This window comes from Ovis canadensis, chromosome 1 (assembly GCF_042477335.2).
Source record: "Ovis canadensis isolate MfBH-ARS-UI-01 breed Bighorn chromosome 1, ARS-UI_OviCan_v2, whole genome shotgun sequence".
In the NCBI taxonomy this organism is placed as follows: Eukaryota; Metazoa; Chordata; class Mammalia; order Artiodactyla; family Bovidae; genus Ovis; species Ovis canadensis.
In genome coordinates, this window is record NC_091245.1 from 266,298,932 (window position 1) to 266,368,674 (window position 69,743).

At 50.3% G+C, this 69,743-nt stretch overlaps 2 protein-coding genes and 1 pseudogene across 16 annotated transcripts in view; 1 reads left to right on the forward strand and 2 right to left on the reverse strand.

The window, feature by feature from the left end:
* The first annotated feature begins 598 nt into the window (after nucleotides 1-598).
* PKNOX1 (PBX/knotted 1 homeobox 1) lies at nucleotides 599-45,865 on the forward strand. Of its 9 annotated transcripts, none has more exons than XM_069581869.1 (14): nucleotides 12,596-13,944; nucleotides 14,159-14,236; nucleotides 18,359-18,433; nucleotides 19,454-19,522; nucleotides 20,439-20,545; nucleotides 23,304-23,431; nucleotides 25,439-25,610; nucleotides 27,333-27,503; nucleotides 30,954-31,053; nucleotides 32,037-32,134; nucleotides 35,856-35,984; nucleotides 39,667-39,743; nucleotides 41,863-42,035; nucleotides 42,749-45,865. In XM_069581869.1, exons 5-14 carry the CDS (start codon nucleotides 20,495-20,497, stop codon nucleotides 42,958-42,960), a joined length of 1,311 nt encoding a protein of 436 aa, XP_069437970.1. In that variant the 5' UTR covers nucleotides 12,596-13,944; nucleotides 14,159-14,236; nucleotides 18,359-18,433; nucleotides 19,454-19,522; nucleotides 20,439-20,494; the 3' UTR covers nucleotides 42,961-45,865. The 9 variants fall into 9 exon arrangements, with proteins under 9 accessions (XP_069437955.1, XP_069437977.1, XP_069437926.1 ...); XM_069581815.1 differs by having other exon boundaries at nucleotides 13,029-13,944; nucleotides 14,159-14,231; XM_069581825.1 differs by lacking the exons at nucleotides 12,596-13,944; nucleotides 18,359-18,433 and adding an exon at nucleotides 721-886 and having other exon boundaries at nucleotides 14,159-14,231.
* A 15,562-nt stretch (nucleotides 45,866-61,427) lies between these two features.
* On the reverse strand, nucleotides 61,428-61,836 carry LOC138436248 (non-histone chromosomal protein HMG-14 pseudogene; annotated as a pseudogene).
* Nucleotides 61,837-63,593: 1,757 nt separating this feature from the next.
* Nucleotides 63,594-69,743, reverse strand: part of CBS (cystathionine beta-synthase) — a 22,606-nt gene continuing 16,456 nt past the window's right edge. For 2 of the 7 annotated variants that reach the window (XM_069581910.1, XM_069581898.1), the window contains exons 12-17: nucleotides 69,549-69,626; nucleotides 69,247-69,381; nucleotides 68,346-68,454; nucleotides 66,285-66,369; nucleotides 65,844-65,885; nucleotides 63,594-64,431 (exon numbers count right to left, since the gene is read on the reverse strand). In XM_069581910.1, coding sequence (XP_069438011.1) covers nucleotides 64,274-64,431; nucleotides 65,844-65,885; nucleotides 66,285-66,369; nucleotides 68,346-68,454; nucleotides 69,247-69,381; nucleotides 69,549-69,626 — 607 coding nt within the window. In that variant the 3' untranslated portion in view covers nucleotides 63,594-64,273. Of the gene's footprint in view, nucleotides 64,432-65,843; nucleotides 65,886-66,284; nucleotides 66,370-68,345; nucleotides 69,035-69,246; nucleotides 69,382-69,548; nucleotides 69,627-69,743 lie in introns of all 7 variants that reach the window. The other 5 variants (XR_011255416.1, XR_011255418.1, XM_069581901.1 and 2 more) reach the window with 3 other exon arrangements.

Sequence of the window (69,743 nt, forward strand, 5' to 3'; positions counted from 1 at the left end):
ACCTTGAGATACACCATACTTTCCGCGTCGCCCTAAGAGGTACCACTTCACTGGCAGATGGGGCCTGCGTGGGCCACCGGGGGACAGGTGCCTGACGGCAGAGCGCCGTACCAGAGGCGAGCCTGCAGCGGTGGCTGGAGCCCAGACCGCGGCTGAGGGCGCCGGGGGTCAGGTTGGTGGCTGGGCACTGCCGCCGCTCTCGGGGCGCACGTGTGCAACCTCTGGGAAGAAAGCAGGGGACTGCCTCGGACCTGCACACCAAGGGGGCGCCGCGCAGACTAGGGGCCTGGGTGCCAGATGCCCGCACGGCCTGGCCTCCGAGGACAGCCCGGGACTGGCCTGCCCTGCATCGCCAGGGCGCGCATTCAGGGCCCCTCCCGCGGATGGTACGGCCCGCCCTCCCCGCCTGACCATCGCGGATGGTTTCGCCCACCCAAGCCCGCTCCACACACTTCCCCCGGTCTCTGAGGAAAGAGCGGAGGGGGCGTGACGCTAGCAGGCCACGCCTCCAGCCCCACACTAGTGAGGCGGGGCTTGCGGCCTGAGGGGCGGACCGCTCTTCGCGCCGCGGCCCAGCGGCTGGGGGCGGGTCCCGACTGAGAGGCGGGGGCGGGGCCGGCCACCGCCCGCCCCCGGCTCACTCTCCGCCCCCGGCGCCCAGGCCCCGCCTCCAGCAGCCGCGGCGTAGGGACGGGGCGGGGCCCGGGACCCTCAGGCCCCGCCCTCACTGTGAATATTGATGCGGCGCGCGTCGGCGTCGCCCTCCTCCCATTGAGCGAGGCTGTGTCGCGTGGCCCAGCGTCGGCGTGACGGTTGGACGCGGGCGCGGCACTGCGGGTCCCGATTGCTGCAGCCGCTTGTCAGTGTGATGAAGATTGGCACCCAGGTAAGCTGTCACTCAACTGCTCCGCCGCCGCCGCCGCTCCGCCGCCCCGTCCCTATCAATCACGCCGGCCCGCCGGCGCCGCAGCCGCCGCCCCGCCGCCGCCAGCTGGGTCTCCGCGGGCCGCCGCCGCCCGGGAGGGCCGCGCCGGACCTGCCGCCCGGGGCAGGGGGCGGGGAGGGGGCGCGGGTGGGGGAGGGGAGCAGCGGCCGCGGGGAGGGGCGCTGAGGGCCGGGCCGGCGCGGGGGCGCGCCCCGCTTGTTTTTCGGTGTGGGCTTAGGGACGCGGAAATTTCTGGAAGGCTCCGCCGCCGCCGCCGCGCGGGGCCCGCGGCGAAGCGCGCGCTCCTAACCGTCCCTCTCGGAGCGCGGCGCGCGCCCCTGCGCGGGAGGGGCGGGGGGCGCGGGGGCGCGCGGCGGGGGCGGGGGCCGGGCTGAGGGGGCGCGCGGGGGCGGGGCGGGGAGCGGGCGCGCGCGGGGGCGGGGCCGGCGTCCGGGGCGCGGGGGCGGGGCCGCGCGGGGGCGCGCGGGGCGGGCGTTCGCGAGGCGGCGGCGGGGTGCTCGGCGGCCCTGAGGCGGGGGTGTCGCGCTCCTCGGGCTTCCGGGGTCCCAGAAGCCGGGCGGTGGCCGGCGGGTCCCGGGTTGTTAGGGAGCCCGGGGTGCGCGGTGTCTGGAACGAGTGACACAGGCGTCGCGGGTGGTAAACGGCCGACTAGAACTAGAGGACGGCGGTGTGGGGCCCGGCCCGGCCGCCCGCTGGCTCCCACATTCCTTGAGGGAGAGGTCGTCAGTCACCTCAGGAGAGGCAGGGAAAGAGGAGTCTGCTTTATTTCAGCGCAGAGGCTGTTGGGACGCGGCGTCGTTAGTGGTTCAGAGGCTGGGCCCGTTAGGCTTTCCTTTGTGATGCACGACTCCTGAATCCGTCTTAGTGCGTGCTGCCCGGGTCGGAGTCCCGGGGTGAGGGCGGAAGGCGGATGCTGGGGAGGGGGAGGGGAATACCTGTACTGACGCGAATGTGCATTCGGTAACTTTGATCGCAGACCTGCACCATCCAGGGTAGATTTGCCGTTTGTAAGGAGGTTGTGATTAACAATTTTGATCCTAAGACTTAGTTTTCAGTAGAAGCTGCTGGTAGGGATACTTCCCGCTTTATGCTAAATGAAACCCTCAGCTTTTGTTGGATATACTTGTATGATTTCTCCTGACATATTAAGAAAGGGCTTATGTACTTGTGTTTTCTGAATACTGTGTGGAAAAATCGAAGTGAAATGTGAAAATTCTGCCAGTACAGTTGCTGGTGATGCTCTCAAATCTAGGTGTACGTGGGTTTGGAAGGTGGCCCACTGACTGCAATTTGCCTTTGTCGGTTTTTTCCTTCACTTTCCCAGCGTGGAGAGAGTCGTGCGTTTCGTTCAGCACGGTTGTGGAATAGAGTTGTAGAACACAGGGCTTTCCAAAGGACCCTTCCTACTTCAGAGATTTACAAGTGGGGATTACAGTTGGTGAAATATCGTATGAGGCAGGACTGGAAAGGTGAACATCCCATGCTGATGATCTAAGTGCAGACACTAATGATACTGGGTGTTAATGCTGTCCTGTAGGGCACAGATATTTACATGTCTGTTTCAGTGTGTTGTAACTTTAGGAAAGTACCACTTAGGATCAGTGAAAGGTACTGGGGGAATAGTAACATTCTAGCGTAACTCTCTCTTTTGTTGCAAACTAATTGAAACTGTTCAGAACACTTTGAAACCTCTAGAGTGATGCAAATCATGCGCCCCAGGGGGCCTTTCCTGCCCTCCCCAGACCTCTGGTCTCCTCCTCTTGGCACAAACGTTTTTAAAAAAATAAAATAGGATCAGGAAGAGAACCTATTATACTGAAATACAGTTATCAAATACAGTTTGATAATAATAATAACCTGTTACACTGAAATACAGTTATCGGAGAAGGCAATGGCACCCCACTCCAGTACTCTTGCCGGGAAAATCCCATGGATGAAGGAGCCTTGTAGGCTGCAGTCCATGGGGTCGCTAAGAGTCGCACACGACTAAGCGACTTCACTTTCACTTTTCACTTTCATGCATTGGAGAAGGAAATGGCAACCCACTCCAGTGTTCTTGCCTGGAGAATCCCAGGGACAGGGGAGCCTGGTGGGCTGCCGTCTGTGGGGTCGCATAGAGTCGGACACGACTGAAGTGACTTAGCAGTAGCAACAGTTATCAAAAATATTGAACTAAACTTGTAATGAATTTCCTTACCTGCTTTTATTAGCTCATGTAGTAACAGATGGAACACCAGATCTAATTCTTTTTGAGTATTGATGAGTATAAGTGACACTTTGAGATTTTTGTACAGTGCTAATGTTTTGTGAAAATATTTGTAGTTTCTGTTAGTGAAGAAGTCACAGGTGCTGTGCAAATTCCAGGATTTTGCGATTACCTGTGGAATTGAATGAGTGCTAAATTTCAGCCAGACGTTATAAAGATGTGATTTTTTTTCTCATTCAGGTTCACAGAGACCAAGTTAAGAGCCTCTGCACTAGCAGTGGATTTGCTGTCAGCGCATCCCTTCCTAGGAATGCTAGGTGATTTCTTCCTCATAATGCTGGTGATGAGGGCAAGGGTGATGAGGAAGTAGGAACAGCACAGCTCAGGGAACCCAGAGCTGAACTGTCTGGGGTCATAGCAGGGTGAGTCACTGGAGTAACTGTCTGACACCAGTAGTGATGACTCACACGTGGGATAGGTTACAGTTCTGTCTTGTACAAGTTGTTTAGGAAAGTGGAGTATAGCGTTGAAAGGGTTCAGTTGAGAAATTGTTGGAATCAACATTCAGGGACTGGGAGGCAGAGGCATTTGGTTGGAAAGACCTGGCTGTAGAGACTGTCAGATAAGGCCCCTCTGGCCATATTGCCCACCTGGCCAGCGAATGGTCAGGGTACCTGGCTGCTGGGTGCCCTCGGCTGGCAGCTGTCCTTGTCTTGGTGTGTCAGCCTCACTGGTCTACTCACTGTTTCTGGGAGGTTTGCACACTGTGCCAGTTGCTGGCCCAGCCAACTTTTTGTCTGGCAAGGTGGTTTCAGACTCTGGATGTGGAAGCTCTATGGGTCTGAGGTCACTTCTGGGGACCTGCGGAGGGGACAGAGTAGCTGCTTCATTCCACCTCAGCTTCCTTGGGTGAAAGTCCTCCAGCTCTTCTAGAATCTTGAAAAGCGCTGATCAGTCAGGTTTTGGGACCGAGGGCCTGTGCATTGGTGAACGTTGTTAGTTCCCATTGTCTTTAGCCTTCTCTCCAGTGTTAGGATGCACTTGTCCGGACAGGTCCAGCCAATAGACCCCCAGCCCTCCCTTCCCTTCAGGCAGGCACACTGCCTGCCCAGTGTGGGGTCATGTACTCCTGTCTGGGGATTATTCTACTCAGGGCGACCCTGCCATGCCACAGGTGTCTGTCATTTGGCGCAGCCTCTGGCCTTGTCAGGGAGAGGCCACGGGGCACGTGGTGGGAAATGCCTCTGGTGTTCCTGTCTTTAACGTCTGGCTGCCGTACTCAGGCCCCCGGGCGGCAGGCAACAGGCTTACTTCACCGGCAGGTCACGCAGGAATAAGGGAGAAAGGAACCTAGTGGAGTCCAACGACCCAGGTAGTGCTGGGCCTGGGGGCGGATGGAGTTGCAACTTGGAGCATGGCGGGATCTGGCTGCCACCCCTGCCTTGACATTCCGGGCTTGCTCTTCCCTTGTTGATCTCAACCGTCTGCTGCTTCTGCACACTCTCTGCTCCTCAGCTCTGCCCGCCTTATCCTCTTCTGCTCTCCTCACACACCCTGCCCACCCCAGAGACAGGGTGACAATTGTCTCGCCCTCCACCATGTCCCTCAGGTGCCCCAAGGAGGGGTGGGCTTTTGCCAGCTCACAGCCACTCCCTTTCCACAGGGCCTGCAGTGGGGTGGGTCACTTGGAAGGGACTGTAGGTGGTAGGAATTGTGATTGCAGTTTCCTCAACAGTCTCATTGGATTTGCAGAAAGTACCTTCATGAGAGCTTGGCAAGCCCTCAGTGTATGCCATACTATAGCTGAAACATTTTATCAAGGTTTTTAAATTTTTTTTTTTGCTTTAAAAAATCAAATTTAATTTTACATTATTATAAATTCAGTTATGTGTTGATGCCAAGTATCTTTTTAAAAATAAGATCACAGTTTATTGTTGCATAAATGAAACACCCCTGTGATCCTCTGGGGCAGGGGTTCAAAGCTGGGCCCCTGTTGACTTTTGGGGCTGGGTACTTCTTGTCCTATGTATTGTAGGATTTTAGCAGATGCCAGCGGGACCCCCACCAACAAGTGTAATGACCAAAAATGTCTTCAGATAGTGCCATGCATTTGCTGGGGGACAAAAATTCCCCCTGGTTGAGAAGTAATGCCCTGGAACAGCATTTTCCAAACCACCTTGTGTGGAACCCGACTTTAATGGGATAGGCATAAGTTTTTACATATTCATCAGCTATTTTGAGTTGTATTTTTAGTCAGTGTTATGTGTATTTTCATGTATTTGTGTAATTGACATGTTTCTCATTTTCAGCATTTATCTGCGGTCTTACTACGGTTCTGTGATTCTGGTTTCGCGTGTGTGTGGCTGTCCCTGCTGGTGTAGATGGAGCCTTTCAAGCATGTGGGTCTTGTTGTTTCCTGTGTTTATTTGATCATCCTCTGGCCTGCCAAGCTGAGCCCCAGCCGGATCAGGGCAGGGATGAGGCTGCCAGGCCCATGTCCACAGTGCTCTTTCCCTGAGCTCAGACAGTGCCCTCAGGAGAAAGATGGTACCATGACATAACCCTTGCCTTAAAGGGTTGGGTTCCTATTGAACCTAAAAGATACTCATTGACCATTAACAGCAAGTATATCATGAAAGTTTCAAATGTCCATTTTTAATGATGAGAGTGGTAGTCATGGTTTTAAACACAAAGCTGTGATGTGAGTTTAAATTCTACCAGCTGTGATAGGCCTTTCAGCTCAGAATTTACTGAAAGGGATTGGGAAACCATTAAACACCTTTGTTGTTGGAATTTTGCTGTGTCTCTCGTGAACTTATGTGGTTGGCTTTTTTGGGCTCGATTTTGTTTTGACAAGATTTAACATCTGTGATTTTACTTGAATATTATATTAAACTTCAAGTGGTGCCTCTCAAAACCTTGCTCGAAAAATAAAGTGATCTCTTGACAAACATTTCTCCTCAGAATGAGTTCTTGACTGACCATCTCGCTGGAGAGGGACGTGAAGGCGGATGGAAGGGGAGGGAGGAGGGGGCGCCTGGTGGGGTCAGGGTTGAGGGGGTGGTGGGGGCAGGCGGCTGGTTCTCTAGCCAGTCACAGCCCTTCCCATACAAGAATGAAGACTGATGGCGCTGTAGTGACATACAGCTACTATCCTCCAGGGGTGTTGGAAAAGGTCTCTTATTTTGAATATGGAATTTTGACAGTTTTCTTGGGGTTCTTAACAGCTCTCTCAGCTTTATGAATGCACTGGTTTGGTTTAGAGAAGGATCATCAATTCCGCACCCCCCGCCCTTGGTCTAAAGGGGTAGTTTGTACTGTCTCTCCATCCTCTTCCGGCTTCATTACCAGCTCTTACAGCCACTAAAACTGAAATGACCCCAGAATTTCCTGCATTTCTGTGTGGATGGAATTGATCCTGCTCATAGAGCAGCTTCTGAGAGTGGCTGAGGACCCTCCCTGCTGGGAAACCTGAGCCTCTGCTAGGTGGGCCTGGCAACCGGGAAGGGAGGGAGCTGCCGGACACCTCAGCATGTGTGTGGACTAAATGAAAAATGCAAGAGACTGCATCACTGAGGCTGAGTTAGAGCACGTTGTAGCTGGGGTTATAGTATAATGTGTCTCTTGGGACAGCTAAACTCGAGGCCAGGGGTTGGTAAGCGACAGGCCTGTTTGCCGCGTCCCACTGTGGCTCATTTTGTACAGTCCTGGAACCATCCATGGTATACTGCAGAGGAAAAAGAAGACGTAATAGAGGCTGTGTGTGGCCCGCAAAACCACACACAGTTACCAGCGGGCCCTCTTCAGGAAGAATGCTGGCTGACTCAGTGCTCCCCTGAAACCAGTAGGTCTGGATCTAGATGGATCAAACAGTATAACTGTTGGGGAAATAATAAAAGGGGAAGGGAGGGTATTTTCTCTCACTGGACTCACTGGGCTCTTAACCTTGTGATGACCAGTATGTAGTGTGATGGGTGTCAACACAGAGCCTATGTAAATTGCTCTTAACTCTTGATTAGAATCTAAAGGGATCCATGGGAATAAATGCTGGAAGCCTAAATCTAGAAACCTCTGTTCCAGTGGGGTTCCCAATGCCTCCTTGCTCTTTGATTTTTCTCTGTCATCAGAGCACCAAAAATCCCTGCTGTCCAATAGAGTCAGTGTAGAGTGTGAAATTCTCTCTCATGGGTGCCCCGCCTTGCCAGGAAGCCCCTGTTCTGAGACCCCAGGTGCCAGAGGGCTCTACATCGCCAGCTCTGGGGTTCCTGGCTGGAGAGCAGGCCAGCTAAGCTCCTGAGTGCCTGGAAACCAGGCTGGGGAAAGGACCGGAGCCTCATTCACGGCCTCTTTTTTTCTTTCTAGAATCTTTTTTTCCCCTTGATCTTCAAATCTCTTTGGGTGATTCTTATGTGAAAGGAATGAAAACAGGAGATGGAGTAATTCTCAACTCTTTTTGAGTACTTTTCTGAGATTTGCTTTCTTATGGACCCTTTTGACTTGATAATTTAATTTTTTTATTTTTTGGCCATGCTTAGTTCCCAGACCAGAGATCAAACCCCAGGCCCCTGCAGTGGAAGTTCGGAGTCTTAACCACTGGACCACCAGGGAGGTCCCCTGGCGGGGACCTAGTGTTTCTTTAACTTGCCTGAGGACATGCTTTACCTATGGTTTATTTAGATGTTTATTTCTTTTTTTTTTTTAAGCTTATTTATTTGGTTGCATTGGGTCTTAGTTGTAGCATGGGGGATCTTTGTTGCACGGACTCTCTGGTTGAGGAACAGGGCTTAAGTTGCTTCAGGGCATGTGGGTTATTAGTTCCCTGACCAGTGATTGGACCTGCATCCCCTGCATTGCAAGGCAGATTCTTTCTTAACCACTGGACCACCTGGGAAGTCCCTGTTTCTCAGTTTCAATGTTAATGTTAGTCCAGTATATCCTGGGACTTTCTTGGTGGCTCAGATGGTAAAGAATCTGCCTGCAGTGCAGGAGACCCAGGTTGGATCCCTGGGTTGGGAACATCCCTGGAGAAGGGAATGGCTACCCATTCCAGTATTCTTGCTTGGAGAATTCTGTGTACAGAGGAGCCTGCTGGGCTACAGTCCATGGGGTTGCAAAGAGTCAGACACAGCTGAGTGACTTTCACTTTCTAGTATATCCCAAGACTATAACCTGTAACTATTTTAAACTTTAAAAATCTCTCCATCTTTATGTATGTTATTTTTCCTGTGTTTTTTTTTTTTTTTAAGATTTTTTATGTGAATTCCAAGTGGAGAATTCAACTGTTGAGTTTGATACATGGAGTGAAATAACATATTATGGAATATTCCCAGTATTTCTGCCATCAAAACGTAAAGGAATGCTTTTTAATGTAATTTTCTCATAAATAATATTGAAGGTGATGATTATAGTGCAGACAAAACATTTAAATATTTTCTCCTTTTAGCTAGAATGTCATTAAAATAATCTGAATTCTTGTCTAGACAAGTGAGAATAACCCACTGTTCAAAACTAGTTACTGTAAGATACTTTGCTAAGTTTGACTTGGTCCCCCATTAGAAGGAGGCAATGTTGTTAGCTCTGTGTTGCTGAACAAATAGAATATCAAATATACATGTGCATGGGCATAAATGACAGGTTACATACATGTCATTCATGAGAATGAAGCATTATAGTCAGGTAAACCCCAGATTATAAGTGTGACCTTTAAATGCCCTGAAATTCATTTTAAAGGTTTAAAAAAAAAAATTCTGAAATATAGACACATTTGCCTTCCCAGATTGCTGTGTGCTCACTGCCAGCGCTGAGTCCCTGCTGCTAAGGAGCACAGATTCAAGTGTGGAATGATAACGCAGGTTGACATTTCGTCGAAGGAGCGAGGCTTGTTCTGGAAGCAGATTGGGGTGCAGGTGTCAGTGCTGAGGTGGTGTGAGGTAACCAGTAGGAGACTGGAGGCAGAATATGTGACTCCCAGGTACCTGAGGGGAGAGTGGAGCAAGGAAGAGTTTCGTCATCTCAACAAAAAGGAATTCAGAAAAAAGAGGAGAATGAGGAGGTTTGCATGGTGTGTTAAAAAGCAAATGATGTAAGATGGCATGAACAAGCCCAGAGACACCGAATAATGTAAAAGGGTTAGCTCTCCTAAATGATAAAACTCCAGATTTAGTCGAAAAATGAAATCTAGCTGATGCGGTTTGTAAGCGACCTGAACAAGCGACCTTGTTTTATCTAAAGCTAAAATAAGAAGGTGGGAAACAAGGGATAGAAAACTGTTGTCAGTCCTACAGAAAGAAAGGTTTAGCAATACCAGTGTCGACTGAACTCAAGGCAAAAGCATGAGAAGAGCAGCTCTATCCTAAGCTAATGTATCAGTAATGTAGCAATGTATCAAAATGTAGAAAAATCAGAAGGTTGATCCAAGGGGGAGAAGTTGACAGGGGGGTCCTCAGCAAGCCACAGACCAGGTTAGACCAGAGAGAAGAGAAGGTGTGGAGGGGCTTCTTGACTCAGGGCTACTGGCACCGGTGCCATGTGGTTCTCTGTGGGCGCTGTCCCGGGCAGTGTAGCGGGGTGAGCAGCATCCCCAGCCTCTACCCACTGTGATAGACAGAATGTTAACTGAAGTTGCTAAACGTCTGGGGGCAAGAATCGCCCCCAGTAGAGAACCACTGATAGAAAGGATTTAAAGGCTAGAACTGATGATGTACAGAAACTTGTGCCCAACAAACCTAAAGTATAGATTCTCAGTTACACAGAACATTGAACAAAAACCAGCCACATATTAGGCCACAAAGAAAAATCCCAAGTTTTGAAAAGTTAATTCTATAAACCAGATTTTCAGACCACAGTGCAACCTAGACAGAACCTAAGAGTGAAAGGACAGCTAAAAATATCCACCTGAAAATGCTAGGACCCCCTTCTTTATAATGCTGGTTAAAGAGGAGATCAGTGTTCATTCTGTAAATGAAAGACAGAAGACTACTGAACGCTACTCATGGGATGAGGCGAGCCAGCTCTCAGGAGGAACAAAGGGAGTAGACCTAACTGTTTACTAGAGAACAAGGAAAATAAATGACTTCAGCTTTCAACTCAAGAAACCAGGAAAATAAAGTTAAGGCAAATCTGTTTTTGCTTTTTGCAAATCTGATTATGAGGAAATGAGAACATAGTATTTTAAAAGGGATGTGGCTAAAAATTTTACAAAGAATAACATGCATTACAATTTGATGGTGGTAAATTTGAAGTGAAGTCGCTCAGTCGTGTCCCGACTCTGCGACCCCATGGACTGTAGCCTACCAGGTTCCTCTATCCATGGGATTTTCCAGGCAAGAGTACTGGAGTGGGTTGCCATTTCCTTCTCCAGAGCAGATGATAAAAAGACCAAGTAGCTGATGTGAGTGGTTTATAAAGAAGGCATAAAGGACCAGAATTGACCTTGGAGGTAGAAAACTTGCACAGACCAGCAAGTTTAGATGAGATGGAGAAGGTGGTCAAGATTTATCTCTGGGGACTTCCCAGGCGGTCCAGTGGTTAAGAATCTGCCTGCCAGTGCAGGGGACTCAGGATCGTCCCTGGTCTGGGAAGGTCCCAAATGTGGCAAAACAGCTGAGCCCGTGCGCCATAGCTGCTAAGTCTGCACCCTAGAGCCTGTGCTCTGCAACAAGAGACGCCACTTCAAGAAGCAGCCTGCACACCACAACTGGAAAGGCGCCGCTGCTCGCCACGACTAGAGGAAGTGCACACATAGCAACAAAGAGCCAGCCAGTGCGTCAATAAAATTTAAATAAATAAAAAGTGTTTTTTTTTTGTTTTAAAGAGGCACTGGGGTGAATTACAGCAAACTTTCATGAAACAGATAATTCCTGTGTTAAATGGAGCAACCATTCACTAAACAGTTGTTGTGCACCTGCTGTGTACCAGACATTGTGATGGCGGTGGGGCACGTTGTTGTTTAGTCGCTCAGTCGTGTCTGGCTCTTTGTGATCCCCTGGACTGTAGCCCACGAGGCTCCGCTGTCCATGGGATTTCCCAAGCAAGAATACTGGAGTGGGTTGCCATTTCCTCCTCCAGGGGGTCCTCCCAACTCAGGGATTGAAACCCACATCTCTGGCATTGGCAGGCAAATTCTTTACTGCCCAGGAGCCATCTGGGAAGCCCCAGGGTCTTTGTGGCCCAGTGTTTTAACTTAGATGCTCACAGGCAGTGTCAAGAGTCCTTCGTGTGCTGTTAACACACTTTGGCTCCAGTATGTATTTCCTATAGGTGTTGATGAGCAGGGAGGAAGAGTCCCTTTCCTCTTCAGGAATGTGTGGTGGCATATTCTGAAAATGTATGACTGCATGCCTTGACTGCTGCTGGGAGATGCCACTTGGAGCCAGGTTGGCACTTTCTTTAGACTCACTAGTGTGTGCAGAGTTACGTTTGTGCAGCACTGAACATCACATGACTGAAGGTTGTGCTGTGTACCTTCTTCATCCATTCTCTTAGCGTTTCCCATTTTGAATGACACAGTAATTCATAGATTGAATTGATGAAATTAGTATTTGTAGGCATCAAAGTTGTCAGATTGTCAAATACTCTCTTGATTTCCTTGGGAGTTCTATAGTCATCTTAGAAACAGTTGCTCTGACATAGATAGACTGCCAGTTATCTTGCCAGCAAAACGGTTTATTCAGGATCAACACAGAACTGCAATTTCAGGTCTGCAACCACCTGGAGCCTGGGCAAGTCCCTGGCTGGCCAGGAGAGGAGAACTCTTTTTAAAAGAAGGGGAGGTTGGGAGAGCGGGAGTTAACAGAGTCCACTGGAGGAATCCAGGGTTCATCTAGTGGCTTCGCGTTGCTGGGTTGGGACACTGCCCCGTTGGCTGAGCTCCGGGAAGTGGGGAAAAGAGTCTGTCCATTTCTTGTCTGGCTGTCCCTCCTGTCAGGTTATGAGAGTACCACTGCTGGCCTCCTGACTCTGTTTCACCGAGGTTTCTGTTTACTAATTTTCACAAAACAAAGTCTATTGTGCTCTCAGAAATAGCATGTAGAGGGAAAGGCCGGGCCTGGCAGCCAGACTCTTTCAGAGGCATTCAGCCTCATGAGCAGGAGGAGGCCAGGCAGGGCTGCAGAGACTAGCAAGTGTCCTGGTCCCTACTGGTGCGGGCACAGGATGACCCGTTCATTCTGCTCCTGGGTCTGTGGCCAGGAGTTTGGAAAGGGTGTGGTGGGAGTGACCTGTCTCTGCCCTACAGGTTGGGGTCCTCAGCTGGGAGGACCAGGAGGCCCGGGAGTGGCTTGATGTCTGAGGGCTGGGGTCTTGGGGAGGGATTTTCTCAAACTGGAAATTTGGTGCTGGCTGTCAGTAGGGGTGTGAGCTGGGCTGTGGAGCTCTGCGTAGACATTCCCTGTGGCCTGCGCTTCCTCATGGAGGGGGAGGTGGGGTTCTGGTTAGTCAGACTTATACTTGACGGGGGTTGGGGGGACGCTCAGGGCTGTAGGATTGAGTGACCCAGTGAGAATGGTGACAGCTGCCGCAGGCCTGGTTTCACTCAGCCTCGCTTTGGATGCTGTCTCATGCATGGTTCCCAGTGAGTCACTAGGGTCGGGTTTAAGAGGCGAGGACAAAGACTCTCTTCTAGGGAGGAAGGCATGTCAGAGTTTGGGGATGTGTTCTAAAGTGCTTGTAGGGGTCTGGACACAGGTAGACCCTGGGTAGGTGCTGCCTGCCTTGTCTTCCCTCCCCCCCTCACCGAGCCCATTGTGGCGCTGGCGGTACAGTGAAGACGCTCCCTCCTGGGACCAGGGCTCAGTGTGTCTCTGCGTTGTGTGGGTTACGTAAACAGGAGGGCGACCCAGAGCTCTGACCTTGTGGGGCTTCTGCGCTGCTAGCCCAGGTCCCCTAGAGTCCACCTGCCCGAGGCTGAGTGGGAGCACGTGGCTGACCACCACAGTGCCTGTGGGGAGCAGCGCCAGAACCCCGGGTTCACTCGCACTTTGCAGGCACTGATTGAATTCAGAGAGGTTTTCGTAAACACATCAAGATTCCAAAGCGTTTTGCATCTTCGGTGCTTTTCCTTCCAGCCCTGGCAGGTCTGAGGTCTCATTCCTGCTGTTCCGCTGGCCCATTTACCTGTTCTTGTGCCATTAGCACTTCTTTGTTGTTACTGTGGCCTTGCAGGATAGCTTGACATTTTTTTAGTTTCTCAAAAGAAGAAAAAAACAGGAATGTTGATTGGGATTTTATCTGCATGTGCTGAGAAAAACCAGTAGACTTTTCATAAACCATTGGAAATGTTGGTAGGTGTGAGGTTAGCCTGCAGACTGGAGGCATTTCTTACCCAGCAGTCCACCAGAAAGTATAGTGACAACGAGATACTTTTGATAGTAGCAAGAAAAATGGTAAAGTGTTTCAGGATTGATTAACCAGGAGTAGAGAAGACCTCCACAGAGGAAAACATCAGTTAATAAAGGATGTGGGAGAGAGCCACATGCTCAGGGTGCTCACAGATGTCTCTTCTTCCCATATTAATTCTGGACACTTTCTCAACATGGTTGTGAGGTTGTCTGTTGACAGCAGGGACTGTGTCTGGTTTGCTGCCCCATCCCCAGCATTGAGAACAGAGCTTGGCTCAGGGAAGACTTTCAGTAGGTGACTGTGGGCTGCATCAGGCCCGGCCATGTGTCCAGCAGACTCTGTGCCCTGCCTTTCCTCCTGACAGCACCATGAGCCTATTGCCATGATTAACCTTCATGTCCATGATTGATGGTCAGGACCACTGTGGATTCTACCATTCATTGTCCTGTGGCTGGTGTGTAGGTTTTGTTTCCATTTTTTATTAATGTGGATAAAACACATCATTTCCCTCTGGCTTTCTTGCCATGAGTTTTTTTTTTTTTTTTTAATTGAAGGATAGTTGCTTTTACAGAATTTTGTTGTTTCCTGTCAAACCTCAACATGAATGAGCATAGGTATACATATGATCCCTTCCTCTTTAACCTCCCTCCCATCTCCCTCCCCTCTAGATTGATACAGAGCCCCTGTTTGAGTTTCCTGAGCCATACAGCAAATTCCCGTTGGCTGTCTATTTTGTATATGGTAATGTAAGTTTCCATGTTCCTCTCTCCATTCATCTCCCCCTCTCCGCCCCTCTCCCCATGTCCATAAGTCTATTCTCTGTGTCTGTTTCTCCACTGCTGCCCTGGAAGTAAATTCTTCAGGACCATTTTTCTAGATCCCATATGCCTGTGTTAGAATACAGTATTTATCTTTCTCTTTCTGACTTACTTCACTCTGTATAATAGGCTCTAGGTTCATCCACCTCATTAGAACTGACATTTGTGTTCCTTTGCATGGCTGAGTAATATTCCACTGTGTATATGTACCACAACTTCTTTATCCATTCATCTGTCAATGGATATCTAGGTTGCTTCCATGTTCTAGCTATTGTAAATAGTGCTGCAATGAACAATGGGATACATTTCCATGAGTTTTTAATGCCTGCCCTTTGAAATGAAGTTTAGAGCATAGAAGAGTTTATTTGATGGTATTTTAAAAATCAACATTTATGGACTTCCCCGGTGGCTCAGTGGTAAAGAATCCACCTGCCAATGCAGGAGACACAGATTCAATCCCTGATCCAGGAAGATACCCACATACCTCAGAGCAACTAAGCCATGTGCCGCAACTGCTGGGCCCGTGCTCTAGAACGGCAGCTACTGAAGCCCGAGCACCACAGAGCCCGTGCTCCGAAACAAGAGGAGCCCCGCAGCATGAAGCCTGCTCACCACAGCTGGAGAGTGGCACCCGCTCGCTCCAACTAGAGGGAAGCCTGCACAGCAGCGGAGACACACCATGGCCAATAAACAGAGAAAAGTATTTTTAAAAATAAAAATAATAAAATCAGTGTTTATTGAGGCTACAGGCCTGTTTTTTCCTCTATGCTTTTATGTACAATTTTTATTATTCTCTTTATTAGTTTAGTCATTTTTGATCTTTCACCCATAAGACAGCCTTTGATCAATTCAAGATGATCAGACTGCATGTACCGTTTTCACATGTACCATGCACCCATATACAACTTTAATCTCCTTATGCAGCTTGAAAACCTAGTTTTTAGTAGAGACCTTTTGCATTTTAAGCACCTTAACTATCTGACTAAATCAAAGTTTCTTAAGTAGATGTAGTCACTCAAAAATCACACGTGTGGCAAGTCTCAAGTTACCACACTTTCCAAGCCTTCTGCCAGTAAGTGGCTTCCATGGGATGAGGAACTTGATTTTGTTTACCGCTGTGCCCTTGGGACCTAGAATAGTCCCTGGCAGTCAGTAAACTTGCATAAGGGAAGAAATGTTTGCAATCTTAGTAAACTTCTCATACCTTTTCCCTAAAAAAGAAATGTGTAAATTCAGTAACTCAGTTACACCTTTCAAACTGGAATCAAAGCTGATGTCTAAGATTAAGTTGCCAAGTTTTCTTAAATACTGCAAACAACTTAAGTGCCAAATACACAGATTATTCTGTGAAGCTAAACACAATAATATCAAAATCTAAGTCTCCCTGAGGGCTTAGAGACACCACTGAGGCCATAGGGAGGTCATCTCAGGCGTGTCGAGGTTGTCATCTGGGGGGTATCACATGGGCTGGGATGTGGGGAGCTGGGGTGCTGCCAAGCCGGGCCTGCTTTGACCCACACGCTGCATCTCTTCTTCAGGTCCGTGTGGACTGAGCCAGCTCAGACCTTCCCATCTGCTCTGAGCAGGAAGGTCTGTCCACCTGGGACTCGGCCAGTCTGTCTGCCTCCGGTTCTTTCCTGATTTGTCAGTTGTCCTGGACTAGAATGCTCAGAAACGTTAAAATGCTTGTTAGATTTGGCTCACATTTCATATGTTTGTCTGCCTTCAAGGTCACAACACTAATGCTGTCTTAGCTGACTTCGAGAAGATTGTAACCTTTTTTTGATGTGTGACCATAGCGGGCTACAGTCTGTAGTGTTGCAAAGAGTCGGACATGACTGAAGTGATTTAGTATGCATACCTATGGTCGGGGCTTCTCTGGTGGCTCAGTGGTAAAGAATCTGCCCGCCGATACAGGAGACATGGGTTCAGTCCCTGGTGCAGGAAGATCCCCTGGAGAAGGAAATGGCAGCCCATCCAGTATTCTTACTGGGAAATCTCATGGACAGAAGAGCCTAGTGGGCTACAGTCCATGGGGTCACAAAGAGTCGGTCATGAATTAGTGATTGAGCATGCCCTTCAAATACATATGGTCAAATTGCTTTCTGACAAATTGCTGTCACGATTTGTGGGACCTGGGACTCCTTCAGTGTGGCAGGTTTCACTTCATTTTTGCTAGCAAAGTGGCACACCACTCTTTTAGATTTAATAATTGCCAGCCGAAAAAGGATGTATTGTTTTAAATTTTGTACTTTTAAAATTACTTTTAAGATTTCTGTACATGAAGTTTGGAAAGCTGTGTTTTCTTCATTTGTATTAGTCTGGCTGGACTCTTGAAAGGGTATCAAAGTGACAGTTTCCATTAATGTGTCCTTTTTTAACTGGATGGAATTTGTAAAATAAAATAAACAAAGCCCATGTCTTATTGCCCTTGAACACCAGGGTGTTGTATGTCTGTTGGGCTGGTGGTTCTCCATCTTGTATGTTGGAGCCTCAGTTCAGTTCAGTCGCTCAGTTGTGTCCGACTCTTTGTGACCCCATGAACCGCAGCCCACCAGGCCTCCCTGTCCATCACCAACTCCCAGAGTCTACCCAAACTCATGTCCATTGAGTTGGTGATGCCATCCAACCATCTCATCCTCTGTCGTCCCCTTCTCCTCCTGCCCTCAATCTTTCCCAGGATCAGGGTCTTTTCAAATGAGTTGGAGCCTCACATGACAGTAAGTAGTGAGGACACTCGGAAGAAAGGGGACCTGTGTGCACTGTTGGTAGGAATATAGATTGGTGCAGCCACAGTGGAGAACCGTATGGAGGTTCCTTAGAAAACTGAAAATAGAGCTCCCGTGTGATCCCGCAATCCCACTCCTGGCATGTATCTGAAGAAAACGAAAACACTGATTCAGATGTTCATAGCAACACTATTTACAGTAGCAAAGATGTGGGAGCAGTCTAAGCGCCCATCAGCAGAGTAGGTAAAGAAGAAGTGGTACATGTATACAGTGGAATATGACTCAGCCATGAAAAATGGAAACTTGCCTTTTGAGACAATATGGGTGGACATGGGGGATATTATGCTTAGTGAAATAAGAGGCAAATTCTGCATGGTTCCCTTATATGTGGAATCTAAGAAATAAACTAGTGACTATAACAAAAGAGAAGCACATTCACAGATACAGAGATCAAACTAGTAGTTACCAGCAGGGAGAGGGGAAAGGCAAATAGAGGTAGGGGATTAAGAGATACAAACTACTAGGTATAAAATGGACAAGATAGGGTCTTCCTTATCTTCGCTAAGACTGCACTCCCAATGCAGGGAGCCCAAGTTTGATCCCTGGCCTGGGAACAAGATCCCACATGCTGCCACTACTAAAGATCCCGAATCCTGCAACTGAGGCCTGGCACAGCCAAATAAGCAGTAGATAAATATTTTTTTAAAAATAAAGTAAGATTCAAGGATATATTGCACAGCACAGGGAATATAGCCAGTATTTTTAAGTAACTATAAATGGAGTATAATCTTTTCCAAAAAGAAGTGAAGGCACTGTTGTTTGAGTTTGAACATAAGAGAAACTTACTTTTCTGTGCAATAGGGCAGGGTCTGTCTGTGATCTGGGAGGGCCTGTAGCAGCTTGGCAGAGGCCTTGACCGGAGCAGACCCTTCCTCCCATGCCCAAGCAACTCTGCCCGGGTGAACCCCGTGGATTCCGCTGCCCGCCCGCAGGTGCCAGTCCGTGTTACTGCCCAGGTGGAGGATTGTTCTGCCGCTGCTGTCACAGTGCCGCGGGCTGGCCTGGACCTGGACTGCCCTTTCGCGCGGACAGCGCCATCTGCTGGCTGCTCTTCTGGCTTCCTGGGTGTCCTGCGGCAGTGTCGGTTACCTTGGCACTCTTTCCTCCTATCTTTTTTTTTTTTAATTTATTTATTTTAATTGGAGGCTAATTACAATATTGTGGTGGTTTTCGCCATACATTGACATGAATCAGCCATGGATGTACATGTGTTCCCCATCCTGAACCCCCCTCCCACCTCCCTCCCCATCCCATCCCTTAGGGTCATCCCAGTACACCAGCACTGAGCACCCTGTCTCATGCATCGAACCTGGACTGGCGATCTGTTTCACATATGGTAATATACATGTTTCAATGCTATTCTCTCAGATCATCCCACCCTCGCCTTCTCCCACAGTCCAAAGACTGTTCTATACATCTGTGTCTTTCCCCCATCTTATACTCAATGAAATATTAGTCACATGGAGTTGCTTTCCCCCCACCCCCTCCCCCACTTCTTCCAGTTTCTTCCATTGTAGACTGAATGTATTTGCAAAACTTTTGACACAAATTTCAAAATTCTCCTTTAGAATAGTTGTACCCAGTTAGGTCCCATATTGAAGGTTTAACCAGATTTGGTAGTGAGAAGGACTACACGTCTATATATTCTGTTGATAAAATTTTGGCTTGTCTGCAGTATTCACTGTGGGCATTCTGAAAGCCCCCGAAGTTGGAAGAGTGGAAGCGTGACCCCCACGACCTGGATCGGGCAGCAGTGGGCTTGGCTGCTGTGTGTTCCACCCTGCTGGTGGGTCCTCGAAAGAGACCTTGGAGAATTGGCTTCCAGCCGAGGCTGACGTGGCTGTGGCCTTGGTCGTCTGCCTGGAACTCTCTAGGGCCTCTGCTGTGTTTCGTCTGGGTCCGCTGTAGGGACCGTGGCAGACCTGCCTGGAAGCTGCTGTCAGAGGACACCAGTCAGTGAGTGGCTCAGGCCCTCCCGGCTCCGTCCCTCCCGACCAGCTGGCTGCAGGGGTCCTTGGCTTGTTGCGGTGTCACTCCAGGCTCTGCCTCCAGTTCACAGGGGTTCACCTGGCTGCCCCCTAGAGCCTCTCCACTCCCCCCTTTCCAGGACACTCTCTCTCTACCCCTAACATGATGACATCTGTGAAGATCCTGTGTCTAAGTAAGGCTCCGTGTGCAGGCCCGGGCTAGGACATGGACCCTCCTGGAGGACACATCGGGCCTCTGCACGTGTTGGCCGCGCCATGATGGGTGCCGGGCTTGTCCCTGTGGCCCAGCCTCGCTTGTTCAGGTTCCCTGTGGATGCTGAGAAGCGTCTCGAGCCTGCAACGTCCTGTCTCTTGCTTTCTCCCCCCAGGCCATAGAACCTGTTCCCCACTGTTGGCTCCACCTCTGGACATGCGGCTCTGCTTGGCCGGTTGCTCAGGTGAGGACCGTCAACTCTCTTGACCCTTCCCACGTGCAGCCAGACCCTCTGCACAGCCTGTGCTTCTGAGGCTCTTGTCCACACGCCCCCGCCCTCCTTGGCGCCACAGTCATTCAGTCCGCCCTGCACACCATCAGAGGGCCTGTCCTGAGCTGAAGCCTCTGCCTTCCTGCTCACACCTTCCCAGGACTTTCTGCCCCCCAGGAAGACCACCATGTTTACCTGGACCATGAGCCGGTGTGGCCTGCTCTTTCCCCCCCATGCCGCCCCTTCCCTGCCGTCCCTCTGCACACAGCACCACTGTCCTACTGCCTGTGGGTGGCGGGCAGCTGCCCCCGTCATCCTCTGTCCCCACCTAGTTTCCTCATCTCAGGTACCTGAGTGTGCACTGACAGGTGGATGGCAGTGTCCACCTCTGTGCTGCCTGTGGCTGTAAGCTGATGCCTGGCGCCATCTCTCCAAGCCCTCCTGTGTCCTTCCTGCCTAAGACTGGCCTGGCAGGCTCAGTGTCACATGGCCCTGGGGCCCGCCAGCTGCACGCTCGCCCTCTGTCATGTTCCCCTGCCCATGTCTCCCGTGTGCTGCCTGGTGTCCCTCCTGTTTGTGGTCCTGGGAAAGCCCCAGGGCCCAGGACAGTGTCCTGCACATGTAGACTTTACTAGGTATTGCTCAGTGAGTGAGGAAGAGACCCAAATGCCTGCAAACGAGCTGACACACCCGGCCAGGCAGGCACTAATGTGTGATTACCAGGCAGGTGTGGAGTGCTGCGTAGTGTTTGTCTTAGACCGTAGTGAAGGGTGCTTTTTACTTTCTGTGTGGAAATAACATATTTTAAAAGGTATATGGGCGCTATGGAGTAAGCAGACAGCAATGCTCTGACTTAGTGACTGATGCTTCTCTGTTTTTGTTTTCCCAGACACCATTTGCGTTTGACTCAAGACGATCTGATGTTTTATAAGGAATTCATTCACCATGATGGCGACACAGACACTGAGCATAGACAGCTATCCAGATGGGCAACAAGTGAGCGCTGCACCCTGCCCCACACCCTGAGCAGCCCACCCACCTGGCGCTGGAGCACCCGCAGCGCCTGTGCGTTCACACACGCCTCCCTGCTGGAGCACCCGCAGCGCCTGTGCGTTCACACACAGCTCCCTGCTGGGGCACCCGCAGCGCCTGCCTGTGTGTTTGCACATGCCTCTCTGCTGGAGCACCCATAGCGCCTGTGCGTTCACACACGGCTCCCTGCTGGGGCACCCGCAGCGCCTGCCTGTGCGTTCACACACGGCTCCGTGCTGGGGCACCCGCAGCGCCTGCCTGTGCGTTCACACACGCCTCCCTGCTGGAGCACCCGCAGCGCCTGTGCGTTCACACACGGCTCCCTGCTGGAGCACCAGCAGCGCCTGCCTGTGTGTTTGCACATGCCTCCCTGCTGGAGCACCCACAGCGCCTGTGCGTTCACACACGGCTCCCTCCTGGAGCACCCGCAGCGCCTGCCTGTGCGTTCACACACGGCTCCCTGCTGGAGCACCAGCAGCGCCTGCCTGTGTGTTTGCACATGCCTCCCTGCTGGAGCACCCGCAGCGCCTGCCTGTGTGTTCACACACGGCTCCCTCCTGGAGCACCCACAGCGCCTGCCTGTGCGTTCACACACGCCTCCCTGCTGGAGCACCAGCAGTTCTTGTGCGTTCACACACGCCTCCCTGCTGGGGCACCCGCAGCGCCTGTGCATTCACACATGCCTCCCTGCGGATGCAGGGTCACTGTTATATGCTCGATGCATTTATTACATCTTGGTGCTCCGAAGGATTAGCTGTAGAATTGTTCAAGTTGTTTCCTAAATAACACCAAGATTCAGTAATTTTGAGTCCCCTAAATCAGAGTTTCTTGGGAATTTACCTTTTTAATGTTAGTGTTAGTAAATGTCGGTTTTACAGAAAAGCTGGTTGTGGTGATGATTGCAGATTCTCGTGTTGCCCGCTTGCTGGTCTGAGTGGAGCCGGACCATCTGCTCTGTTTCTGTCCGTGGATGTGGGCGGTGGAGGGGACTCATCTGATGACACGTGGGGTTCTGTCTGTACTTTTCCTATCCCTGCAGGAGGCGGTCACGATACCCAGCTCCCTGCTTGAGGGTGTAGGGAGCGCCCAAGCCTGGGGCACCTCACCCACCTGTCACTCCCCACTTGGTGAGATTTGGAGGCTGTGCCCCTCCCTTTCCAAGTTAGGTCTTTCTTTGATGGACAGTTTTATGCCATTCCTGGAATGTTTCCCATTGCAGCAATTTTGTTTTTGTTGACTTTTCAAATTAAGTGTTTCTACTTCTCAGAGATAGGGAATTCTGTTCCAGGCTGCTCTCTTTACCGGAAGTCCTCTGCTATTTCCAAGTGATTTTGTTTCTCAGAGGCACATCTAATGGCGTCCCTGTGGCGACTTCTTGCGGGCTCTGTGCCCTGGGGACCCTGGACCCTCACATGCTCTCACCTCTGCTGCACCTGCAGCTGACCCCCGCCCTGAGGCACTGAGTCCAGGGAGGGCTGGGCCAGTGCTTGTAATAGCTCTGCACCTCCCAGGATGTGGAAAACTGTTGTGAGTGTTCTTCCTTGCAGTAAGCATTTGATTTTCTACAATATAGATGGACCACATCTACTTAGACAGCCCTCTGAGGGCGAACAGTTAGATTGCTCTTTTTTCATAATCATTTTTAAAAATCCTGAAATAAATCTTAAGCTTTTTAAAAAATAATACTGTCAGACTTCTCTCCAGAAATACTGTTTGATTGGGCTTTTTTAGTCAGTTGCTTTCGGTTTTGGTTTATTTTTTAAGAGAGAAACTATTCCTGAGTATGCTGTTTCATCCGGAAGCATCATGGAGTGACCTGCTGGCTCTGTTCTGTTGGAGAGAACAAAGCCCAAGGCAGCCTGCAGGGCTGTGGCCCGAGCGCCAGGCTGCCCTCCTGGCAGGACGACTGAGGATAAGCCCCACTACCCAGGCTCCCCCAAGAGTCTACCTCCTTGAGGGGAAAGGGGAAGCAGCTGGGGGCGGGGCAGGTAGATCCCAGACACCCCAGCCCTGAAGAAGCCAGGGCACTGATCTGCTCAGGGATAAGAGAAGTTAATGGAGTGGTTTTGTTTTATTTGTAAATCGATTTCTTTTATGTTTAGGGATTTAAATATTCTTCCCCTAAGTTCCAAATAGCACAGCCAGCCAAAGCAATTTCAATGATAATAGCTTCAAGACTTCCTCTCCTGTTTAAAGCTGTTCTTTAAACCCAGCTGGTCTTTGCTTTCTAGATGCAGTGACTTTCCTTAAAGTTTTATACCTTGTGTATTCCTGAGTTTAAGGACTGGTAAGGGAGAATTCCAGCCCCATCACACATATGAAGTGTCTTGGGCTTGAGTTGTTTTTGTGACAAGATAAGAGAGCGTGGACTGTTTCTCCTTCTCCAACCACAGCATTACCTGCTGTGAGGATGTTACAGCGAGGAGAGGCGGACGGGTCAGGTCTCACATGCACTGGTTCCCTTCAGAGGTTTTGCAAATAATGTGTTTCACACGTCAGTCCTCTCAATTTTTAAATGGTTTGGAAATCCCGCCTTTCTTTTTAAACCATTTAAAAGCATATTATTAGTACATTCAAAGGAGCTTTATTGGTATATTCCTTACATACTATTGCCAGTTATATAACCACCTGGCAGTTTGCCATTCCTCTGCTTTGAGAATAGAATACTTAGCAGCAACTTACTTTGTTTTTAGTAACAAAAATACTCTTCCTCCTCTCACAGATGCAGGTAGTCACAGAGTTAAAAACGGAGCAAGACCCCAACTGCTCTGAACCAGATGTGGAAGGAGTGAGCCCTCCCCCAGTGGGGTCCCAGACACCGATGGATGCAGATAAGCAGGCCATTTATAGGTAGCGGTGAGATGTGAAGTGTGTGGGTGTTCGTTCAGAGGAGTGATGAGGATGGAGGCCTGGTTAAACCGAAAGTGAGCTGTTGGCTGGGCAGAGTAGTGGGCTGGAATGTGATAATGCTGGGGTGAAAGTTTTCTCAGGTTACCATGTTATTGCTAATATCTTTTTAAAAAACAGTTTTGGAGTATAAGTCTACATTTAGTCAACCTTACAACAAGCAGTCTTTAAGCCCAGCTGATGGTACTAGAGATTTCTACCACAAAGAAGGAGAAACAGGAAGTCTACCCAGTTTCTCCCAGTAAACAGAACACGGGGTGCTTCTGAGCTCACCTTATGAATGGAGAATCACCTCTGCCACCAAAGCCAGACAAAGACAACACAGAAAAAGAAACGTGAAGACCAGTCAGTATGCTTCATGAACTTTGGCATAAAAATCATTAGTAAAATATTAACAAAATCGAGCAGAGCAGCATGGAAAGAGAAGAATATTACTGACCAGGTGGAGTTTATCCCAGGAAGCGAGACTGGTTCACCATTCAGAGATCAACCAGTGAGCCATATGATGTGATCATATCAAGTGATGCCAAGAAGCATTTGACAGAAGTCAACAGCCAGTTATACCTAAAAACCGCCAGTGCAGCAGTCATAGAGGGGAGCTTTCTTAACCTGATGTAGGGAAACTACCAAAAAACCTATAGCTCACGTCATACTTAATGGTGGAAGATGGAATGTTTTCCCCAAGTCTGGGGACAAGGCGGAGGTGTCCACCCTAGCTCCTCCTGTTCATCTCTGTGGCAGAAGTTCAGCCAGTTCAGTGAGGCAAGACAAGGAAAAGACATATCCAGTTAGAAAGGCAGAAATTAAATTGGCTTTATGCACAAATGATGTGATTGTCTATGTATAGAAAATCTCAAAGTTTACCAAAGAACTTCCAGAATGAAACAATTGAGTTTAATAAGGTCACAGGTTGCAACAGCAACACATAGAAACCAGTCCTATTTTTATACTAATAGTGTACAATTGAAAACTGAAGTTAAAAAGATAATAATACCATTACAAGAGCTCCAAAAAAATTTTGATGTAAATCTGACAAAACACATGCAGAAACTTTATGCTGAAAACTGTAAAACGCCCATGCAGGCAGGCAAAGAAATCGTTAATAAAAGGGCATGCTGTGTTCATGGGTGGGAAGATTCAGCATCGTAAAGATGTCCTGAAATTGATCTTTAGCTCTGTAGCAGTTCCAATGAAAATCTCAGCAGGATGTATTTATACATATAGACAAGTTGGTCGTAAATTTTATATGGAAGTCAAAGAACTAGAGCTGCTGAAACAATTTTGAGGAAGAAGAATGAAGTTGGAAGACTTTGTCTACTTGATTTTCTCAGTGGAGGAGAGGTAGACTCTCCAACAAATGGCGCTGGAGCGGCTGGACATCGATGAGCAGAGAGAAGACCCATGCCCTAAGCTCACATCCGACACAAAAATCTACTCAAAGTAGAATATGGACCTAATGTAAACTCCGGAGTTAGCCAGCTTGTGTTAACCATGCAATGGAATATTATGTGGCCAGAACAAAGAAGGAGGTACTGACTGATACATGTCCCAACAGTGACAAGCCTTGAGGACATCATGCGAAGTGAAAAAAGTCAGACACTGAAGGTCACATAATATATGACTCCATTTGTATAAAATGTCTAGAACTGGCAAATCTGTAAGACGGCAGATTAGTGCTGACCTGGGGCTGGAGTTTGGTGGAGAATGGAGAGTGACTACGAACAGCTACAGGGTTTCCTTGGGGGGTGATCATATTATAAAATTGACGGTGGTGGTTGTACAACTCTGTGAATATACTAAAATCCACCGAATTATAAACTGTAAGCGGGTGAATTGTGTGGCATGTGAATTATATCTCAGCAAAGCTCTTATATAAAACAGTGCGTATATACATACTAAAGCGTTTTCATGAAAATGTAGAACACATATTTTAACATTTCCCCCCACCAGGCATCCACTATTTCCATTGTTAGCTTTGTTGTTTGAAAAATGTGAACAGTCTACCCAGGGCTCAGAAGGCACGACTTCTGCCAGTTTCGATGTGGACATTGAGAACTTTGTGAGGAAGCAGGAGAAGGAGGGAAAGCCCTTCTTCTGTGAAGATCCAGAAACTGACAATTTAGTAAGTAAAATTCGCGGTTTTCATTTTTATTTCTTCTAAATTTAACCTGTTCAGTAAATTGTACATCTCTAATTAGAACTTTGGATTGTTTTTGGTTTTGCTGAAGCGGGGAATTTTCCATTTCTTGAGATCAGCCAGGTCTCCAGCATTCTCCGGTGACCCCTTCCTGTAGTAATCCAGCCAGATGGCTTGAGCCTGTGAGCTGAGTGGGCCAGGAGTTCAGTCCCTCCCGAGTGTTTGGAAGGCCCTCTGGGATTGCCGTGCCCCCTGCCTTGCTTCCCAGGCAGTGTGTCTGAGCCCAGCATCAGCTCTAAGCTTTCCCCAGATCGTGGACCCTGGCTTTGCTCTGGAGGCCAGCACTGCTGGTGGGTGATAGACTGTGTGAAGACCTGGGGCGGAGCAGGCATGAGCACAGAGCCGGGGCCAGCTTAACAGAGCCTCTGGCGCCCCTTGCGGCCTCCTTGGCCTTTCTGTCCGAGCCAGCCCGGCTCACGAGGGCACCTTCCTCCCAGGTGCAGTGCTCCCAACCTCTGGGTTCTCTGTGCTTTCTGAAGGCCGCGGAGAGTTCCTTGGGGTGACATCACTGTGGTGCCCCAGGGGAGCGGTGCCCTCCAGCACTGGCAGCCTGTGTCTGGGACGTGTTCCTCCACCAGATCCCCGCTGGAGTCGGCCAGCTCTCAGACCACAGCCTGAGGCCCCTCATTAGCAGGGAAGGGTTTTCGGAAAACTTCCCTGGATAAACTGCCCTGGTCTTAGGTGCTGTTTTTAATTTCTTAGTATATATTCACCCTTACAGCTAGATAGATTTTCTAGATGAGGTGTCTGACTTTGAGTCTGAGTCCTCATCTTGGAAATGGAACCAACAGCTCCCGCTCTCTGGGGATGAAGGCCATGTGCTCTCCCTGCCTCTGGCCCTCCACATGCTGCCATCAGTGAGGAGGGAGCAGGAGTGCCAGTGTGGGCCAGGCTGGCAGGGACCAGGGCCCTCCTGCTGGACGCCCCACACAGGGCCAGCGGGGCTGGCATGTGGTCATTCTCAGCATCAGCTGGCTGGCTGGCTCACTCCCCAGAGATGCCTGAACTGCTGCACCAAGGTCACGGGGCCCGAGCTGAGTTTTAGGTTGTGGGTTCACAGGAAGTGGTGTTTGTGGTGCTGGTTCATCACTGGTATCCACGTTATGTACTACTAGGAGGCAAATTACTCCCAAATTTAGTGCCTTTGTGTAAAACTGAAGAACTTTTCAGGAAAACTGTAAGAGAAAATCATTAGGATCTGGGGCTAGTCTAGGGCCGGGCAGAGAGTTCTTAGACTTGACACCAAAAGCAGAATCCATTGCAAGCAGAGTTGGTAAGTTGAACTTCTTCAAAATTAAGAGGCACCTGGCGGGTGGGCACAGGTTCATCCTTGTTTACAGATGAAGGAACAGGAGCAGAGTGAGGGTGAGTCACCAAGGGGGCCGAGATTGAGCCCGGCAGCTCCCAGACTGTGCCTGCCATCTGGGAGGCGGGCCTCCCCCTCTACTCACCAGCTGAGCCCGACACCAAGCCACAGGGCAGCGCAGCTGCAGTGCTTGGTGGTCCTGCAGACTCTGACGTCTTCCTCCTCCTGGTCCTGGCAGCCCAGGCGGCCGTGTCTGTGCAGGAGACCTGTGTGGTGATGATGGCCGCTTACCCTCGTGCTCCCTGGTTCTTGTCTGAAAGTTTCGATTTTCTTGCTTCTAGATGGTAAAAGCCATCCAGGTTCTGCGTATTCATCTTCTTGAGCTGGAAAAGGTTAATGAACTCTGCAAAGATTTCTGCAGTCGCTATATTGCTTGTCTAAAAACGAAGATGAACAGCGAGACTCTCCTGAGTGGGGAACCTGGCAGCCCATACTCCCCCGTCCAGTCCCAGGTATTTACATCAGGGCTGCACGCCTGTTGGGTCACCACGGTGTCGGCAAGGGTGAAGCATGTGGACGTCTAAGGCCACTAGCCCTGTCAAGATCGGGGCGGGGGGGGCGGGGGCTGTACTCAGCCGTCCTGCTCTGAGGAGCCCCCAGGTCTCTGGACGTGGCCTGTGCTGGGAACACACATGGCCCCTCAGGCCAGAGAGACCGCCCGCCTGGGCTTCACGCCGTGAACCAAGTGGGCCTGACTGCGTCCTACCCCAGAGCCCAAGGCGGAGCACCAGTCATTGCTTTGTTTCTCTTTTTGTAAATGAATGTATTAAATTGTGGTAAAGCACACAACACAGAATTGACCACCTTGACCATTTTAGAGTGCACAGCTTGGGCGTTAAGCAGCCTCACAGGGTTCTGCAGCCATCCTCACCATCATCTCCAGAACGTGCCATCTTCCCAGCCTGAAGCCCCGTCCTTATGAAACAGACCCCTCGCCGTCCGCTCCCAGCCTGAAGCCCCGTCCCCGTGAAACTGACCCCTCGCCCTCCCCGCCCCCGCCCCTGGCCCCTCCATCCTGCTTTATGTCTCTAGGAGCTTGACTGATCTAGGTACCTGGTGGGGGTAATCATGCCGCGTGTTTCCTTCTACGTATTTTGCTTAGCATAACGTCGAGCTCATGCACGCTGAAGCACTGTTGCATTTAGCCACTGAAAGTGTGTGCTAACATTTCACTGTGGTTGTCTTTCACATTAGCCGTCAGGGAAACGACAGCCGTCTTTTCACGTGCTGATTTCCATCTGAGTATCCTCTTTGGTAGAATGTCTACTCATGTCTTTTGCCTATTTTCCAACTGGATTTTTTAAAAATTGTTGACCTTTGAATGTTCTAGATCCAAGTCCTTCATTAGATATATTGTTTGCCAATATTTTCTCCAAGTCTGTAGCTAATCTTGCATCCTTTTAATAGGGTCTTTTGCAGAGCAAACCTTTTACATTTTGATAAAGTTCTATTTATCAAATCTTTTATGAGTCACACTTTCAGTGCCAAGTCTAAAAACTCTATGTCTCACCCTAGATTCCAAAGACATTTTTCTCTTACCTTTTTTTTTCTAAAAATTTTATATTTTACATTTAAACCTGTGACCCATTTTGAGGTTTGTTTTTATGCCGATGTTTGTTGAAAAGGCTGTACTTACTTCATGGAATTACCTGTGCACTATTGTCAAAAATTAGTCGGCTACTAGTAGGGCCCATTTTTGTGTTCTCTGTTATGTGTTTCTAGACTGTCTAGTCTTGATACTTGTTGCTGTATGTGTCTCAAAACTGGGTGGGCCGATTTCTCCTAGTTTATTCTTTCTCAGAATTATTTTTGGTATTCTAGTTCCTTTGCCTTTCCTTATAAATTTTATAATTGTTTTTCAGTTGCTAAGTCGTGTCTGACTCTTTTCGACCCCATGAACTGCAGTATTCCAGGCTTCCTTGTTTTTCACTTTCTCCTGGGGTTTGCTCAAACTCATGTCCATTGAATCGACGATGCCATTCGACCACCTCAGCCTCTGTCGCCCCGTTCTCCTCCTACCCTCAATATTTCTCAACATCAGGGTCTTTTCTAGTTAGTTGACTCTTCCCATCAGGTGGCCTAAGTGCTGGAGTTTCAGCTTTAGTGTCAGACCTTCCAGTGAATATTCAGGGTTGATTTCCTTTAAGATTGACTGGTTTGATCTCCTTGCCCTCCAAGGGACTCTCAAGAGTCTTTTCCAACACCACAGTTGAAAAGCATCAGTTCTTCAGTGCTCAGGTTTCTTTATGGTCCAACTCTCACATCCATACATGACTCCTGGAAAAACCATAGCTTTGACTAGACAGAGCAAGTGTCTTTTAATTTTGTGGCTGCGGTCACCATCTGCAGTGATTTTGGGACCCAGGAAAAGTCTGTCACTGCTTCCATTTTTCCCCCTTTTATTTGCCATTAAGTGATGGGACAGGAAGCCATAATCTTAGTTTTAGTTATCTTTTTGGATACAGTCTTTGGTTAACTTTGGTATCAAATGAATTGGAGCGTATTCCCTCCTCTTCTGTTTTCTGGAAGAGACATGGAGAACTGGTGTTAGTTCTTCTTTAAATGCTTGGCAGAATTCTCCAGTGACACTACCTAGACCTGGAGATTTCTTTTTGGGGAGTTTTAAAATTACTAATTCAGTTTCCTTGTTAGTTATAGGGCTATTCAGATTATCTGTTTCATGCTGCGTTTTGCACTTTGCAGATGTCAAATTTATGTGTGTTGAGTTGTTGACAGTAGTGTTCCTCTTTCATCTTTTGATGTCTTTAGGGTCTTTTTAGGCCCTGTTTCATTCCCAATAGTGGTAATTTGTTTTTTTCTCTCTCTTTTTTTTTCCTGTCAGTCTTACTAGGGATTTGTCAGTGTATTGACCTTTGCAAAGAACCAGCTCTTATCTCTGCTTTGTCTGTTTTTCTATTTTCAATTTCATTATTTCTGTTTTCATCTTTATTATTTCCTTCCTTCTGCTGCCTTGGTCTCATTTTGCTCCTCTTTTTCTATGTTCCTGATGTGGGAGCTTAGATGACTGACTTAGATGGCTTTATATTTATGCAGCAAACTTGATGTAGACTGACTGGAGTTTTTATGTTCAAATCGATGTGATGGTGCACAGAGGAATTATCTCTGAAGGATATCCACATAGGCTGTTTAACCCCTTAAATGTCTGGGTGCCTGCTCTGTGCCAGATCTGTGCTGGAAGCCAGGTGCAGAGAGCCTGTCCTTTGTCAACTCCCAGGGCAGCCATCACAGAAAATGGATAAATTAGCCCATTTGGGTCTGACCTCAGATGAGTAGATCCTCCAGTGTGGTGTTACAGACGTTTGCATGGCTCTTGCAGTCGGCCAGATGCAGACCCAGCACCCCACACACTTGAACGCTGGGGGCTCTGATGTGCTCTGTGCAGTGGGAAGGGCAGGTACAGACTCTGCTGCCCTAGGGTGTGCCCCCACCCCCCGCACCACCTCCCCCCACCACAGCCCCAGCCTGTGGCATCATCTTCTGAATAGTTCATCTTGTCCAGGAGGCTTTGGTTCTTGGAAAACTCTGAGCTGAGTTGAATGGAAAAGGTGTGTCACGAGATCAGGTAATTTTTGTCTTCCTAATCATACCTCCAGGGCTGTAGGGTGTGTTTAGTGTGCTTGATGAGGTGAAAGATAATCTTTGGAAGCTAAACTGAGAGCACTATCTCAGTATTGATCTTCATATTTAACAGTCAGTTTTGCGTCTCTTGATTTCCAGATACGGATGTAGCACATGCCTTGTGAAGACTTGTCATCTGGTGATGCTCTTTGCTCGAGCATCTTTCCTTTATTAATGATGCCTTTATGCCACTTGCTGTGAAGTGTTAACCATGGGTTTTCTGTTTTCTGATAACCTCTTTGCTGTGTGTTTCTGACTTGCAGCAGATTCAAAGTGCCATCACAGGCACTCTTAGCCCCCAAGGAATTGTGGTGCCAGCATCCGCTTTGCAGCAGGGGAATGTCACCATGGCAACAGTGGCAGGTACGATAACAGAGAAAGAGACACTTTCCTTGAGCTTTTGCAGGAAAAAGTCCTTCACATTAGAATGAAGCAGCACATAACCAAGGTTTCTAATTACTGCCAGTTTCCAGTACAGGACCACCAGCATCTAGATCTCTTTGAATGTCTGGTTCTTGTTAATCCTCAGTAACAAATATATTATGCAAATTGTGTTTCCCTGTCAAAAAATATGGGAAGGAAAGGTTTTATTAGAAGTTGAAAATACATAGCAAAAACCACCTGAATTTTTAAATAGCACAGTTTTTAATTGTCCTCCTAGCAGCACCTGGAAAATCTTAAGTTGTTGTTGAGTTTTCCAAATTTGCTGGCGTATTGAGTGCAACACTTTCATGGCATCATCTTTTAGGATTTGAAATATCTCAGCTGGAATTCCGTAAGTTGTATTATTAATTGATGACAAGGAATGAAAATGCAGTCTTAATGTTGGGATTACCTGTTTTTGATGCACCAAGGAACTGTAGACTCTGTCCTCCTTCCTGTGATGGTTTTTAGTAGACGTTGCACATCAGAACCATCATGAAAAGGGCAAGGGCACTGAAGGAGGGAGTGAAATTGAGGCTGAAACCCCCACATAATCTCACAAAAGGAAACCTCCCCAGGAAGATGAAGGCGCATTGGATGAAAGAAACAACTAGAGTAAAAAGAACTGTGATCTCATACCTTTGCCTGAGTCCTTTAAGACATACCAGGAAATAGAGGCAAGCCAAGGAAGGGGCTCATGGACTGCCCACCTCCCCCAGCCACCCTCCCACACTGTCTCATGAGGAGCCCCGGCTGCCCTCCACCCCACCCTGGAAGTGAAAGGTCAACTAGCAAGGTGCTGGTGACCGTCTGAAATGATTTTCAAAGCCCGTAAGCTACGACTTTATTCTTCCATGACTACGTTGAGGCATGGTGTTCACTGTCGAGGTTTGGGGTGATTTAACTTTTCTTGTCCTTTCCAGGGGGTACAGTCTATCAGCCTGTCACAGTTGTCACTCCCCAAGGCCAAGTGGTGACACAGGCGTTGTCGCCTGGTACCATCCGGATCCAGAACTCCCAGGTGCGTGGAAGTGGGCTGGGTGGGGTGGGGGTGAGCACGTGTTCACAGTGCAGGGGGAAGGTGGGGTGCGTGTTCCCAGTGTGGGGCACAGGTGGAGCTCTCCCCTCTGGGTGAAGGTCATTGTCCCAGGCCTGCTTCCTCAGGTACTTCCCAGTTAACCTGAATGTCCATGTTGCCTGTCTTTTTCACTTTTCATCTGCCTTATCATTGCAAAGTCCAGAGAAGCCTAAGGAGGGACTTCCTTGGTGGTCCAGTGGTTAAGACTCTGCCTTCTGATGCAAGGGGGCTGGGTTCGATCCCTGGTTGGGGAACTAAGATCCCACATGCTACATGACCAAAAACATATATAAATAAAAATTAATTAATGAAAAAAAAAATCAAGCCTTCAGAGAAGCTTAAGGAAGGAGGAAAATGTCTCTTAGGACCCCTCCCCACCACGTTGGGCTGTGCAGCTGTCTCCACTGCTGGAGATTGGAGGCTGTGTAGACACATCCTTCCCAGACCCCTGGAGGTTTGCGGCAGACTGCAGGCCTCTAGCTAAGGGTGTAGGGTTGGGCTTGCAGTAGTGACGGTGCTATAAATGCTGTGGTGTGCCCCACCTTGAAGTCCTCCTTCCCTCTCTGTGCCTTTGAGATGAAATAAGGCCAGTCTCCTCTCTATTCTAGACACATACGCAGTTGTTGTTTTTTTCCCCCCACTTCGCTGGGTTTACATCAGAAGCAGTGTTTCTGTTATCAGTACTTATTTCAGACCGTTGTTTACATTAGTTCTCTTTGGTCTGCACGGATGTCTTCTACATCCTTATTGGTTACTTTGAGGCCCAGCCCTAGGCATGTCAATGTTTTCCTAACTCAGAAGCAGGTGTGAGAAGGCCTGGGCAAGGGGCATGCTGGGCCCACGGGCCCACGGGCCCACGACACGAGGTGGCTGCCCAGGCCCAGCAGTGGGGAGAGTGGGGCTAAGCCCCCTAGCACCCTTCCTTCACCGCCCCACCACGAGCCTGCTTTCCCTGAAGTTTTCCATTTACAACGGCTCTGAACATAGAGCTGGCTTGCAGAGCATTTCCTAGCATCATAGCGAAGAATTAGAGGAAGAGCACTCTTAAATCACTTGCTTATTTGTTTTGTAGAGGTTCATTCGTGCAGTCATTTAAGGGAGAATATGAATTTTCCTCTAGTTTACAGAGCAGAAGTGCAGAGTGTGGGTGGGGTCAGTGGAGCCCCTTCTAACATGCAGCATGGCCGATGAGCGAGCCCCGTCTGCCCTGGTCCTGGCCAGCCCCGCAGGCCCTCCCCCGCCCTTGTCGCCTCCCTGCCATGTCCCGGGTGTCTGTGACTTCCAGGGCAGCAGGGCTGGGAGCAGAGAAACAAGCCCTGTGGGTTTTTTCACAGAAGAGTGAATAGATTTGACGGGGGCCCTGGTGGGGTGTGCTGGGAGTGATAAAACCTGTAGATTTGCAGGTATGGTTCTACCAGAACTATCTGGGCTGCTCTGTGCCAGGCACTGCCAGGGCCTTGCATCCTCCAGTCTGGGACATTTCCCTGAACTCTGTGACGCCTCCACCCCCATGCACATCCTCTCCTTCCAGAGCCCTTACTAACTGGACACGCGACCTGCTAAGCTGAGTCTACTGATTTTTCTGTACTGTTGTCTTTGTGTTCCCACTGTCCACTTTTTGTCTACATTCTGAGAAATTTCCTTTTACCTTCCGACCCATCTATTAAATTTAAAATACTAAGCGTAGTTTTAATTTCTAAGACTTTTCTTAGCCCTCTGTGGTTTTTTTTTTTTTTTTGAAATCACATCCATGAAGGTCCCCTGTCCATTTCCTCTGTATCACACCCGGTTCATTGCGTTGGTGTTCGCGGTTTGTGATAGAGGCTTTTGGGTGTCTGGGGAGAGTTGACTGTTCTTCTCAGTATAAACGTGAATGCTGTCTGCTGCTTGTCAGGTTGTGGGCCGTGGCAGCTGGCTCTTCTGTGGCCTGACCTCCAAATTCTGCCCTCCTCCTTCTGCAGTTTTGCTGGAGCAGACTTAGATTTCTTGCTTGGGGGAGGGGCAGGAGTGGGCGGGGATCTTGCACTTCCGTGTAAACCTTCCTCACCCTCTTTCTAGCCTTGCCCCCCTCCTCCTGCCTTCCAGCTATGCTCAGGCTGAAGCCTCTGCTCTGTTTCTTGCAGGGCTGGGGCCTATTGGTCATCTGCTGAGACTGATGGGGTGGTGGGGTCTCACTCCTGCTTAAATTTTCACCCAGGTTCCTAGGCTTATAAATCTCCCTGCCACGTGCAGGCCCAGGCAGTGCTGGAGGGCAGCAGGCTGGGCGTGCTGGTCCCCTCGCAGGCCCTCAGCCTAGTTGCCTCCCCAAACCCTCTTGGTGGTGTCCGTGAAGTCGAGACACAGCCAGCTGTCACTTTCCCTGTTGATGAAGCCACATGTGCTTTCACCCTGCATAAGAAAAGCGGCACCGAAATGGAGCCCCGTGTCAGATTTCATGAAGAAGGCCGTAAATGAGGCAGGCACATCTCAGGCTCCATTCCAGCCCCAGTGGAACTAGTTTTAAAAGTCTGCACGCACGCACGTACATGAGTGTACAGGCAATGCTTCATACTGCCCAGTCCTTCAGTAAAAACACACGTGCATCCCAGAAAACAGTCATGTTCGCGGTAGTAATCTTGAGTTTTCAGAAATTTTAGATACAGTTAATGTTGTAATTTCTCCTTTAATTCATAAATTCTGTTTAAATGTTGGTGTTCATTTATCCAAAATGATATAAATCCGGGGGAAGTACAAGTAATATAGTGAAAATATATTTCACTCTCCAAAATGAACTTCCAAACTCTATAAACTATGTTGATGACTATATGATACTGAAACTGACTCGCAGAAGCGGCTGCATGTTTTGCATGTATAAAGTTTGCCTCGTCCGTAAGCCCTAAGTTAAAGCACAGATCCCAGCGGCAAGGCCCTGCTATGCCAGTGTGGAGGCCGCCACGTGGGCCATGGTTTTGTCCCTGGTCTGGGTGGTGAGCACCATGGCCCTGTGTCTCTGCAGCAGCTGGGAGTGAGGTGCTGCCTGGGGCGGGCGCGGGGCCCCAAGCTCTCTCCCCGTGTATATGTGGCAAGACCCCATCTGAGGGGTGTTATACATGCATCCTTTTCCTTCCAAGATGGAATGAACAGGCATCTCATACTCTGCTCAGGGTAAGGGAGGTCATGTCTCAGATGGCTGTGGAGCCGTCTGGGCCGAGGTCGCCAGGCCCTCCAGCCCCTCTGTCTACACTTCCTTCCTGTTCTGGCCTGGCTCCTCTAGTTAGTGGCTCTTCTGGCTTCCCTGTTGTTTCTCATTGGTTGCTTTTAGGCTGGGAATGGGTGTTGTCATGTCTGTTGCTAGAGGCAGTGAGATGAGGACAGGTATGCACAAGAAGGGGCGCACCTGTCTGCAGAGGGGGAGACTCTTCAGAGTGGATGACTCGGTTGACTTCTCAATGCCCGTCCCACCTGCCTCACTTGCTATAGCTGAGACATGAGTGTAAATAGTTACAATGCGGGGACCAAATCCTCAGAAAGCTAACCCATATGGAGTCCAAGTGTTTGTGCTTGTACTATAAATAACTTGTTTACCCAGAAGAGCCTTGGCTGTTCTCGCCACCTACAGTCTTAAGCCAGTTGGATTTGCCATCACGTTCTGTGCTGTCTAACGTTATTTTCAATTGTTTAAAAGCTTCAGTTACAGTTAAACCAAGATCTCAGCATCTTGCATCAAGATGACGGCTCATCTAAGAACAAGAGGGGGGTCCTGCCGAAGCACGCCACCAACGTGATGCGGTCCTGGCTCTTTCAGCACATCGGGGTGAGAACGGACATGACTGCCCCGTTAGCACAGCTTCGAGATGCTTTCTTTCTGCTTATTGTTTAGGAAACATTGACTTACATGGGCTGGTAGGCCAGGTTTTAAGAATCGGTTTTGTTGACTGTCCATAGTGCATAGACCACAAGACAGGAGGGAGGGCTATCCAGAATTGGAGAAAGCCTTCAGGAAACTAAAATCAATCAGGGTTACCACTAGTGAGAGGGAATCCCTGAGTTCAGCCAACATTAACAGTGCCTGAGCCTGAGAGAAACTGCCTGTGGAATGTACCTGGGGGGAGGTGAGGCTGATTAGAGACAAATGGTGGGGCAGACAAATGGTGCTTTCAGGCAAAACCTTGCAAAATAGTTATGTTTTATACGTATTATGGGCTTCCCTGGTGGCTCAGACTGTAAAGAATCTGCCTGCAATGTGGGAGACCCAGGTTCGATCCTGGGTGGGAAAGATCCCCTGGAGAAGAAAATGGCAACCCACTCCAGTATTCCTGCCTGGAGAATTCTATGGACAGAGTTACAGTCCATGGGGTCACAAAGAGTCAGACACGACTGAGCAACTAACACTTTCAACACTTTATGTATGTTGGATTTGAAAGGGAGGTGAGGAGTTGAGCTTATGGGCAGAGTGGTTGGCAGATGCGCTATTGACTGTGAAGCGGAGCTTGGTCTGTTGATTCCATGGGAAGACTTGCTCATGACCCATCCAAGCTGCAGTCTTCATGCCCCTGACTCAGGAGAGGGGGTGACCCTGAGTAGTTTTCAGGGGTGACAGTGGTGTAGCTGCTGGGTCGGGAAGGACAGGCTGACCTTTGAGGGGCAGGGGTGGGTGGAAGGGGGTGGAGGCAGGAAAGCGCTCACCCACTGAGTTATAGCCTGTCCAGGTGGAAGAGGGGGTCAGGGGGGCTTGTGGGCAGATGCGGAGGCTGCCTCTGGCATCCAGAGGGGCGGGAGGCCAGGAAGGCTGGCAGGAAGCCCCTCTCCACCAGACATTTCCATCCACGAGGTTTTCCTTCCATGGTCCTGCCCGGGGCTGCTCCTGGGTTAAGCCGGTGGGCCCAGACCTGCCCCTTGGCATCACGACCGTCATCACACCCTGCAGCCGCATCCTCACTGCCCCCACCTCCTTGCCTGTCTGCCCCATGTACCGTGGTGCCCTCAGGTCTCCACAGTCCCCCTTTCCCCGCAGAGGTGCCCGCCACCTGGGCCAAGGGCAAGGTTGTTCCTTGGTATCTTTGTCCTCCCTTGACTGGGAGCCCCAAGGCCAGCGCCCGATTGTAGCCTCGTGTCCCCCTGGGGCTTGGTCCTGGTCCCTGCTAAGCCTCTTTCCTCTGCCTGGCGTCAGGCTCTGCGTGCTGGGCCCTGGCGGGAGGGCACAGCTCACGCACACATGTGGGAGGAGAACACTGTTGTTTGCTGCGGTGTAGCCTCATGGGGAATTTGGTCTCAGAAAGAGTCAGAAGGAAATGGAGATTTCATGGCTAGAATGTCACAGCGATGTTCATTATAATAATGGGGAATGAGGTGTTGTGTGAATCAGGATCCGTGGATTTGATGGAAGGTTGTGCAACTAGTTAACACGGTGAATGGGGGCCCAAAGCACTAGGAAGCTTAGGTACCTGGTGAGAAAGCAGATCGTGCGTGTTTCTAAGTATACTGCGATTACTACAGCTAGTGAGTACGTCTGTAATGTAGTGATTGGACTATTACACACACAACGGAATTGGGTTTTTTCCTGTTGTTTCCTTTAAGGTATTAATCATTTCTAAAATAGACCTTGCTCATAGGTTCATTTTAAAATGCCAATTTTTTTCCCGTGTAAACATTTTCTATGTCTTCTTGCCCTCGTTTCCTGTAAATATTATCCTCCCTTTGGGTTTTCCTCACACTCTAGGCAGAAGTTGTCCCTTTTTTTTTTCCTGGTTTGTGTACTTGCTTCCTGTCACCTTTTTATTTTACAAGCTTTTTAGAGGACAAGAACAATATTTCTGTTCGCAGAAGCTCTCAGATGGCTCCATGTGCGCTCCTGTGGAATGAAAGTGAGTTACTGTCAGTCAGTGTGAGGCATTGGAGCGCAGCTGAGATGAATCTGCTGCTGTTCCATTGTCCCCAAGATACACAGTGATTTTTCCAACACAGGATGGTCACTTAAGAACTGAAACACGCTCCCACCTCCTTCTTTGTGGGCACTGCCCACTCTCTGAGGTCCTGGTCGGTGCAAAATGAGGGATTTGAGTGCATGTAGGTTTTAGAGTAGATGTCTCTCTGGCCCCCCATGAGGACGATAGTCACCTCTGGACACGTTATTCCTGTAGATAGAAATTACCTTCCTTTGGTGCTTCTGTGAATTTTGATACAAGCATGTCACACTTCTCAGATGTCGCAATTTCTGCGAGTTGGAGGCTTGTGGCAGCTCAGCGTGAATCAGATCTGTTGGTGCTGTTCCTGACAGCATGTGGTCACTTTGTGTCTCTGGGTCATGCTTTGGTAATTCTCACAATATTTATTTCAAATTCTTTCGTCATTATTATATTTGTTAAGATGATCTGTTCTCAGTCATTTTTGATGTGACTTTTGTGAAAAGATCATGACTTGCTGACGACTCAGGTGAACGGTTAGTGATTTTTAGCAATAAAGTTTCTTTTAATTAAGGTGTATACTTTTTTTTGGACAGAAAAATGCTTATTACACATTTATTGGACTACAGTATAGTGTAAACACAACTTATATGCATTTTTGGAAGCAGAACAATTTGTGGCCCATTTATTGCAATGTTTGATTTAATGAGGTAGGGTGGAACTGAACCCACAGTATTTCCTATGTGTGTCTGTATTTACTTCTGGTTTAATTCCGTTTTTTCTAAGTGACATATCTCAGTCATCCATGAAAGAAGGAGGAAATAGCAGACACCCCTTCCCCAGCCCCCAGCTGAGCTCTCTGCCAACAGCACTCGTTAGCCCAGCAGACACTGTTAGGAGACCTCAGTGCATCCCGTCCACTTCATGCTCACAGTTCCTGTGACAGAACGTGTCACCTGGACATGATGGCCTGGGGCAGCCTGTCCAGGCCGCTTCCTGCCGCCTCCTGTTCCACCAGCCCAGGATGGGGAGGGTGTGCCCTGCCTTGCTTGGGTTCCTCGTCTGTGAGTGTGCAGAATCAGTGGATTCCTGTGTAGGATGTACACAGGTGATCACATTATCTGTTGTGCTGCGGGTCAAAACGCAGCCATTTATCTGCTTTAAATGTTTAAACTGCTTTTAAACAGTTTATCGTTCTGAAATGACACCTGTGAAGCTGATAGAAAAACCAAAAGTTGTATCGGGTGCTTAGAACAGCACCTGGCAGAGCCTCTGGCATCCCTCCACTTCCGGCGCTCTTACCGTCACCTCTTGCCTCCCCGTGGCCTTTGAGCCAGACTCCCATCTCGACGACACCTCTGCCTGGGCTTCCACCAGCTGCTGCCACACCTGTGTTCTTGGGCAGCTGGGAGAAAGCCTTCATTCTGTTTTAGGCATTTCTGGAAAAAATATAAGACTAAAGTTAAGTTTTAGGTAAAAGCACTGTTCACACCAGTTTTCACTAACAATTATTTGTGTGCTTCTGTTTTACCAGGGTGGTCTTGAATTCCTTTTTAAAAGTAAAGTTCACGGTGACACTCCTTTTATTTTCAGCATCCGTACCCGACAGAAGATGAGAAAAAACAGATTGCTGCTCAGACAAACTTGACACTACTCCAAGTGAACAACTGGTAAGACGCGCCCGCTTTCTGAAACTGCGGTCAACAGCACACCTGGAGATCCTGGCGCCAGCGAATAGTGCGGTGTGGGGGGATTACATGCGCATTCCTCTGTTATCAGAGTCTGGAATTGGCGGCAGGACACTTAAGCATAAATCGCACACACTTTCACCTAAGTTTTGTGACCGATGCCCAAGAACTTTTCACTATGATGTCCTCACTCAATCAGAAATGCGTTTCTCTAGGGCCTCCCTCCACCCCCACTTAAACCATCATGTTTTGTGGATGAGTTTCCCTGGGCCGTGGACAGCCGAGGTGAGTTCACCTGATCACTGGTGGCCCCCTTCTCCCCTGACTCCTTTTGAGACCCTGTATCCTTTGTTCAACAGTGATGTGGGGAGGCAGCCCCCCAGCTGGCCGGCCACAGGGGTCCTGCCCCACAGCAGGCCTAAGGGGTCCTGAGGAGGAAATGTGTGCTTCATCCAGGAAGCACCCTGTTGTGGCTCTGGTGTCACGTGTCACTGTGGACACTGGGGCCCTGACCGCGCGTTTCCCCTGAAGTTAGAGGCGCTGATGCCACTGAGTGGCACGGGGTGTGTCACTAAAGTGTCACCAAGGGTCACTAAACGTGCACTTGCATTGCATTTTTAGCCATCGGCCTCATTTTTTACTATTTTACTTGTCATTCAGACGTACGAAATGATTTCAGCTTAACAACATTGGCACGTGTAAAAGAAGACACAGTTTCTACCACTTGTAAACATTGTTGTATTTTCATTTTAGCTGTTAAAATGTAAATTTGAAGGTCAGGTAGATTCCAATGTAAGCAATAAAAATTTTCCATTTTGTGCAGTTATACACGCAGGAGCTATGCTTTGGCACAGCATTAAGCATTTCTATTGTCTTGCCTTTGAGCTATTCTTTTTGACTTAAGTGCCAGTTATAAGCCATGGTGCTGGATTATTTCCTGTTGGATCTTTTAAACAGAGTGTTACCAAGAGTCGAAAGGCTCTGAGTGTTTGTTGCTGTGAGTTCGGTCAGGTCTTGCTCTGTGACAGTCGCCAATGTCTTCACGGTGTCCCATTTAGAAACTGTGTTTTGACTCGGTGACTGACGGATGGGCGAGGGGCGGAGGGCAGAGCGCTGCCTCTGGCTGTGCTGATGGTTGGTGGCTTGTCAGCCTCTTCACCTGTGGGCCCCTGCTGCTCCTAGCTTGCTCCTCTGCTATTAACAGAATTGTCTTTTCTAGAAGGTTTGACCTCAGCTTTTCCTTTTAAAATTAATAACAATTAAATACATGTCTTTTATAAATTCTAAAATTTCTTAAGTCTTCTAGTGGCTATTTTTACCTTTTGTGACTTTCTTTCTTTATATATTTGCAAAAATTGTATTTTGGAGTGAATTTGAACACATCCATCATTAGCTCATGCCTGTGCCTCATAGAAGCTTTGACAGAGAAGGACAGACAGACGTAGGGATGTCAGCAGGCTTCCCTCCCAGGTCATGCTGGGGTCCGTGGTGTGCCGAGGGGCTGTTGTGACCCTTCAGTCCGGCTCACGCTCAGCTGCAGGGACCAGCGATGGTCTCTGAATGAAGCTCTGTGGTGTCAGCCTGTTCATATCTATTATTAGAATATGTCCTCGGGCAATTGGAAATTTTTTGAATCTTAGTATTTCACAATTAGGCAGCCTCAGAGCTGGACATCTGTCCACACTCAGGGCCTGACTGGGTGGGCTCTCAGAGACGCCACCGCCTGCGGGCCTCGGGCGCCGGAGGCTGCAGGGAGCCTGGTTCTGCTGCTCTAACCTGCCGCTTCCTTAGAGAAGGGCATATTACATCCACAGTTTGAACAGTGTTGTCCCTGTCATCGTGAATACCCAATTCATAGACATGGATAAATCAGTGTGGAGAAGGGACACTGTGGGACGGTCTGTCTTTATTCAAGTGAATTACTCTAAAAACAGCCCTGCTCTCTGGAAGTTTAGGTGAGATGCTTGGCGTTACTTTTAAGCACTTCTTACAGCAGGGAATACGTGGTCACATTCATGTGGTTTGTGAAGCACCTGGCCTGTCGTTGAGGCCACAGGGGCCTTGGAAAGGCCATTTTGACATGAGTATTTCCTTCACACAGGTTCATCAATGCAAGAAGACGAATCCTACAGCCGATGTTGGATTCTAGTTGCTCAGAAACTCCAAAAACAAAGAAAAAAACTGCTCAGAACAGACCCGTCCAGAGGTTTTGGCCCGACTCCATCGCCTCGGGAGCAGCACAGCCAGCCACCAGTGAGCTGACTGTGTCTGAAGGTGGGCACCAGGCTGGGCGACCCCGTCCTGCGGGTGCGGGCGAGGCGGTAATCCAAGGGCAGGCAGCAGTCTTGCTGCGTCCACCGTGGGGACGGTGCTTGTCCAGGTGCCCGTCGGCAGTGCAGGTGTGCCCAGGAGAGTGGGGTGTGCGGCCAGACGCCCGAGGCCGCCCCCGTCTCTCTGCCCCTCCCGTGCCAGTGCAGGGTGTGTGTGTGTCATGCGCCCACTGCCTGGGATTTCACCCTTTGTGTCCCCTCAGGCTTCATCCAGCTGTGCGGTCTCCTGGCACGGAGCCTTCACGGCCCAGCGTCACTAGTCCGCGTCCCGCTCGCGGGTACCTCGTGTCCCCACTCCCTGCTGTTGGTCTGGAGCACAGGAGAGTGTGTCTCAGGTGTTCTCTTTCCCTCGCAGACTGGCCTGCCGTCCTCTGACCTCCTTCCCCCCTGACCCCTGCCTGTGGCCTCTCCCCTGTGTCCTGGGTCCCTTGTCCTCTGTGTGACTCTTGCTTTCCATCCCAGGTGTCTGTCCCCTTTACCATCCTGACCCTCAGACCCTTTCTAGACAGAGAGCTTAGCTTTGCAGGGTCTGGGACGATCCTAGAAACATTCCTTAAATCCCTGTGGATGGTCCCAGAAACACAGCCGGGGGAAGACAGGCTGTGCAGCCCAGCGGGCTGAACCCCGATGGCATGGTGACCCCTCTTTGTGCCACAGGGGCCGTCGTGACCATCACCGCGCCGGTGAGCATGAACGTGGACAGCCTGCAGTCCCTGTCATCAGACGGGGCCACGTTGGCGGTGCAGCAGGTGATGATGGCCGAGCAGAGCGAGGATGACTCAGTGGACAGCACAGGGGATGGCGGGGCGGCGCTGGCGCCCGGCCACCTGGGCGGGCTGGTCCTGGAGAACAGCGACTCCCTGCAGTAGGGCCCGGCCGCCCGGCACCCCTTTTTATAGTTTGCACAGCAAACATTTTACACAGTTTTATTTCTAATATGTTTTATATGTAGGCATAGAAGAGTGCACTTTTGTATTTCCTAGTAAGCTTCCAGGCCGTCTTTGCCGGTGCAGCGACTTCTTCTTTCAAGGTGTGTGTGTGTGTGTGTGTGTGTGTGCACGTGTGTGTGTGTGCGTGTGTTTTTAAGGAGATTCTTCAAAGGTTTAACGCTAAAAATGTGATGAATGACAAACACCTCCCCCCCCACCCCATGAGCCCCTAATTAGATTAAGGACTAGTGCTGCCATTTTCTGAACAATTATGCAGTTTTAATTTCGTTCTGTGGTTAAGGCAGGTCTCTGGGGGCTGGTTTACTTGTCAGCCCCGGGATTAGGAAGAAGCCTCTGCACCTGGAGGCCGCCTGTGTGAGGCGGATGACAGCACAATAAACCGCGTGTGACCTGTGGCGAATGTTTGCGACTCAAATGTGGTTCCGTCCTCATGTTCCGTGAGCCTGTGTCATTTGCTATATATGAAAAGAAACTCCTATTTTTACCTTGCTGGAATTATTGGATAAAAAGCTATTTTTATAAATTCCTTATGAATTGGATTATGACTATGTCAAGGGTAAATTCTAGAGGAGAAACAGTACACACTTATTGACTGTCTCAATTTGAAAGGTTCTGAGTTGGCCAAATTGGAAGAACCTGCCCCCAGTTAGCTAGTATTCTGGTTCTCTGCTCTCCCGGGTAGTAATTCACATTTTCTACTATAAAAGAAATGTCTATTTAATGAAATTTTGATATCTTCAAATTCTAGTCAATATGTCACTCAGATTGCAGTTTACACTTTATCTAAACGTACGTCTCAAGGTGTGTGCTAAGTAGGGCTTAGGTAAGTTAAGAAGTGGTAGCCAGCGGTCAGTTAAAAGCTTTTGCTGACTGTTTCCGGCTAATTTAAGTCTGACCACGGCTAAGTGGTGGTGTGCCGTGTTAGCTGGGTGTTGTCTTGGGAGCTTTCGGTCAGCGTATGTTATGCATAGGAAGTGTGTCATAAACTACCATCAAGTGTCCCTCCTGTCGGCTCAGAGCAGGCAAAGAGCAGACCCTCGGCTTTGTTACACGATTAGTGCACATCCACTGCAGGATGGACAGGAACCAGCAGGGCCTGGGGGTGGGGCGGCGGTGGCGGCTCGGCATCACTCGGTTGGTGGTTCTTCCTCTGACTTGATCACATCACCTCTGGATAATGGTGGGACTTCGGCTCCTGGTGACCAGGCGGACCACAGAGCAGGCTGGGTTTGTTTCCCTGGGTTCGGATTTGCATCTGCCAGTTTACTTTCAAGTGAGGCTTTTTCTCAGAGAGGAAGCAGGACCTGGTTTCACAGAAGACGTGTCTGCATCACCATCAGTGGGGACACCTGAAGCCCTGAAGGACAGTCTGATGGTCGTCAGTTCCTGAAAAGCAGCGATAGTAACTGATTGTGGACCAAGGCTACCCAGGGGTGTTTTGAGCAAGTGCAGATTTTTTTTCTGGAACTGACTTTTTCTTCCCAAATTATTAATAATTAAAGTTAGTCATAGAATACTTCCTGGATAACTTAGAAGGAAGCAAGAAATACAGAGGAATTTCTTTTAAAATATTTCAGGAGATTTAAAAGAAAAACTTGACTTTCTTTTGGGGGAGAAAATAACATTTTTAAGCAGTTATTGTGTTCCTTTTAAACAATTTTATATTTTTAAAGTCACATCTTTTAAACTATACTAGTTTGAAAGATTGTTTTAAGTCCAACAAAGTTAGGATTTAAGATGAGACCCTGTGGAAGCTGGCCAGCCACCTCCTCCCTCCCTCGCCTCCCTCTGTCCCTCTGACCTCAGGTTCAGGTTGGTGACCACGACCTGTGGTCACTCCAGGTCAGTTTCCCCAAGCAGAAACCCTGTTCCTTGGAGCCGGGGCGCAGGGCTCGGGCTCCACAGGCTGCAGCAGCGTGGACATGGGGCCACAGCAGGGCCATGTTGGGGTCCGGCAGTCGCTGCCTAGGGTCGCAGTCCCTGCTCCCTGCAGCTGGAGTCTGCATCCTGGTCGCTACATTCAGAGGACTAGGATAAAGATCATTCAAGAGGGGGCATTTCAAGCTCTTCCCATGAGCAACTAATGGGATCTTAACCCAACAGGCAGACTATTTTGGTTCATAAGCCACTGTCTGGGACATTGGTAGTTAGCTGGCACCTAATAAAGACCCATTTCTAAGCCCCTGGGGTTTTAAGAGCATCTGTGAGAGCACAACCCTGCTGAGCTCTCATCTTAAAGGAATTTGCTCTTGTTAAATTCTTTTCCCTGAAGGATGGTTTTGACTGTGTCTTGCAATCCAGGTTGAAAGTGTCGTGTTACCTGCTGTTCAGCTCTTGAGCGGGTAGCAGATGGCTGGGCCATGTTCAGCCACGCTCCAGCTGCTGCAGTAACGCAGCTTTCGCGTTCTGATTCCAGAAATAAACAGTCTAAGTGTTTGTCCAGCGTGCAATGTAAGGTGGGCCACGGCCCCAGCTCGCTCAAAGACCACAGGGCCCTGATGCTGGAGTCGCTGTGGCCTGAGTCCCAGAGTCTTCTCCACATAACCTGCCCACGACCTGACTTGACTCTTACCGAGGTGAGAAAGTGGGGGAGTACCTTTTCTTTCAGACAAGCTCAGACATCCCAGGAAGGCGAGAATGGCCTGCCTCTGGCAGTTAGGGACAGAAAAAAAAACCCCCCGCCACCCTCTCCTAATTTAGTTCTGTCTGGTCTGTGAACTGACAATCTTTAAATGTGAATGCTGTAACAATGTTTTCTTGGATTGTTGTCTTTGAAAGGGATTTTTGTGAAGCAACTGATTTATCAAAGCAAAAAAATTAAAAACAGAAACATGCTTCATGGACGTTTTATTCTAAAACTCATGTCACCGCAGATGCTTTTGCATTTTAAGGACAACATTCAGATGTTGACATGTTTGCTGGTGACACTTGGGGTTTGTCGCGACCCCCACAGATTCTAAAAAATTAGGATTGCACCACCCTGGAGCACTCAGGCCTATTTGCATCTTCAAGAATGTTTTGTAAGTTTCTTGAGGTAGTCACTGGTTTTCCAGGAAAAAAAAAAAAAAAAAGGAAAGCTTCAGTTTGTTTTTTTATTGTAGTTCACCATAAATCTAATTATTCTGATAGTAATGAGAAGAAAACAATTCACTGGTAAGGTATTACCTTTTGTAGTTCATAATGTGAAATTTCCTGCCAAGAAATTCCCGGTTGCGCTGAAGAGTCCATTAAACCACTGTTAGAGAATTTTAACTGCCAAACTGTTTATACGTAGAGGCTTAAGTCTGCAGACTAAAGTATTTTTTTAAGTGCATGTAAAATTGTGGACTTGGCTGGAGTGAGGAATGACAGTGGTGAAGTGTGTTGAGACACGCTTCTCATTGATTTGACAGAAGACAGTCACCCTGTTCTGTCTCCAACTCCTTTAGGTCAGAGGCGAGAGGGTGGGCGTGAAATTTCACCCAGTGAGACCTTGGCCCAGCCTTCAGCCCCTACGTGCTTCCTTCATATCAAGAAGAAGTTGGTTTATAAGATTTAGGGTAGCTCAAAGTAATACTTGACTAATAATATTCTCTCAGAAGAGAAACGAGTACATGAAAATCTTGGGATTGCCCCAGTCCAGTGGTTAAGGATCCGCCTGCCAGTGCAGGGGACCTGCGGTGGATCCCTGCTTCAGGAAGATTGCGCATAGCGAGGAGCGGCTCAGCCCATGTGCCCAGGGCCCGTGCTGCAACAGGACCCACTGGGATGAGGAACGTGCGCGCCGCAGCTGTTAATAGAGAAAGCCCGAGCACAGCAACAAAGACCTAGCACGGCCAAAAATAAACAAAAATTTTAAAAAGCAATGACCTGGCAAATCCTGAAGATAACGGTATTTGGGCCAGATATTCAGTGTTTTGCATTCTGTTGCGTGATGCAGGTGTCCTAGATAACGTATATTATGTTTAGCCCACGTGCTGTGCTCTAAACCCTCTAAGAAGAAATTCTTAGCACAAATTATTTTTGCCATTTTACAGACAGACCCTCTTATTTTCACTAAGACCTAAGATCTCTGTACCATTTTTAAACTAAAATTCGTTAAACAGTAGAGCTATTGCTTAATGACAACGAATGCCGGCTTAGGGGGCAGGCGTCTCAGCCTACAGCCAGCTTCCAGTGACCACTCTGCTCATCACACTGATCCCCAGGCCCAGGTCCGGCCTCAGCAAGGCAGGGTCCCAGTCTGTCTCATCTCTAATTGGTCTAAAAATAACTAGTTAGTGTTTCTTAACTAAATGATTTGGTGAGTAAGTTACATACAAATGGTATTGAGGCATTGTCTCATACAAGTGCTCCTACTTTTTATATCACTGTTGAAACAACCCAAACAGGCCTGGGGGGAATCCCTGGGGGTCCGGTGGTTAGGGTTCAGTGCTTTCACTGCCCAGGGTCCAGACTCCATCCCTGGTCAGGGAACTAAAATCGCACAAGCCATACCAAGTGAAGCCAAAAAATTAAATAAATGGAGGAGAAAAGATGCATTAAAAAAAAAATGCAACCTGTAAAAGCCAACGATGGGTTTAATATACAGGGATAAAGCAGGAATTCTTTGATTCCAGTATCTCTGAAAAGGGACATTTTAATGAAATTAGTGGCTTTAGTTGCTTATACATCTTTAGAAAATGGTTGGTAGGAAAAAATCGGGTATATTTTAAACATATTTTGTTTCACGTTAACTCAGTTTCCTTCCAATATTAACACCACAGTCAGTCCATGTCAGAGATAAGAGGCGAAGCCCTCAGTAGTGTATGCTGTCTGAGGGTAGACCTGAGTTTTCCAGCCAGAGAGTTCTGTTGGCAGGAGGACAGCCATAGAGCTGGAGAAAATGTTGCAGGGGGTGAAGCCAGAGGGGAGAGTTCAGAGGAGGAGCTGAGTGTGGAGGACACTGGATGGGAACCAGGGTGGCTTTGATCAGAGCAGCCTCACGGTAGCGGGGCTAGGGCCAAGCCAGATGCAGGGGTTCTGGGGTGGGGGTGTGAAGCCAGCAGAAGCTAACGTGGGAGCTGATCATAGCTACTCCAGGTGAAGAAGACCTACGAGACACGTGTGAGTCATCGGGCAAGGCCCTGGGAGATGCAGCCACATCAGGAGGAGAGCCTGGACTGTGAACAGGCGACCATCTGGGAGGAAGCCTCCTCCCTCTCTCTCTTTTTTAATGCTAACGCTGGTAAGGAGTTCACATTTAGGGTTAAGGGAGAATTGTTGGAAATCAGGAGAAAACGGCAGAGGATCTTAATAGTTCCCTGAAAAGAAAAGCCACGCGGCCAACAAGTGCATGAAGATGTTCTGGGCCGTGGCCTCATCAGAGACACATACTTGGAGACCCGTGAGATGGTAATTTATCTGGCCCTACTGTTAGCGGGTGGCCCTGCTGTTGGTTGCTGCTGGTGGGAGCATTGCTGGGGCAGTTGTCATGGAACCTAGCGGTCCCCAAGGAAATGAAGCTGGACTCTGGTCCTACAGGCTTCACCAGAAGGCTCCTACAGGGTCACATGGGACCTACAGCGATGCACGTGGGTGCTATCTGTGCTGGTGAGAGTCACAGAAGCACCCTGGGGTCCCTGCTGAGTGGAGCGGCCGTGCAGTTTATGGAGAATGGGCGGCAGGCGGGTACTCTCAGGTCTGGCTCTGAGGATGGGTGGTTTTCTCTTCGCTGTATCTCCTGACTCCTGAGCAAATGCCAGATGCTTTCTATAGAAAGCAGAGACCAAGGCCAAGAGTCCTGGGCCGCGGAAGTGGACGCACCCTCCAGTGGGCCCGCAGTGTGGGGCTGAGTCTGTCTGCTGAGCCGACGAGCTAGGTGTGGGGTTTAGTTTCAGTGTGGCTTTCATGGGCTTCAGATTCCTCCCGCCAGAAGGTCTCCCTCCGTGTTCCTGCCCCGCCTCCGGCGTTCAGTCGGCCCTGTGCACCTGTCCCCACCCTGGGGTGGGCGGTGTCTCTGCTGTCGTCCCCCCACCCTGGGTGGAGGAAGATGTTCTGATCTTGAGTAAGTCCTGTGTCCTGGGCGTCCAGGGTCAGCCTGGCTAGTGGTCTGGTTTCTCCTGCCTCTGCCGTGTATCAGGGTGGGTGCCTGGGGCCGAAAGGTTACCCACTTCTACCCAGAAGCAGCAGTCTTCACCCAGGTTGCCTGGGGTGGGGGGTCAGGTTCCTCCCCCATTAGATTAAGGTTTTTGCTTCAAAGGGGGGAGGGGAGGGGTGGTGGGTGGGGTTTCATGCCGGCTTACCCTGGGGGTTGAGGGGTCTCTCCAGTCCCGTCCTGCACGCCTGTGAGATGACACGGGGGCTGGTCCTCAAAGGCCGGGCTGCCTCCTTCGTACCTGCCCCCTCCCGAGTCTGTGCCCCACCCCCACCTGACTTGGAGGGGCTTGTCCCTCTTCAGAATACAGTCACCTGGTTGCCTCGCAGCCTCAGCTCTCTGAGCTCAAGAAGAGTTATCTTGAGGATCCTCCACTTTTCTTTGTTGATAGGCTGTGAGTAGTGTTCTTGTGGCCTCTACATCCGAAATGGAAGTGAGCCTCAAAACAGGTACTGAAAACAAGATTTTAAGACCAGTGAGTGGAGAAAAAGGAAGTCGAACTAGACCCATTTCACCATCCCGTTTAGGTAAATAAGGAATGTAGAAAATGCTATTTTTCAAGGATTGTGCCTTTCCAAAGGCACACACCCCAGGAAGGATGCCCAGGAGGGAGGGCATTAGGAGTGAGTGGGTCCTGAGGACTAGCCAATCTCAGATGAGGTGGGGCCTTGTCCAGATTGAGGGTGGTGGGCGGCGTGCACAGCGAGCTCTTCGCACCAGAGGCCAGGAATTAAATGTGAGAATCAAGAAGGGGAGAAACTATGCTGCTGCTGCTAAGTCGCTTCAGTCATGTCAAACTCTGCGCGACCCCATAGACAGCAGCCCACCAGGCTCCCCTGTCCCTGGGATTCAGAAATCGCTTTTATTCAGTGTTGAAGGGGCTGTCTGATGATCTCCCCCTTATTGTCAAGTGACCTAAAGCCATTAGGTCCTGGCTCTTGGCACTGGGATGTTACTCTTTGCAGCTGTGGGGTCTCAGCAGGTGAGTTTCCCAGTGGGCACAACGGTAGTTCCAGGTCCTGATGCTCTTCTAGAATTTCGTCCTCCAAGCAGGTCGCCGTCTCTGGGAACCAGGTGAGGTCTGTTGCCCTCTTGATGTCAGGACAGGAGGCAACAGTTGTGTCGCTGGGGTCCGAGGTCAGAACAAACGTGGCCTTCATCCTCCTGGAAATCTACCTCTCAGGACACGCACCCTTGGGTCCCAGCCACCATGTGTAAGGAAGCCCAGGCCACCTGCAGTGGTTCCAGGCACAGCATCCACCTCCCAACATACATGGGCAGGTGACGCTGCAGATGCTGGGAGCTCTGCCCTGAGTCAGGGTGGCTGCTGCACATGGGAAGTGTGAGCAGAGGGACATCCCCATTGCCTGACGCCACTGGGGATACCCACCTGAGTGGCCTCTGCCCCTGTGCTCCACTGTGCTGTGTGGGGCCTCCTCTCCTCCACCGTGTCAGGCACCATGGACCCAGGAGAAGAGCGAGTCACGTTAATCTTGATGCTGGTTCTGGATCCAGCCACTAGCCTTCCCCCATGTTGGTGTTGGGCCCCAGAAAAGTACCGAAAGGGCTGGGGTGCCCATGACCTGTCTTGCCAGGGACCTCGCTCCTCCAGCAGACACCTGCCTCATCCAGGGTGTGAAGTTTACCTTTGACCCTGTGGTGCCGTCTTGAGCCTGACTAGGCCACGAGGGACGTGCCACAAGGAGGCTCTGCCTCCCATCCCCTCTCCCTCCTGACTTGGTAACTCACCCCCGCCTGTCAAGAGCACACCCGGCCATGCACTGCCTTTGCTGAGGCCGCAGGAGGCCCTGCCCTGCCTGAGATGCTGATGATCTGACGGAGGCGGCAGACGGGCAGGGAACTTCCATCCCGGCCATCTGGGCGGCACGGTGATGGAGGCTGGGTGTGCTGTGCAGAGCAGGGCACGTATGCTCCTGCAGGAGACGCTGTGCTGGGCACCTCCATGGAGGGACCACCCTCGGACTCAGCTCTGAACCTGGTCCCCCGACCCCTCCCCTGACTTGGAGAGCTTCTCCCACCCCAGGGCCTTTGCACCGGCTGTGCCTTCGGCCTGCTGGGCTCTTCCTTTGCCGTCTACTGGGCAGTCCTGCCCGTCTGTTGGGATATGTGCCCATTCTGCCCCCTGGGGCTCTTCAACCCTTTCCTTGATTTTCCTTTCTTTGTGAAATTGTGGTAAAGTACACATATCATAACATTTACCATGAATGCACAATTTATTTCATTTCCCATCACCCCGACTCTGCCCCTGGCCCCCACTATTCTCACTTCCTGTCTCTGGGAAGCTGACTCCCTCAGGGGCCTCTGTGAGTGGGACCATTTGGTGTTTATCCTTCTGTGACCAGCTTACCTCCCTCGGCATCACGTCCTGCAGGTTCATCCGCGTGTCAGGATGTTCGCATCTGAATTCTTGTCCGTGAGTACACTACTTTTTATCTGTTCTCTGTTGCTCTCTAGCCGTCTCCAGGTGTTTTATTTCTTGTATGACTCCTCCCCTGAGCAAGGAAGCCCCGGGACCTGATCCCTGGTGGGAGCTCAGTGCTACCTGGTGAGGGAGGGAGGTGGGGAGCATTTAAGGCCCTTGCTGTCAGGCCACCTTCCCCAGGGATTGTCCGAGTTTGGTTTCCCCCGGTCTGGAGCTGGCAGAGGCCCACTGCCTGGGAAGGGGACAAGGACGTCCAGCACCCCTCACTGCTGCTTCTCTCTTGATACTGACCAATTTGGTAGATAAACCATGTTAGCCTGCATGCCTCTGCGTCCACGTGGAGGCATGTGTGCCACACCAGTATTCTAATGAATGAGGCGTTGCAGACAGTTGCTCAGTCATGTCCGACTCCTTGCGACCCCATGGGCAGCAGCACGCCAGGCTTCCCTGTCCATCACTATCTCCCAGAGTTTGCTCAAACTCATGTCCACTGAATTGATGATGTCATCCAACCATCTCATCCTGTCATCCCCTTTTCTTCCTGCCTTCAATCTTTCCCATCAGGGTCTCTTCCAATGGGTTGGCTCTTTGCATCAGGTGGCCCAAGCATTGGCGCTTCAGCTTCAGCATCAGTCCTTCCAATGAATATTTGGGATGGTATTTCTGCTGAAGATAGTATTTCTGTCTTAATAGGGGCAGGAGTCCTCCCAGCCCCTCCCAGACTGACATGGAGGACGGCTGCTCCCTTCTCCGACTGGCTTGGCTCCAGGAAGTGTGCGTTCTCCTGGAACTCACCCTGCGCTCAGCTGTGACGGAGAACATGGGCAGGATGGAAACCCAGCCATCCCTGGCAGTGTGGTGGAGGGGCTGCGCCACCTCAGGCCTCCTGCCATGACCCACACAGCCTGGTCCTTGTTCAGAAGGGGAAGCACCTGGGGGCCTGACTGACAGACAGGAAGCTGGAGGCAGGCTCAGACTGGCCGCCCACCCACAGCTGGTCACACCAGGGATGGGGCGGTACTGCCCTCTGCTTGCCAGCCAGACCCTGTGGAGAAGCTCCACATCGCCCCTCCCTCCTGGTGGCCCAGGCCCTGGTCCTGCTCTCTTCCTCCAAGTGTCTTGGGGCCTGCACCCTAGCTGCCTGGGTTGATGAGGGAGTGACTGCTCTGCTGCTCTGTTCTAGAGGTTGGGAGGTGGACTTGGATTCCCCCCAGGATGTGAGTCATGAGATGAGGCAACCACAGCCCAGGAAGACCCTTTCCTGCTGGGTACCACCAAGCGTGACCCATGCCCACCACCCCAGCAGGGAAGGTCCATCAGCTATGTGGAACGACCATGGGTTTGGACCCAACGTACTCCACCAGCATGTCCTCTGGGACCCCAGTGTCCTGAGCCAGCTGTCTGTCATTTGGGGTTTCATTTTAAAGGGTTCCTGGGGTGAGGTTGTGGCAGAGACTCAAACCAGCACCCTACATTTTTCTTCCTTAGGACTTCTTTGGAACAACACCCCTATTTTAAGCTGAGCCTGTGGCCACTGAATAAAGATTCCACATCCTAGCCTCCCTTGCAGCTAAGATTGGCTGTGTTCCCATATTCAGGTCAGGGGGCAGGGCAGCCTCCCATGCAGACTAATGCCAGCTGTGCCCAGTGTGAGAGTTTGGAGCAGAGATGGTGGGCCTAGAGAACATACCCTCTGCTTAACCTAGAGGGTCTCCAGCACAGGGCTGTGTCCCAGGTCTGCCTCAAGAGAGGATAGTGATGGACTAATTCACCATTTTTCCAGTTTGCACAAAGGCACTGTGGCCTTGTCAAGCTGTGTGTCCTTCTGGCTGTGTCTGGCAGAGGATCTGCCTTTTTCAAATTCCCCCAAAGTTGCACTGTTGTGTTGGCAGATGGATCAACCAATAGGCCCCAAGTGGAAGTGTGACAAAAGGTGTGGCAAAAGTGTGTCACCCTTCTTTATGCCCTTTGCCCTGCTCAGTGGAACATACACATAATGGCTGGTGCATCAGCAGCCCTCTGGGATCATGAGGTAGAAGCCTATGTTGCAAAAGCAAGAGCGGCAGATTAGAAAGGTGTTAGGTTTCTGCTGATGATGGAACTGCTGGCCTCTGCACTGTGATCCAGTGAGAGAGAAATAAACTCCTCGAACTTGAATGGAGCCGTTGTCATCTGAGGTTTCTATCACTTGCAGGAGAACTGAATTATAGCTGATACACAGAGACTTGAACCAGCTTCCTTGTGGCTCAGACAGTAAAGAATCTGCCTACAATGTGGGAGACCTGGACTTGATCCCCGGGTTGGGAAGATCCCCTGGAGAAGGGAATGCAACCCACTCTGGTATTCTTGCCTGGAGAATCCCATGGACTGTAGCCTGCCAGGCTCCTCTGTCCATGGGATCCCAAAGAGTTGGACATCAATGAATGACTAACTTTTTCCCTTTCACAGAGAGTCTCGATGCTCATTAGCATATTAAAGGCTCTGAGAAGTCCTGCAGAAAGAAACTTAACTATTTCCCCAGGGCTAGCAAACAGTCAGCCTCAGAGCTCTCTCATTATCCAGCTCTTCACCCCTGAGGAGGCCCTTCATCCAGAGGAACAGTGGTTGGAGGTGACAGCCCCACACAAACAATTGCTCTTAGTAATCATGTCAAAGCATGCTTTCCAAAAGACTTAATCCATGCTGACTGGTTGGAGACCTGGGTTTCTGGGGTCCCATTTCTCAATAATGGGTGGAAGAGGGAAATAGTCTCAGAAATAGATACAGGGAGGATCAGGCTCTCAACTGAGTTTTAAAAATCTGTTCTCAAATAACTAGCTTTTGGAACTGCTCCCAGAAGAGTCTGGATTCAGCCCCATCACACACTGATGGGTTGATGTAAACCTCAAGGGTGTGCAAGTCCTGGGAAACAAGTGCATGTGAGCACGGAGCCGTGTCCCACGAGGCAGAGCCCAGAGGAGGGGGAGGCAGGGAAGAGGGTCAAGGGAGAGGGGTGGTGCTATTACCATGCTGAGACTTACCGGACGGTGGGTGGGCCTGATTACGTGTGACTTGATTCCATACCTGTAGTGTTGATCTTATCTCCTTCTTATAGACTGGAAATCAGGGCAACCTGCCCAAGGACCCTGCAGTCAGGATTCCAACCCAGTCTGAACCGGGTCTTGACTCTGCTTTCTGTAGGACCCAATGCTTGTCAGGGTGGAGCTGTCCCAACACTGGGAGGCTGTCTTGGGGGCTGTCGGGGGCTGACTGAGTCCCCTCCAAATCCACACTGAAGTCCTAACCCAGCACCTTGGAATGTGACCTTATCTGGAATAAGGTTGTTCTGTTGCTGCTGCAGCTAAGTCGCTTCAGTCGTGTCCGAATCTGTACTACCCCATAGACGGCAGCCCACCAGGCTCCCCCGTCCCTGGGATTCTCCAGGCAAGAACACTGGAGTGGGTTGCCATTTCCTTCTCCAATGCATGAAAGTGAAAAGTGAAACTGAAGTCGCTCAGTCATGTGCGACTCTTGGCGACCCCATGGACTGCAGCCTACCAGGCTCCTCCATCCATGGGATTTTCCAGGCAAGAGTACTGGAGTGGGGTGCCATTGCCTCCTCCAAAGGCTGTTCTAGATGCAGTTAATTAAGATGAGGTCATTAGATTAGCCCTAAGACAATGACCTGGCTCCTTATAAAAGGCGGTGACATGGAAAGAGACACATAGAGAGGACACTGTGAATTGGAGACAGAGGTCAAAGTGATGCCTCTACACCTCAAGAAACCTCAAGAATTGCCAGCAGACCTCCAGAAGCTAGGAGAACCTGGGACAGACCCTCCCCCCAGACCTCAGAAGGAACCTGCTACTCACACCCCGGCCTTGGCCCCCTTCCTCCAGAGCAGCCCCCTCCTCCTGCCTAAGCATCCCTCTGAGCAGCCCACACCCAGAGTGTCAGCGGCTCACACAACAGAGGGGTGAGTTTCTTTCTGTCTTATAGAAGCACAGAGGTTAAGTCGTGAGACCTAAACTGAATGAATACAGATGAAATGCCGACAACAGTGGCCAGTTCACAACGGTGATCTGTAAGGATCGGCCTCTGTGTTCAGAAATGTTCGTGTCTGGGCTTCCCTGGAGGCTCAGGTGGTAAAGAATCCGCCTGCCAACACAGGAGACATGAATTTGATCCTGATCCGGGAAGATGCCACGTGCCATGGAGCAACTCAGCCCACATGTTGCAACTGCTGAGCTTGAGCCCTAGAGCCCGGGAGCCGCAACTCCTGAAGCCCGCAACCTAGAGGCCTAGAGGCCGTTCTCTGCAACAGGAGAAGCCCGCACAGTGAGAGGCCTGCACACCACAACTAGAGAAGAGCCCTAACAGCAACGAAGACCCAGCACAGCCAAAAATAAATAAAAGTGTTTTTTTAAAAAAGTTCGTGGCAGCACCAAAGGTCACAAGAAAGTACTGGAGACAAAAGTCCGTCAGTGCGGATGCACAGAGCCGCCTAATGGAAAACGACCGGGATGCGGCTGAGCCGGCGCAGCACCTGTCAATACGGCCGATCTCGGAAGTGCAGAGCTGAGCGGAGGGGGAAGGCTGTGCCACGACACCCGTGACACTGCACATGCCGTCTAGGGACACACGCGTGTGCCATGAGAGGACACAGGCAGGCTCCAGCTTCCTCGGTGAGGGTTTCTTTCTCTCTTCAGTGGGGTGGTTATTCTTTCCACCTTTTTGTATGTCTGAAATATTTTATTAAAATCAGCAGAATATCGGGGACCTTCCTGGTGGTCCAGTGGCTAAGACTCCCCGCTCCCAGTGCAGGGGGCCCGGGTTCAATCCCTGGTCAGGAAACTAGATCCCACATGCCGTGACTAAAACCCGGTGCAGCCAAAAAAAAATTTTTTTTTTAACTGTTAAAAATCTCAACATTCAGAAAAAGAAGATCATGGCATCCGGTCCCATCACTTCATGGCAAATAGATAGAGAAACAATGGAAACAGTGAGAGACTGTTTTTCGGGCTCCAAAATCACTGCAGATGGTAACTATAGCCATGAAATTAAAAGACGCTTACTCCTTGGAAGGAAAGTTATGACCAATCTAGACAGCATATTAAAAGGCACAGACATTACTTTACCAACAAAGGTCCATCTAGTTAAGGCTATGGTTTTTCCAGTGGGTATGTATGGATGTGAGAGTTGGACTATAAAGAAAGCTGAGCGCCGAAGAATTGATGCTTTTGAACTGTGGTGCTGAAGAAGACTCTTGAGGGTCCCTTGGACTGCAAGAATATCAAACCAATCAATCCTAAAGGAAATCCGTCCTGAATATTCATTGGAAGGACTGATGCTGAAGCTGAAACTCCAATACTTTGGCCACCTGATGCGAAGAACTGACTTCTTGGAAAACTCTGATGCTGGGAAAGATTGAAGGCGGGGGGAGAAGGGGACTACAGAGGATGAGATGGATGGCATCACTGACTCGATGGACATGAGTTTGAGCAAGCTCTGGGAGTTGGTGAAGGATAGAGAAGCCTGGCGTGCTGCAGTCCATGGGGTTGCAAAGAGTCGGATATGACTGAGCGAATGAACTGAACTGATTTGTTTAAAAAGGGACCTTCCTGGGGGTCCGGTGGTTAAGAATCTGCCTTGCAATGAAGGGGACGCAGGTTTGATCCCTGGTGGGAGAGCTAACAGCTCTCATGCTGAGAAGAAACTAAGTCCGAGCTACTGAGTCCACAACTTAGTAGCAACTAAGCAGCTAAGTCCACAACTCCTGACCTGCATGCCCCAACTAGAGAGTCTGCGTGCGGCAATGAATAATCCTGCATGATGGAACGCAGATCCTACATGCTGCGACCAAGACTTGATGCAGCCAAATAAATAGATAAATTTTAAAAATCAGCGGAATATTGTGTTGAGTGAAAGAAGTGAAACACAAGAGCATAATCTGATGATTCCACTGACAGGAATCTGCACTCGTCTTGGTACTGCCGAAATGAAGGATCACTGATGGGCACATGAAGCAACAGGCGTCATCCCCCCGCAGCCAGGAAGCCAGCAGTCAGGGTGTCACAGGGCTGTGCTCCCTGGCAAGACACTGGAGGTGGGGTCTCCTGCCTTTCCCGGCTTCCCAGGTCCCTGGTGGCATTCCTTGGTGTGTGGCCGCGTCCTCCTGTCCATGTCTCAGACCTCCCCTTGCTTCTCCCATAGCTGGATGCTTGTTTCTCCGTATGTGAGGGTGTTTAGGCCTGTCTGGGTGATCCGGGATCGTAGTGCACCTTAAGCCTCAATCTCTTCTCATCTCCAAACACTTCCACCTGGGAACATTCTTGGGTTCCAGGATCGGAAGCTTGCATCTCTGGGGCACATTACTTGTCCTACCCGTTCTGTTGAAAAACACTTTTTAAAAACGTTTTGCCGTTCTCAGTCAAATCATCCATGAGCCACCCCCAAGGTAGGAGTTCATCTTTGACCAGCTTTGTGTGGTCCCAGATGATGCTGTCAAAGTGCTGCACTCAATATGCCACCAAATTTGGAAAACTCAGCAGTGGCCACAGGACTGGAAAAGGTCAGTGTTCATTCCAATCCCAAAGAAAGGCAATGCCAAAGAATGCTCAAACTACCGCACAATTGCACTCATCTCACATGCTAGTAAAGTAATGCTCAAAATTCTCCAAGCCAGGCTTCAGCAATACTTGAACCGTGAACTTCCTGATGTTCAAGCTGGTTTTAGGAAAGGCAGAGGAACCAGAGATCAAATTGCCAGCATCTGCTAGATCATGGAAAAAGCAAGAGAGTTCCAGAAAAACATCTATTTCTGCTTTATTGACTATGCCAAAGCCTTTGACTCTGTGGATCACAATAAACTGTGGAAACTTCTGAAAGAGATGGGAATACCAGACCACCTGACCTGCCTCTTGAGAAATCTGTATGCAGGTCAGGAAGCAACAGTTAGAACTGGACATGGAACAACAGACGGGTTCCAAATAGGAAAAGGAGTATGTGAAGGCTGTATACTGTCACCCTGCTTATTTAACTTCTATGCAGAGTCCATCATGAGAAACGCTGGACTGGAAGAAACACAAGCTGGAATCAGGATTGCCGGGAGAAATACCAATCACCTCAGATATGCAGATGACACCACCCTTATGGCAGAAAGTGAAGAGGAACTAAAAAGCCTCTTGATCAAAGTGAAAGAGGACAGTGAAAAACTTGGCTTAAAGCTCAACATTCAGAAAACAAAGATCATGGCATCCGGTCCCATCACTTCATTGGAAATAGATGGGGGAACAGTGGAAACAGTGTCAGACTTTATTTTTTGGGGCTCCAAAATCACTGCAGATGGTGACTGCAGCCATTGGAAAAGACTCTGATGCTGGGAGGGATTGGGGGCAGGAGGAGAAGGGGACGACAGAGGATGAGATGGCTGGATGGCATCACTGACTCCACGGACATGAATTTGAGTGAACTCCGGGAGTTGGTGATGGACAGGGAGGCTTGGCATGCTGCGATTCATGGGGTTGCAGAGTCAGACACGACTGAGCGACTGAACTGAACTGAGGGCCTGGTTGGGAAAACCTCTGCCTGCCGGCTTGTCTCTGGGCCCGAACAGCCTTGGGTGGAATGGTGGTGTGACCTTCTTGTGGCTCCAGGGGACCCCAGGCTGCAGGACACCTGGTCCTCTAGTCTTGGAGATTAGTAGTTGATGACTAACGGACCAGCCGTTCCCACAAGACACACCCTGCTGTGACGCGAAGCCATGTCCACAACAGGAAGCCTTTCCCAGAAACTGTGCTGCTCCGAGGCAGCCCCCCGGAGATGGCAAGAGGGAGGGAAGCAGCTGGGGTGGGGCGGGGGGCAGCTGTGAGCCCCCGAGGGACAATGGCATCACCCACCAGGCCGTGCCCTCAGTGAGGAAGAGTGTTTCTTCGCCAAAAGAGGAGCCACACAAAAGAAGGAAGCTGGACCCCGGACTCCCTCGAGGTATGACAATTAATTCAAGGTGGACCAATAAACTAAAGGTAAAAGCTACAATGATAAACTCTTAGAAGAAAATACGGCCTCGGATTTGGCAGCTGGTTCTTAGATATAATAAAGATACAAAAAAGATAAATTGGACTTCATCACAAACAAAACACTGTTGGAACTTGCCTGGGAGTCCAGTGGTTAAGACTCCAGCCTTCCAATGCAGGGGTCATGGGTTCAATCCCTGGTCAGGGAACTGAGATCCCTCATGCCGCAGGGGGAGGCCAAATAAACCAAAAACAAACAGAACAACAAAATACTGTTGTGAACCAAAGGTCACTATCAAGAAAGGGGAAAAGATACATCACAGAGTGGGAGACAATGTTTGCAAATCACAGGTCTGAGAAGGGCTTGGTGTGCAGAACAGGCGAAGAACTGCTACAGCCGAACAGAAGACAGCCTGACTTGGAAGTGGGCAAGGGGCTCCGCAGACACTCCTCCAAAGACGGCGCACAGATGACCAAAAGAGCGCGTGAAAAGATGCTCAACATCCGTCAGCCATCCAGTTCAGTTCAGCTCAGTCGTGTCCGACTCTTTGCGACCCCACGAATAGCAGCACACCAGGCCTCCCTGTTCATCACCAGCTCCCGGAGTTCACTCAGACTCGCGTCCATCGAGTCCGTGATGCCATCCAGCCATCTCATCCTCTGTCATCCCCTTCTCCTCCTGCCCCCAATCCATCCCAGCATCAGAGTCTTTTCCAGTGAGTCAGCTCTTCGCATGAGGTGACCAAAGTACTGGAGCTTCAGCTTTAGCATCATTCCTTCCAAAGAAATCCCAGGGCTGATCTCCTTCAGAATGGACTGGTTGGAGCTCCTTGCAGTCCAAGGGACTCTCAAGAGTCTTCTCCAACACCACAGTTCAAAAGCATCAATTCTTCGGTGCTCAGCCTTCTTCACAGTCCAACTCTCACATCCGTACATGACCATAGGAAAAACCATAGCCTTGACTAGATGGACCTTAGTGGGCAAAGTAATAACTCTGCTTTTGAATATGCTATCTAGGTTGGTCATAACTTTTCTTCCAAGGAGTAAGTATCTTTTAATTTCATGGCTGCAGTCACCATCTGCAGTGATTTTGGAGCCCCCCAAAATAAAGTCTGACACTGTTTCCACTGTTTCCCCATCTATTTCCCATGAAGTGATGGGACCAGATGCCATGATCTTAGTTTTCTGAATGTTGAGTTTTAAGCCAAGTTTTTCACTCTCCTCTTTCACTTTTTTTTTTTCTTTTATAACTGAGATTTTATTGGTTGTTTTGAGGATCACTACACAGACATTTCAATTTGTACACAATTCTTCACATACGTACCAGAAATCTAAAATATCATGTAGTTGTGATTCTTAACAGTTATTCCAGTGACTTTCCAGCTTAAAATTTGGAGCAAACTTTCCTTAACAGGATATCAAGTACCAATATCTTCAAATATTGATATGCTGTTACATCTTAAGTCCCACTGATTCACAATTTAATATCATATACACTACATACCCAAACTGTCAATCGTTCACAGCACATTAACCAAGTTACTAGGAAAACTGGACTACCACGACCAAAGATGTTATAGTATAGTGCACAAAATTCTGACCAGGAGAGCCAAGATCAAAAAGTGGTTTTCTGTAGGAAATAATTCTACCAAAACAATATGGGAAGAGAAGTAATTTAAAGTGTTCAAGACATTAACTGCACAACTGACTCCAAACTGCCATTTAGTATGCTTTTGTATTATAGGATATAAAAGCTACCCCCCATCTATGGAATGTTAAGCTGACACCCAAGACAATCAAAGCCGCCCGTATCCAATATCCCACTATTTTCTGGTTGTACCAAAAAATAAACAACCAGCAAATGATTTCACCTCTTAAAAAAAAGCATTTACACTTAAAAAATGGGATGAGGTGGGATTCCCTCCTTTTTAAAAATGTTTAGTCTCCTGGTTAGCCACTTCCGCCTGTTTTCCCTTTGCTCCTCTTTTCCCTTTTGTTTGCACTTTTTTGTCTGAAGATTTATCCTTTCCCGCCGCCTTTTTTGGCTTCATTTCCACTTTCGCAGGAGCCGGTTTAGCTGACAACCTCGCCGATCTCCTCTTGGGCTCCTCCTTCGCCGCCCCCTCGGCGGAGCTGACCTTCCTCTTGGGCATCGTGGCGACGGGGCGGGCGAGAGCCGTGTGCCTGAGGGCCGCAGCGCGCCGAGAGCCTTCGCGAAGCTGAGTAGCCTGACCGCAGCCGCTCCTCCGGCCGCCCGAGCTGCTGGGACCCTCCTCTTTCACTTTTATCAGGAGGCTTTTTAGTTCCTCTTCATAAGGGTGGTGTCATCTGCATATCTGAGGTGATTGATATTTCTCCCGGCAATCCTGATTCCAGCTTGTGTTTCTTCCAGTCCAGCGTTTCTCATGATGGACTCTGCATAGAAGTTAAATAAGCAGGGTGACAATATACAGCCTTCACATACTCCTTTTCCTATTTGGAACCAGTCTGTTCCATGTCCAGTTCTAACTGTTGCTTCCTGACCTGCATACAGATTTCTCAAGAGGCAGGTCAGGTGGTCTGGTATTCCCATCTCTTTCAGAAGTTTCCACAGTTTATTGTGATCCACAGAGTCAAAGGCTTTGGCATAGTCAATAAAGCAGAAATAGATGTTTTTCTGGAACTCTCTTGCTTTTCCCATGATCCAGCGGATGTTGGCAATTTGATCTCTGGTTCCTCTGCCTTTTGAACATCAGCTTGAACATCAGGAAGTTCACGGTTCACGTATTGCTGAAGCCTGGCTTGGAGAATTTTGAGCATTACTTTACTAGCATGTGAAATGAGTGCAATTGTGCGGTAGTTTGAGCATTCTTTGGCATTGCCTTTCTTTGGGATTGGAATGAACACTGACCTTTTCCAGCCCTGTGGCCACTTCTGAGTTTTCCAAATTTGCTGGTATATTGAGTGCAGCTGTTAATCATTAAGGAAATGCAAATCAAAACCAGGCTGAGCTACCACGAGCCGGGAATGGCAACCCACTCCAGGATTCTTGCCTGGAGAATTCCATGGACGGAGAAGCCTGTAGAGTCCTCTGTAGACTGTGGCTACAGTCCATAGGGTCGCAAAGAGTCGGACACGACTGAGTGACTGACATACACATCACACCCACTACCGTGGCTGTAAAAACCAAAAGCCAGGGACTTCCCTGGTGGTCCCGTGGCTGGAATTCCATGCTCCCCATACAGGGGCCATGGGTTTGATCCCTGGTTGGGGAACTGGATCCCGCAGGCTGGAGATCATGGATGCCACAATGAAAAGGTCCTGCATGCCACAGGTGAGACCCGGTGCAGCCAAATATATATATATATATAAAATATATAAATATATATATAAAAGCCTGAAAATAAAAGTGTTGGCAAAGACCTGGAACAACGGGAGCCTATTTGCACTGCTGGTGGGGATGTAAAGTGGTGTGGTTGTGGAACACCATCTGGTGGTCCCTCAAAAAAACAAAAACAAAAAAAAACACCCTGAAACATAGAATGATCACATGCCCAGCAATTCCAGTCCTGGGCATATAACCAAAAGAATTGAAAGGAGGTGTTCAAATAACCCATCCACGAACATTCATCGTACTACTAGTCACAATAGCCCGAGATTGGAAACAACGCAAACACCTACCAACTGTGGTCTGTCCATATAAGGAATACCATTCAGCCACAAAAAAATCTTCCCTGGTGGCTCAGATGGTAAAGAGTCTGCCTGCAACGCGGGAGACCCAGGTTCAATGCCCAGGTCAGGAAGATCCCCTGGAGAAGGAAATGGCAACCCATCCCAGTATTCTTGCCTGGAGAATCCCATGGACAGAGGAGGCTGGCGGGTTACAGTCCCTGGGGTCGCAAAGAGTCGGATACAGCTGAGTGACCGATGCACAAAAAGGAATGAAGTGGTGATTCACGCTACAGTGTGAATGAACCCAAACATAATGTAAAATCAAATAAGCCAGACATGAGAGGTCACAGACTGTGTGATTCTCTTTATATGAAATATCCAGAACAGGTAAATCCATGGGCAGAAATCAGAGTGGTAACTGCCAGGCAAAGCGGGGAAATGGGAGGGGCAGTTTGAGAGGTGGATGAAAGGTTTTGGAATTTGACAGAGGTGGTGGCTGGACAATCTCTGATAAACACTACTGAATTACACATCTAAAAATCAATCATTTTAGGTTAAGGGAATTTCACCTCAGTTAAAAAACCCCAAGCACTCCAGCCACTCCAACTGACCCAGCTCCAAGTGGACTGTTGCCCCGACCCACACTTCTGGGCCCCATTCTGCTGCTCCCCGTTCTGAACTCCTTGGCGAGGCCCTCTCACCTCCACCTTCGGTCTCCCTACCCTGGTCATTCGGGGGTCTATCTGCCTGACTGGGTTCTATTTTGATAGATTTGCTTGCTGAAACATTTTAAAAGAAAGTTAAAGAAAAACACATCCAATGGAATAAACCATAAATAGATTCATTTAGGGAGACAAGTGTTAAAGACGAGGAAACTGTAAGATCTCTGCCGGCCATGGACTAAGCTATAAGCAGTCTTGCTACTGGTCTGGACAGAGTGACACCCAGCACCAGGAGGCTAAAAATCACCCGTTTGCTTGGTATTTACAAAAGCAAAAGAGAACCACCAAGCAGGCTCGCGCTGAGGAGTCAGAGTTGGGCCTCAGCCCCCGCGCCTCCGAGCTTCAAAGCACTTTCTGGCTTTGTCCTCTGGTTCCGCTCACGGGCGGCCACGAAGTTCAGCAAGTCGATGGCAGTGACGACCCCGAACACCATCTGCCTCTTACTGGACTCCCCAAGGCAGCGGTCTGAGGAGGGACAAGGCCAAAGGTTCAGAGGGGCCTCTGCCCAGAGCAGAACTGAGGCCACTGAGCCCATCCCCAGGCACGGGCAGGTGGGCCAGCCCTGAGGCTGCCCCATGTCCATGGGCACCTGTGTCTGACCACAAGTGCCCTCTTCTCTCAAGAGTATCCACACAGGTGAGGCTGCAGAGAGCAGGGCCTGACCCCTCTGAGCCACACCCATGGGGGGATGCCTGAGGGTCAAATTCATTGGGAGCAACTGGTGCCCAAGGTCTGAGTCTTGGCCTGAAATCCCAATCCCACTCACACCCACCACCACCACCAGCTCGCATGTCTAGCTTACAATTTTGTGCTCAAACCCATGCCTTTCTCTCCGGCTTAGAATGAACTTGGGCCCCCTGCCCTGCAGCCCAAGGGTAGAAAGGGTGGCTGAGATGGTTAATTCAACATTTCAACCCAAGTGGGCCATGGAGTGCCCCTACACTGGGTCGAACGTCATTCTGGGTGTCTTTGGATGTGAACAACTCTTGACTGGATGGACCTAGTAAAGCAGATTGCCCTGCCCAGTGTGGGTGGGCCTTGTCCAATCAGTTGAAGGCCCCAAGTAGAACAGAAGAGCTGACCCTCCACGAGCAAGAGGAAAGAGTCCTGCCTTTGGATATGGGAACATTGGATCTTGGGGTCTCAGGTCTGTCCACTCGCCCTGCAGGTCTTCCTGGGACATGCCAGCCTGTAAGCTGATGCCTTACAGGGAATTTCTACATGCACATGTCCTGCTGGTTCTCTTTCTCGGGAGAATGCTGACTGACAGCTGTGGAGAAGCCCACAGAGGGTGGGGCAGAGCTGAGCAGTGGGTGGGAAATGACCAGGGTGCATCCCATTCCACCAGCTCCCGCCTCTGTCTGTCCCTGACAACCTTGAGGGCAGAGGTCAACAGGGTGGGGGTGGGGAGGCACGGAGGTACCAGCTTGGAGCACCTCAGAAAAAGCACAGGGACCCAGAAAAGACCGGGGGCTTTAGGCAAAGGGGCAGCTTTAGAGGAGCACTGCGCCCTCAGGGGAGGACAGTCGGAGGGGCCTCCAGGCCCCCTGGGGACACCGTCCAACACCAGGTCTTTCAACTTTCTGTAAAGGGCTGCTGGATGTCTGTTGCGACCACTCAGCTCTGCCAACACAGCACAAAAGCATCTGTGGCAGTGCTTCCAGGTAGGGCTGTGTCCACGGAAGCTACTCACAGACCCTGAAACTGGATCCCCAGTCAAGGTGTGCGGGTGTTCAAACGTGAGAATACGGTCAGCACAGGGAGGACCCTCCCAGCCGGGCTCAGGGCCAGGGCTAGACGCCCTCCCTGCACTCGGAGGCTGCGATACTGACCACACCGCCACTTCTGAGCTCCAGGGGTGGGCAGGGCGTACATACCTGCCGGCCCCCCCACCTCTCCCGACAAGGCCAGGTCCCGCGCTGTGGAGCCAAGGACGGGAGAGGGGTTAGAGTTGGCGCCCAGGCTCCTGGACCAACCCTCAGTGGGAAAGCGGGTGGGGGCCTTGGAGCCCACCACCAATTCTTGGGATTTCTACAACCTTATTGTAGCCTAGGACCTGAAGGACACCACCGGCCTCTGGAGATGCAGCGAGGAGGCCTGGGTTATAAAGCACCCTAGCTCACTGGTAGCCAGCACCCAGGCCTGGCCCACAGCGGGGTCGCTTCGGGATCTGCATCCAAGGCCGGGGTCAGTACCTCTGGCTCCCAGATGCCCTGGAGCTCAGGGCAGGAAAGATCAGGGGTCGGGGGCTCGGCAGCCAGCACCTCACAGAGCTCCTGCTCCTGCCCTCTCCCCCAGCCCCATGGGACCCAGCTTACACTGGATCTGCTCATGGACCACCAGGGCGAAATGGTCCAACTCCAGGATGTGCGAGAGCTTGCCCAGCGGGTCCGTCAGGCGGATCTGGAAGAGAAGCCGTGGTCAGCGCTCGCCAGCCGGAGTCTAAGGAAAGGAGCGGCAGAGAGCCTGGCGTCCCCACGGGGCTTCTTCTGGAGCCTCCTGCTGACCCGAGAGACTGAACGGGACTCGATGCTCGTAAAAGAACACCTGGATGAGCTGGAAGAATTGATGCTTTCGGACTGTGGTGCTGGAGGATACTCTTGACAATAAGGAGATCAAACCCATCAATCCAGACCAAACCAGTCAATCCTAGAGAAAATCAAGCCTGAATATTCATTGGAGGGACTGATGCTGAAACTGAAGCTCTAATACTTTGGCCACCTGATATGAAGAACTGACTCATCAGAAAAGACCCTTTCCCAAGAGTCTTTCCCAAGGCAGGAGGAGAATGGGATGACAGGATGAGATGGCTGGATGGTATCAATGGACATGAGTTTGAGCAAGCTCCGGGAGTTGGTGATGGACAGGGAAGCCTGGCGTGCTGCAGTCCATATAGTCACAAAGAGTCAGACATGACTGAGCAGCTGAACAACATAACTGCAGAACTCAACGACTGGACCCTCAGTGAACCAGGGGCTTCAGTTATGACCAATGCAGTATTCACCATCCATTGGAACGAATCCCACATCAGGACAAGACGTAGGGCTGCAGGGCACAGGGAGGGGAAGGGAGCATGGGGCCCTCTGTTCCACCTGCTAGACAGACACATGGTGAGAGCTTCCAAGAGAAAGAAGGAGGCACACTTAGGGTCCATTTTTCAACCCCCAAGGTGATCTCCAAAGCAGTGAGCCCCCGGGAAACCCCACTGGATACGATTTCTAGTTTGACTCCAGTAATGGAGGCAGGTTCCCTGGGAGAAGATGCAAGCTCCAGGGTGGGAGGAAATACATCAGCAGTGCCTTCAGCTGTGTGAGGAGGGTCGTGCCCACCTGCTTGTGGGTGCACGTGCATGCTGAGGGGTACACAACACAGCCCTGCTGGGCTGCAGGAGCAACTTCCCCAATGCTTGTCTTCGTGAGGTCAGACGCTGGCCGTAGTCAGACCATGGAGGTCAGGATTCCTCCTCCCCTCTGGCAGAACCGAGTCATCAGGGGAGCCAGAGCTCCCCGGGGACCGCTTCGTGCTGCTCAGTGACGGCAGCCAGCCCGCCGAGGTGGTGGCGGTGAGAAGGGGCAGCCCTGGGCAGGGAAGGTGTGCCCAGGAGATGGGACCCGCCCAGGTTTCCACAGTGCTGCATTCTTCTTGGGACACTATCTGGACAGGGATAGGGATGCGTGGGGCCACACTGAAGGACCTCCTGAGTCTGCCTGCACCCACCCCGCCCCTCAGTGGCAAGGTACTGAGACCCCCGAGGATCTGGGTGGCACTCGAGCCCAAGGGACCGGACTCGGCTACCCACTGGAGGAAGGGTGTGGCTGCAGGCCAGCCTGGGACACTAAAGGAGGGGACTGAGAGGCTCGGCTCTTCCCCGAGGGAGGGGAGGGCCATACAAACACCGAAGAATCAACAGCAAAGGCCAGAGACACAATGGAACTGGATGCAGGCACGGAAGGGTGGACGGTGTGCGTGCACACCTCGGTGGGACCTTGAAACACTCTACTGTGTCAGAGCAGCCAGACAAGGGCACACACATTGGGCTGCGTGTGCACACGAGCCCGGGGAGGGCACACACGGTGGGGCTGTGTGCACACACGAGCCTGGGGAGCGTGCACCGTCTGCAGGACAGGGTGCACACCAGCGGGCCGGGAGCGGAGGGGCAAAGGAAGCCTTCAGGTGTGGATGTGGGTGAGACCTCGCCAATGCTGGCCTCTCCCCACCCGGGGCTTCTCATTTTGTGAAGCCAGGGCAAGCCTCTGATTTATGGATCTGATGAGCTGAGCATCAGGGACCTGGCACCCTAGAGAGAGGGACTCCCCGCTCTGCCTTCCAGAACAGAGCTGGTCTCAGCACTGCCTGCTTGGGTCACGCGGGGCACGTACCTGTTTGAACTGCTTGTAGATGACTTTGCAAACCTGGTCCGATGGCTGAACCTTCCCTGCGAGCAGGGACGAGAGCATGTTCCCCAGGGTCACCATCCCTAGGATCACCCTGGGGAAGTGGACATAGGGCAGCGGTCAGCGCTGGTGCCTCCCCTACCATATGGCAGAATTCAGCACAGCCGCCCTCAGGGCCAAACCCAGACTCCTCTTGGAATCAACCACTATCTGCCCTGGTGGCTCAGATGGTAAAGAATCCGCCTGCAATGTGGGAGACCCGGGTTCGATCCTTGGGTCGGGAAGATCCCCTGGAGAAGGAAATGACAACCCACTCCAGTGTTCTTGCCTGGAGAATCCCATGGACAGAGAAGCCTGGCGGGCTGCAGTCCACGGGGATGCAAAGAGTTGGACGTGACTGAGCAGCCAACACACTAACACTGCCCGGGGTCTCTGTGTGGCACAGCAGTGACCCGACATCCCACCCTTGGAGCTGACTTCCCGGTGTGGGCAGAGAGCAAACCAGTGGGTGAATCCTTTGGGCATCTCCATTCTGACAGGCGTCAAGGGTCACCAACTGGCCAGGGTCCTGGGATGTGGGCCTTTGGGTGCTAGAACTGGTGGTCCTGATGGGGGGCCGTCACCACTGCACGTCTGCCATGGTCTTCAGGCAGGTACATGCTCCTGTGCACACACTGCGTGCAGGGGGGTGGGAAGGGTTAATATGACCAACCCCCACCCCGGCCAGGGCTCAGGGACCAGCTGTCCAACACTCTGAGCATCTGGATGAAGAGTGACCGAGGCCAGCCGGCCAGCTGTGGGGTCGGCTGGGCCACCCTGCCCAGCAGTGCAGGCATGGAGCAGAGGGGCACACAGGGCAGAGCGCTGGACGGAGGCTGAGACTGACCCCGACTCGTCCACCACGGGTGCCTGGTCGAAGCCCTTCTCCCGGAGGATCTCGATGGTGTGCTCACAGGTGACGGTGGGCAGCACGGTCAGTGGGGCCGAGAGGCTTAGCTCCTGAACCTGGAGGTGCCACCACCTGAGGAAAGAGGGCAGGCCAGGGAGTCTGTGAACCGAGAGGCGAGTGAGAACAGGGAGCCCACGGGGGCCGTCCAGCCAGGTGAGGGACCACACATGTGCCGCTGGGGACCAGGCACTTGAGTCCTGAGCCCCGCACATGTGGCCTCTGCCCAGAGGTGTCCTCACCATGGCTTCTTCACCGAGATCTCCTCCTCCTTCATGAAGCCCTTCTGCAGCATCCACTTGTCGCTCAGGAACTTGGACCTATAGCATCAGAAGCCACAGGGCTGGGCGGAGGGTCTCAACACCACCCCTGCCCCCAAAGAGGGCAGAGGGCCTTGGAGAAGGCCCAGACCCCACAGTCTAGCAGAGACCCCAAGG

Bases quoted from the DNA above. Each gene is read 5' to 3' on its own strand.
- PKNOX1 (XM_069581854.1), top strand. From the start codon at position 20,495: ATGATGGCGACACAGACACTGAGCATAGACAGCTATCCAGATGGGCAA. The intron at 20,546-23,303 runs GTGAGCGCTGCA...CTCCTCTCACAG, and splicing joins GCTATCCAGATGGGCAACAA to ATGCAGGTAGTCACAGAGTT. The intron at 25,611-27,332 runs GTAAGTAAAATT...TCTTGCTTCTAG, and splicing joins ATCCAGAAACTGACAATTTA to ATGGTAAAAGCCATCCAGGT.